This window comes from Phocoena phocoena, chromosome 18 (genome assembly GCF_963924675.1).
Source record: "Phocoena phocoena chromosome 18, mPhoPho1.1, whole genome shotgun sequence".
Taxonomy (NCBI): Eukaryota; Metazoa; Chordata; class Mammalia; order Artiodactyla; family Phocoenidae; genus Phocoena; species Phocoena phocoena.
Window position 1 is genome coordinate 413500 of NC_089236.1, and position 72089 is coordinate 485588.

At 42.2% G+C, this 72089-nt stretch overlaps 1 protein-coding gene and 1 pseudogene across 1 annotated transcript; both read left to right on the plus strand.

Annotated features, from left to right (window-relative positions):
- The first annotated feature begins 2221 nt into the window (after positions 1-2221).
- Positions 2222-50863, plus strand: MPHOSPH8 (M-phase phosphoprotein 8). The gene is made up of 14 exons (XM_065896227.1): positions 2222-2440; positions 15016-15171; positions 27028-27870; positions 29903-30002; positions 32711-32968; positions 37503-37628; positions 37709-37797; positions 41637-41777; positions 42398-42484; positions 44611-44765; positions 46469-46623; positions 48808-48935; positions 50063-50146; positions 50822-50863. Exons 1-14 carry the CDS (start codon positions 2222-2224, stop codon positions 50861-50863), a joined length of 2583 nt encoding a protein of 860 aa, XP_065752299.1.
- LOC136137635 (protein kish-A pseudogene) lies at positions 31102-31338 on the plus strand (annotated as a pseudogene).
- Positions 50864-72089: the final 21226 nt, after the last annotated feature.

Consider the following 72089-nt stretch of genomic DNA (forward strand, 5'->3'; position numbering starts at 1 on the left):
CGGGTTCGTGCCCCAGTCCGGGAGGATCCCACGTGTCGTGGAGCGGCTGGGCCCGTGAGCCATGGCCGCTGAGCCTGCACATCCAGAGTCTGTGCTCCGCAATGGGAAAGGCCACAACAGTGAGAGGCCCGCAAAAAAAAAAAAAAAAAAAAAAAGTTGTATAAATGGGTGTTTCTATATGTATGAGATAAAAATCCATCATGTCATTTTCCAAACTAGTTACCTTTGAGGAATAGGAACTTTATTTCTATCTTATACATTTTTGAATTAATTGAAAAAATTTTACAATGAACATATATACTTAATTTCAAAAATACATAAAAGCAGAGTAAGTAGTGTATGTAATTAACTCCCTCAAGACTTAAAATGCTTTGTCAAGTTTTTGGACGCTTAGAACAGCCTTGTCTTCCCTCTTCTTTTGCTGCTGAGGAAACGGGTTGGCTCCCCTACACGATGTCCCACATTCTGGACATGTCTGTTTCCATTTCTCTTTCCCCATATTTCTTGTAAACTGGAAATTAGATCTAAAGTCCTGAGTAGATTAAGGATCAGCATTTCTGTCAACATGAGCCATGAAGGCTGGTTGTTCTACTTTAATAATGCTAACATTGAGCAGCAGGTTTCCACTGTGGAGTTGTTTGCCTGCAGCCAACACTCACCTGTGGACAGATACTTTGGCATCCAGTTTCTCGTCATTCAGCTAACGATTCTGTTGTCTGAATCATTTTATGAAATATTGTGGTTCTCTATTTTTTCTTCTATACTTGTTAGCTGGAATTCTTGTGAAACAATTAGCTGTCCCCCATCAACTAACGTTGCTTTATAATATTTTTTAAACTTATCAAAAAAAATATGGAAGCATTAGAATTGCTGTGTCTTCCCTTAGAGATGAGAGTGCCTGGCGGGCAGGCTATGGTGTAGCGATCGCTGTGTTCCTAATGCCTAGGATGCCTTCTGTGAGCCAACTCAAACATCTGGCGCTGCTCTCAAAAGGCGCCTGCCAGATCATAGTCTTAAATGAACTCAGGGAGCCCATTTAAAAGAGTTAATTTTGTAAATTAAGTTGCCAGGTGAAAATTGTCACTCGAGGATGAGGTGATTAGCCACCACAGCTGCGGACCTTCAAGGCCCCCTGAGAGGAGCTCAGGGCGGAGATCAGGAGTGAGGTGCTCTGTGCTCTGGGAAAAGCTGGAGAAGGTTTTAGGAGCCCGGTTCTCGCCCCCCCTCACATCTAGAAAGGCACAAAATCATTAACGGGGCGTCCGCTCCTCGTGGCCAGCAGCAGCGCGTGCTTGACCGCTCGTCTGCTGGCTGGTCACCCAGGCCCTGAGCTGCTGAGGCGCTGTGCCCTGGACATAGCTTTCATTTTGCCCCAAATAAAACCCAACTCGCAACTCTCACCTTGTGCATTTATTTTCAGTCGACAAAGTTCACTGTTAAATAAAAAGCTCGCTGCTACAAAGACTTTATTTGCTTATTTGCAATTCAAACTGAGAAATATTTCACCTAGCAACTCTGGGCGACAATTCACTTTGAGGGGTGACTATTTTTGTCAATCATTCATAACGTGTACAAATTACTTTTATCACCTCCTCTGATTTTTCTCAGCGGGAATTAACAAAACAAAACCAAACCCTACTAGAAATTGGAAAATAAATGTTTTCCTTATCTTTAAACAGCACTCCCTAAAATATAACAGCACTATGAGCTGTGTTTGATTGGATCCTTCACAGGCGTTAATCGAATCAAAATCACCCAGATAAGGGTCACCTGCTCTGGGCAGCGGGCGGCACGAAGAGAACCTGACCCTGCGCGCTGACCCTCTCGCCCCGCCCACTTCTCGCCCAAGTTCCGCAATCCCCGCCCACTAGCGCTACAGTGCAGCCTCCGCTCCGCGGCTCTCTTCCCCTCAGCCCACACCCCGCCCACGCTCCTCAAGCCCCGCCCACCGGCGCCACACCGCGGCCTCTCCTAGCGCCTCCATCGGCCTGCTCTTCCTTCCGCCCGGGGCACCCCCTCTCGGCCACCCCACCCGCTTCCTGTGGGTGGTGCGGGGCTCCGGCGCGCCCGCCTGACGTGATTGTTGTGCGCGCGCGTCGCTCTGGGGTCCCGAGCCCGCCATTGGTGTTTTCTAGTCAGCGGTATCCTGCTGGCGGGGGTTCGGGGCCGAGCGCGGGGCGCGCGTCGCAACCGTTCTCCCCGCGGCTGGCAGAGCTCCGTTATGGCTGCGGCGGAGGCGGAGGGGGCGACCGCGGCTGCAGTTCCTGGATCGGGTGCCGACGGCAGTGGCAAGTCGCTCGGAGTCGAAGGAGAGGGAGGAGGAGCGGTAGGCAAAGAGAAGGACGCGGTCGCGAAAGGAGCGGAGGCCGTCGGGGACAGTGAGGATGACGGCGAGGATGTGTTCGAGGTGGAGAAAATCCTGGACATGAAGATCGATGGGGTACGTGCGGGGCCTAGGCCGGGGGGAGGCTCACGCGCGGCGGTCGGCGCGGCCGGGGTGGTGCTGCCCGCTCCGGAGGCGCTGGAGGCGGTGTAGACGGACGTCCACGGCGCGGGGACATTGAGAGGAGGCTTCCTTCTTAGGCCCCGTCCGCGCCATCCCCATCCCCATCCCCATCCCCATCCCCATCCCCGGGGGACGGCGTCTCGGGTCTGAGGGCCTGAGCATCCTCGCCCGCTCTCCCTGTGCGGCGTGTGCCAGCAGCCTCGCAGGAGCCTTGAGTTCCTCGCCGCGCCCTGCCCGGCGCTTCCCGCTCAGTGTCTCTGTGAAAGCCGTGTTTCACCCTGGTCCCCGCAGAGTGTGGTGCTTCCCCATTTATGCCCTTCAAGCTTATCGTTCTTTACATGTTTGTCTCCTGCTAGATTGTAGGCTCCTTTGGTAGACTATGCTTTTTATTAATTTGTTATCGCTGGCACTTTAACCCAGTGCCTAGCATGCCGTGATTGCTTTGTGTATATCAGATTGAGTGAATGAATTGTGGGCTGGAGGCTGGGGGAAGGTGAGAGGGTGGGAGGATGGGCAATGGGAAAATAATCTGTTTTAGTAAATAGGTGTAAGATGACCAAAGGCCCTACACGGTGGTCGTTCTGTATATTGTGTTCTTTTTATTTATTTATTTATTTTTTTGGTACGCGGGCCTCTCACTGCTGTGGCCTCTCCCGTTGCGGAGCACAGGCTCCGGACGCGCAGGCTCAACGGCCATGGCTCACGGGCCCAGCCGCTCCGCGGCATGTGGGATCTTCCCAGACCGGGGCACGAACCCGTGTCCCCTGCATCGGCAGGCGGACTCTCAACCACTGCTCCACCAGGGAAGTCCCCCTGTGTTCTTTTTATTGTCTGTTATTTCCCATTTGTCATACGCTACCTTATATTAATTTTTTTTGTCCATTCATTCAGCAGCCTTTTTTTGTTTTCAACTACTGCATGGGTAGGTGCTGTGTTAGGTCCTGAGGATATAGAGATGAGTTGTAGCATACACAGTTGCTGACATTAAAGATTTTCCTGGAGCTTCCCTGGTGGCGCAGTGGTTGAGAGTCCGCCTGCCGATGCAGGGGACACGGGTTCGTGCCCCGGTCCGGGAAGATCCCACATGCCGCGGAGCGGCTGGGCCCGTGAGCCATGGCCGCTGAGCCTGCGCGTCCGGAGCATTCTCCTGTACAGTGGGGAATAAATAACCGAAATCCAGCGTCATCAATCTTATTGTTAGTTGCAGTAAAGATAGAGACATTTCTATGTATAATTTTCCCAGATACCTTGTAAGCACCTTGAGGTGATAGGTGTATCACCTGCGTTTAACACAGTGCTTGGCAGGTGAAAGATATTCAGAAAATATTTGGTTAGGAGGGTAATATCTTCAGAATTGTTGATTCACTTCTTTTACAATATTCAATTTTGCCAGTTCCAAAGAACTGTAGGCACTGTACCTAAGGCCCCACATTAAAAAAATTTTTTTTCTTTCATTTAAATGGAATCTCACTATATTTGTTTGGTGTGTGTCTGCATTTTTTGCTCAACAATATCTTTGTGAGATTTATTCCATGTTGTTGGAGCTATAGTTTCTTTCCTTTTCATTGCTGCATAGTTGTTGGCCCTCAGACAACTTGGGGCCTAGGGGTGCCTGACCCCTGTACAGCTGAAAAGCCACTTAGAAACTCCCCCAAAACCTAACTAATAGCCTTCTACCAGAAGGGGAAGTCTTACCCATAGTAGAAACAGTCAGTTAACACATATTTTGTATATTATGTGTATTGTATACTGTATCCTTAATTAAAAAGTAAACTAAAAAGAAAATATTTTAAAAATCAGAAGGAAGAGAAAATATATTTACAGTAATTTACACCCTAAGTATACATCTTCTGTTTATGAGATGAATTGCTTGTCAGAACCTACATCAATATTGTCTTATATGATACAAAACACTGTAGATGTTATATGTATTACCAGCACTGGACATCAAAAATGAAAAGATAATGTGAAAAAGTTTATTGATTCATACTTTATGGTAGCCTAGTGTAATCGATAAAATTGCTTCCCAGTAGCCTAGCCTAGACACTAATGAATGAATTGTTAGAAAATTTTTGTGGCGTATGGTATTACAGTCATATTCATAGTACAGTATCAGAAACATTATTACATTTTTAAAGAAGTCACTTACCTGTAATAATCTAATACTCACTTTCTCCAATTAGAAAAGAATATGGTAATATAATTCTTTGAAAGCAAAGTTATAAAACGTTAAGAAAACTAACACATTAATTTTACATTAAATATCACACACCTTATGTCTTTGTGATGATCGACCAGTATTTACATATACTTTATGCATTCATTGCATACCTTTTGCTTAATCATTTCAGTACTTATGGCTATGTGTTTCGTCTGTGACTTCTTTCAGATTGTCGGAAATCTCCAAAAAATTTTCATATATACATATATATATATATATATATTGGCTGTGTTGGGTCTTTGTTGCTGCACGTAGGCTTTCTCTAGTTGTGGTGAGCGGGGGCTACTCTTCATTGCGGTGTGTGGGCTTCTCATTGCAGTGACTTCTCTTGTGGAGCACGGGCTCTAGGCGTGTGGGCTTCAGTAGTTGTGGCACATGGGCTCAGTAGTTGTGGCTCACGGGCTCCAGAGTGCAGGCGCAGTAGTTGTGGTGCACGGGCTTAGTTGCTCCGCAGCATCAAAAGTGAAACATCAAATGGACATCAAAAGAGATGTGGGATCTTCCCGGACCAGGGCTCGAACCCGTGTCCCCTGCATTGGCAGGCAGACTCCTAGCCACTGTGCCACCAGGGAAGTCCAAATTTTCCAATATATTTATTGAAAAATATCTGCATATAGGTAGACCCCGCAGTTCAAACCCATGTTTTTAAAGGGTCAGCTGTATTCAGTTGTATGAACATATTACAGTCTCTCTTTTCTACTGTTGATGGGCATTTGGGTTTCCAGTTTTTGGTTATTGTGAATAATGCTTCTGTGAACTTTATTGAACACGTCTCCTGGTGTATTGTGCACAAATGTTTCTCTTGGTTGTGTACACCTAGGAGTGGAATTGTTCAGACAGGATGCATGTGTCTTCAGCTTTAAGTGGAAACTGTTTTTGAAATTGGTTGTACCAGTTTACACTACTGCTAATGTTTTATGAGAATTCCTTTTGTTAAGCATCCTATCGGTGCTTGATATTGTCAGTCTTTATACTTTTAGCCAGTACTGGTGGGGTATCTGATGGTATTTCCTACTTATAATTTATATTTCTCTGGATTCTGTGCTAGTAATCAGTGTTGAAATCATTGAGCATCTTTTCATATATTGGGTTGGCCAAAAATCGGACTTTTTGGCTAACCCAATACTTATTTTTTGGTCATTTGGTTATCTTTTATGAAGTGCCTGTTCAGATCTCTTTCTACTTTGTCTTTCTTTATCAATTTGTTGTATTCTAGATTCAAATCCTTTGTGGGTGATGTCATGTATATCTCTTTTCCTACTGTGTCTTTTTTGGTCAGTAGAAATTCATATGATTAATGTAGAAAAACTTAATCTTTGTCTTGATGTTGAGTGCTTTTTTTTTTTTTTTTTGCGGTACGCGGGCCTCTCACCGTTGTGGCCTCTCCCGTCGCGGAGCACAGGCTCCAGACGCGTGGGCCCAGCCACTCCGCGGCACGTGGGATCCTCCCGGACTCGGGCACGAACCCGTGTCCCCTGCATCGGCAGGCGGACTCCCAACCACTGCGCCACCAGGGAAGCCCAATGTTGAGTGCTTTTTATGTCTGGTTTGAGAAATCTTTCCCTACCCTAAATATTCTCTTTTTTTTTTTTTTTTCTGAAAGCTCTGTTGTTTTGCCTTTCAGATTTTATATTTACATTTCACTTGGAATTGATTTTGTGTATAGTGTAATGTAGGGATCAGGTTTCATTGAACAAATCTGTCTATTCTTTAATAATGCCTTATAAATTTTAGAATCAACTTGTCAATTTCCTTGCACACATTAAAAACTTTGAATTTTTATTGGGATTCGCATTGAATCTGTGGGTAAATTTAGGATCAATTTAATTTCTTTCAATAATGTTTTATAGCTTTCTGTGTTGAGGTCTTAGTAAGTTGATTTTTAGGTATAATTGATATTTTTGATGCAGTGGTAAATGGTCTTTTGAAAAGTTTCATTGTCTTATTTGTTGCTCATACAATTAATTTTTGTGTATTTACCCTTTGTTAAAGAAATTCCATTTATTTCTAGTTGCTAAATACTTTTATTGCGAAAGGATGTTGAATTTTATTAAATTTTTTCCTGCATCTGTTAAGATGATCACATAATTTTTCTCCCTTATATCACTAATGTGATAAACTACATTGATTTCCTAATGTTAAATCAACTTTGTGTTCATAGAATAAACCAAAGTTTGTTGTGATGTTACCCTTTTTTAGTGTTAGATTATATATTTCTTTATTATTTCATTTATTTCTGCTTTTTCTTTTTTATAAATTTATTTTTTATTTTTGGCTGCATTAGGTCTTCGTTGCAGTGCGCCAGCTTCTCATTGTGGTGACTTCTCTTGTTGCAGAGCATGAGCTTTAGGCGCGCGGGCTTCAGTAGTTGTGGCACACGGGCTCGGTAGTTGTGGCTCGTGGGTCTAGAGCACAGGCTCAGTAGTTGTGGCGCATGGGCTTAGTTGCTCCGTGGCATGTAGGATCTTCCCAGACCAGGGCTCGAACCCGTGTCCCCTTCATTGGCAGGCGGATTCTTAACCACTGTGCCACCAGGGAAGCCCAACAAAAATTTTTAGCTAATTATCTAGTATATACAACCTAAGAGGATAAGAGGATGTCCCACTGATTAAGCGAAAAGAAAATGTGGCTACCAAGAAAATAGACATTTGGGGAATTTTGAAGATAAGTTTATAGATCCCAGGGCTATCATGAAATTTCTTAATATACAGCAAAGTCTTGGGCGATATTTGGGTTGACATTAGCCTTATAAAAAAACATGTAATTCAGGTTTTCATTTGTTTTGTATACTGCTATACACATAGTGACCCTCAGTAAATATTTGTTGAATAAATGAATGAAGCAAAACTGCTGAAATGAAGGCTGTTAACAATTATCAGTCAGTTAAATCTGGAGCTAAAATTGAGATGTATTCCTTGTACTTGAGAATGATTGTTAATACTCCCTCATTCTCATTGACTAGATCAAACCTAATTGATAACAAGTATTAAATTTATATGTGTTCATTACTGCCTTTTTTTTTTTTAATCATCAGAAAAGTTGCAAGAATTGTGTAGAATCTCCCATACGCCTTTACCCAGATCCCCCAGTTGTTGATATTGGCTTTATTTTTTTCTCTCTTTATTTATATACATTTTTTTCTGGCCCATTTGAAAGTAAATAGTGTTTTTTAAAAGCAACTTTGAGTAACACATTTAGCACTATTTTTATGCACACAAAACTAAGGTGGCCCACAGATAAGGATCTTTGGTCTCTGAGTCCTGGTGTTGGGTACATTCAGGCATCCCTCCACTCCCCTGTAGCAGTGTAACTTCTCCTGTGGTATTTGTGCCAAGAGCAGGAGTGCCGCCACGAGGACCTAAGCAAGCCGCTCTCTCACCTTGGTTTATCTCCAGTTTTAACTGCGCCTTCATAGAAGCTCTTACAAGGTTGTGTATTAATAGTTTTCTCTTTCCACACTGTTTTGCTAAAAAGCATACGCATGCATTTTCAGTTGTTATAATCACTGCCCTGCCCCCAGTTATACAGCTGAACTGTTAAACTGACATGCTTTCTCTTTCTTTTTTTGGGGGGGGGGGGCCACCATGCAGGATCTTAGTTCCCTGACCACGGATCAAACCCACGCCCTGTGCAGTGGAAGCTCGGAGTCTTAACCACTAGACTGCCAGGGAATTCCCAACATAGACTCTTAATTATTATTTTAAAATTATAAAGATTTTCAGGATTATTTCTGAAAGTTAAGAGGCTACTCTTTTCCCACTATTTCTTAGTTTCTAATCCTGTTAGATGCTAATGCTTGGTCTTTCTACAGATGGCAGAATGATTGAAAGGCAGTGTGGGCATGATGGAAGGGTGCAATGGGAGGGAACAGTGGTTGGCAGTCAGTTTCGAAAGTTTATTGCCTTGGTGGTTGTGTGAATAAAATCAGACAAGTGTTAAGAGTATAGCTAGAATGGTGCTCTGCACTTCGTGCAGAAGACTATTGCATGAGTATGTTCTTGCTTCCCAGTGAGATTGGGTATTGAGCAGAAAAGAAAAATCAGAAATCTGGAAAAGCAAGAATTTAGAATATATATGACAAAGATTTAATAGCCATCAAGTATTAAAAAGAGAGGGAATCCCCTGGCAGTCCAATGGTTACGACTTGGCACTTTCGCTGCCGTAGCCCGGGTTCAATCCTTGGTGGGGGAACTGATCCCGCAAGCCGCGTGGCAAGGCCAAAAAAAAGAAGTATTAAAGAGAAAAATTCTCATAAATGAGCAAGAAAATGGGCAAAAGATACAACAGGTAACTCTAAAATATTGTTGATGTAGTTTATATATATGATTTTATATGTGTATCTTAAACTTTTTCATTTCAACCATTTTTCAGTGTGTGGTTCAGTGGCATTAAGTACATCCACACTGATGTGCAGTCATCATCACCATCCAGCTCTGGAACTCTTCCATCTTCCCAAGCTGAAACTCTGTACCCATTAAATACTAATTCCGTCTTCTCCCTCCCCTCAGCCCCTGGCAGCCACTATTCTCCTTTCTGTCTTCATGAGTTTCCCTATTCTAGGTACTTCATATAAATGGAATCATAAATACTGGGTTGGCCAAAAAGTTCATTTGGGTTTTTACAGAACGAACTTTTTGGCCAGTTCAGCATTTTCCTTCTGTGTCTGGCTTATTTCACCTAGCATAATGTTTTTTAAGGTTCATCCATATTGTAGCATGTGTTAGAATTTCCTTCCCTTTTAAGGCTGAATAATCCATTATATGTGTACACCCCATTTTGTTTATATATTCATCTGTTGATTGTTTGTTTGGGTTGTTTCCCACTTTTTAGCTATTGTGAATAATGCTGCCCTGAAATGTGTGTTCAGATATCTGTTTGAGTCTCTGTTTTCAGTTCTTTTGGGTATATACCTTGGAGAAGAATTACTGGATTATGAGGTAATTCTGTTTAACTTTTTGAGGAGTTGCTAAACTGTTTTCCACAGCAGTTGTACCATTTCAGATTCCCACCATCAATGTGAGAACGTTCTCATTTCTCCACATCCTCACCAACACTTGTTACTTTCTGTGTTTTTGTTTGACCTAGTGGGTGTGAGGTAGTAACTTGTGGTTTTAAAATTTGCGTTTCCCAAAGGACTAATGATGTTGAGCATCTTTCCATGTGTTATTGGTCGTTGGTATATCTTCTTGGAGAAATGTCTATTCATGTCTTTCCTTTGTCCATTTTTTTTTTTTTTTTTTTTTTTTCGTTACACGGGCCTCTCACTGTTGTGGCCTCTCCTGTTGCGGAGCACAGGCTCTGGACGCTCAGGCCCAGTGGCCACGGCTCATGGGCCTAGCCGCTCCGTGGCATGTGGGATCTTCCCGGACCGGGGCACAAACCTGTGTCCCCTGCATCGGCAGGCGGACCCCCAACCACTGCGCCACCAGGGAAGCCCCCCTTTGTCCATTTTTAATTTAACTGTGTTGTCTCGTTTTGGGGTTGGAGGAGTTTTTTTAAAAAAATATATTCTGGATGTTGATCCCTTATGAGATGTCATTTGGAAATATTCTCTCCAGTTACATGGGTTTCCTTTTCACTCTATTGATAATGTCCTTTGACGCACAAAAGTTTTTGTTTTTGATGAAGTTATTTTACCTATTTTTTTCTTTTGTTTGGGCTTTTGATGTTATATATATACCTTGCTCACTTCATATATACATGCTCACTTCATGTCTCTGTGTCACATTTTGGTAATTCTCACAATATTTCACACTTTTTCATTATTTCTATATTTGTTATGGTGATCTGTGACCAGTGATTTTTGATGTTACTATGGCAAAAAGATTACCGCTCACTGGAGACTCAGATGATGGTTAGCATTTTTTAGCAATGAAGTGTTTTTTAATTAAGGTAGGTACATTGTTTTCTTAGATAATGCTACTGCATACTCAGTAGACCAAGGTATAAATATAAACATAACATTTATATGCACTGCAAAACCGAAAAAATTGTGTGACCTGCTTTATTGTGATATTTATTGCAGTGGTCTGGAGCCAAACTCACAATATCTCTTAGGTATGCCTGTATCCAAGAATTCATTGTCAAATCCAAGGTCCTGAAGATTTACCCCTGTGTTTTCTTCTAAGAATTTTATGGTTTTAGCTTTTAAATTTAGGTCTTTGATCTATTCTGAGTTAATTTTTGTGTATGGTGTGAGATAGGGAATTTAACTTCATTCTTTCATATGTGAAAATCCAGTTGTCCCAGCACAATTTGTGTCCCTGTTCATTGGACTTGGCACCTTTATCAAATATCAGTTGGCCTTAGATGTGTGGGTTTATTTCTGGACTCCATGTATCTGTTCTTATGCCAGCACCATACTGTTTTGATTATTGTGGCTCTGTAGTAAAATTAGAAATCAAGAAGTGTGAGTCCTCCAAATTTGTTCTTTTTCAAGATTGTTTTGCCTATTCAGGACTTCTTCCAATTCCATATGAATTTGTGGTTTGTCTTTACTACCTTTGCAAACGAGCCTATTGGAATTTTGATAGGGACCTGAGGTCACCTTGGTAGTGTTGACATCTTAACAGTATTAAGTCTTCCTACCAAAGAACACAGATGTCTTTCCATTTACTTGTATCTTCTCTAATTTCTTTCAGCAGTGTTTTGTAGTTTTTAGTATGCAAGTCTTTTATGTCCTTAGCTAAGTTTATTCTTGAGTATTTTATACTTTAGATGCTATTGTAAATGGAATTGCTTTCTTAATTTCATTTTTGGTTTGGGCATTTCAGATGTATAGAAACAATTAATTTTTGTGTGTATTGTACCCTGCAACTTTGCTGAGTTCATTTATTAGATCTGGTTACTTTCTTGTGTATTCTTTGGGATTTTTTTATAAATAGAATCATAACATCCATGAATATAGTTTCATTTCTTCCTTTCCAACCTGGATGCATTTTATAGCTTTTTCTTACCTGATTGCTCTGGCTAGAACTTCCAGTACAACGTTGAATAGCAGTGGTGAAAGTGGGAACATAGCAGGTAATTTTTCAAAGAAAAAATGTAAATGGCTTAATGATAATTTTGTAAGTGGATGTGGAATATGGCAGAACTTTTTTTGTAAATTGCCATATAGTAAACATTTTAGACTTTGTAGGCTGAGAGACAATTTGGGGTCTTAGAGTTGGTGTTCTTTGTCGTGGTAGAAATGTGACCTCATTCTCTTAAAAAACTTTCCTTCTCTCAAAGACAGTGATCTTCCTTCTTGGGAACTCACTAGAACGTGTTACCCGCATCTGCCTTTGGCATTTACACGTATTGCCTTCACAGTGTGGGCTGACTTTCTGCATGCAGCCCAGGTCCTGGGTTTGGATTTCAGTTGTACTACTCTTTTTTTTTTTTTTCTTTTTTTTTCTTTTTTTTTGCGGTACGCAGGCCTTTCACTGCTGTGGCCTCTCCCGTTGCGGAACACAGGCTCCGGACGCGCAGGCTCAGCGGCCATGGCTCACGGGCCCAGCCGTTCTGCGGCATGTGGGATCTTCCCGGACTGGGGCACGAACCCGCGTGCCCTGCATCGGCAGGCGGACTCTCAACCACTGCGCCACCAGGGAAGCCCATGTATTTTTTGTTGTATTTATATGATGGAATAATGTTCAGTCACTAAAAATGTTTCTGGAAGATATTAAAGCAAGAAATGTTTGATATATCAGTGAGAAAGCAAGATAAAACTGATAGTATCCCAGTGTTTTAAGTATATATACATTAAATATATACTTATAAATGCAAAAGGTGAAGGAAATAGATCAAATTGTTATCAGTATTTTGAGGTGACTTTTGTTTGTTTTTTCCTCTTTCTCATTGATTTTCAAAGACTGCACATTGCTTATATAATCAGAAAAAGACCTCAGTCTTTGGTTTATTAAAAAAATGGATTGATGGTATTGTGGTTTTATTTGTTTGTTTATTTTAATTTTTTTAAAATTGAGGTATTGGGCTTCCCTGGTGGTGCAGTGGTTGAGAGTCCGCCTGCCGATGCAGGGGACACGGGTTCGTGCCTGGGTCTGGAGGGATCCCACATGCCGCGGAGCGGCTAGGCCCGTGAGACACGGCCGCTGAGCCTGCGCGTCCGGAGCCTGTGTTCTGCAACGGGAGAGGCCACAACAGAGAGAGGCCCGCGTACCGCAAAAAAAAAAAAAAAATTGAGGTATTATTGACATTATATATAACATTATAATAGCTTTAGGTGTACAACATAATGATTTGATATTTGTATACATTGTGAAATGATCACCACAGTAAGTCTAGTTAACATCTAAAAATGTTTTTCTTGTGGTGAGAATTTTTAAGATCTGCATTCTTAGCAACTTTCAAATATGCAGTACAGTATTATTAACTATGGTCACATGCTGTACATTTATTACATCCCCGTGACATTTATTTTGTAACTGGAAGTTTGTGCCTCTTGACCCCCTCACCCATTTCCCACCCCCACCCTTGCCTCTGGCAACCACCAGTCTGCTTTCTGTATCTGTGAGCTTGGGTTTTTTTGTTTGTTTGTTTGTTTTTCTTTTCTTTTTAAAAATTTATTTATTTATTTATTTTTGGCTGCCTTGGGTCTTAGTTGCTGCGTGGGGGCTTTCTCTAGTTGCAGCAAGCTGGGACTACTCTTCCTTGCAGTGCGCGGGCTTCTCACTGTGGTGGCTTTTCTTGTTGAGGAGCACGGGCTCTAGGCATGCGGGCTTAGTAGTTGTGGCTCTCGGGCTCTAGAGCGCAGGCTCAGTAGTTGTGGCTCACGGGCTTAGTTGCTCCGCGGCATGTGGGATCTTCCTGGACCAGGGCTCGAGCCCGCATCCCCTGCATTGGCAGGCGGATTTCTTAACCACTGTGCCACCAGGGAAGCCCTGTTTTTCTTTTTATATTACATGTGTAAGTGAGATCATGTAGTGTTTATCTTTCTCTGGCTTATTTCACTTATCGTAAGTCCCTTGAGGTCCATCCATGTTGTTGCATATGGCAAGACTTCATTCTTTTTTTTAATGGCTGAATAATACTCTGTGTGTGTGTGTACATACATATATGTGTGATGTATATGATTATATATGTATGAGATATATAGGTGTGTGTCTATATATACATACTGCATTTTCTGTATTCATTTATTGATGGTCACTTGGATTGTTTCCACTTTTTGGCTATTGTAACTAATGCTGCGGTGAACATGGGGGTACATATATCTTTTCCAGTTAGTATTTTCATTTTCTTTTGATAAATACCCAGAAGTGGGATTGCTGAATCATATGGTAGTTCTGTTTTTAATTTTTTGAGGGTCTTCCATACTGTTTTTCTTAGTGGCTATACCAATTTACAGTCTCACCCAAAAGTGCAAAAAAGAGGTCTTTTTCTCCACATCCTCGTCAGCACTTGATATTTCTTCTGTTTTTGATAATCGCCATTCTAACAGGTGTGAGGTGACAACTCATTGTGGTTTTGATTTGCATTCCTCTAATAATTAGTGATGTTGAGCATCTTTTTAGCTATCTGTTGGCCATCTGTATGTCTTCTTTGGAAAACTGTTCAGTTCTGCCCATTTTTAAATCAGATTGTTTTTTGCTTTTTACTTGTATCAGTTTTTTGTGTATTCTGGATATTGACTCTCAGATATATGATTTGCAAATATCTTCCCACTCAGTAGGTTGCCTTTTCATTTTATTAATGGTTTCCTTTGCTGTGTAGAAACTTTTTAGTATGATGTAGTATGACTTGTTTACTTTTGCTTTTGTTGCTTTTGCTTTTGGTGTGATACTGTTTTTGTTTTTGTTTTTGCCACTTGCTTCAGGAGATGAACATTCTTTTTACATTTGTTTTATTGTGGTTATTTAATTTAAAAATTAGTTATTAAGTGAAAAGTAATACGTGCAAAATAGATTGAAGATTGACTCTCCTTCCTTCCTTCTCCCCAGAAACTGTTACAATTACCAGCTTCTCATGTCTTGCAGAGAACATTTTAAGAGAGGCTTTTAGGCTGATTCACATTCGGAGGGGACAGATTAAAATATGACTGATATTTTATTATTCCACTACAGTAAGCACTTGCCCTCAGAGGGAGAAGCTACAGCTGTACTTAGATCGGATGGACTTTCATTGTGTATTTTAAGGAATTCACAAATGATCTCAGGAGATGAACAGTCTTTACCATGATTTTAATCTCCATTTCAGGTTGGTTCATGTATTCTCAGCAACTGTATGGCTTTGGAACTATAGTCAAATCTAATATCCTTTATTTGCCTGTCTTTAATTTATATAACAGGGCAAGATCGTTTATAAAGTTCGATGGAAAGGATACACATCAGATGATGATACCTGGGAGCCTGAGGTTCACCTTGAGGACTGTAAAGAAGTTCTTCTTGAATTTAGGAAGAAAGTTGCGGATAACAAAGCTAAACCAGTGAAGAAGGATGTCCAGGTATTATGTTTTATCTCATAGTGGGTGTTTTTAGTATAATAAGTTTATTATAAATTTTAATAATATACAGAATGTATAGTAAGGAATTTACAAATAATAATAAAATATACAACATTCCTATTGTAAGTTCTGTATAGCCAATTGATTCTCATAGAACGCTTTCATTGATTTTTGCCAGGCTCTTTTTTCTGTAGCCAAGCTGTGATTGCAGGTGACATACAGGTATAGTTGGGGCATGTTGTTATTTTCCTTTAAGTTAAGAGTAAGATGATAGTGGGGAGAAGAGATGTGTTGAAACTTTACTTGTTTGTCCATGATGTGAGCATCATGTTTTTGTATACCTGAGGAATATTTTTTATGCTATTCATCATAGTGTTATTAACTATGGTCACATTAAATATGGTCATATTCATCATGTTTCTGTATACCTGAGGAAAATTTATGTTACTATTACAAATACAACACATACTCATATTTAATCAGCATTATTAACATATTTCTAAGTCTGACTTTCCTGCTAATTCAAACAATTCTTAGATCACTTTATAAAGCTATAAATTTTAATCCGTTTCAGATTATTCACAGGTCTGATTATCTCCGGGTCTTCTGTTTTTCTTTTCTTTTTCCACTTCAATTTTTAACCACTTTATGGTTTTTTAGTAGCTCTTGTTGGTGGTAAGGAAGGATAAAGAATTCAAAGGAACTCAGATGAGTTAAACTTCTATCATCAGCAGTTTGAAAAAAGACTTGATGGTGGTCTAAAGTGGGATAACATTAAAACTAATGCACAAACTTGGTTTAAGAGTTTCCTTCTATGGATTTGTCCATTGTTTTATCCTTGATTCTCATATTCCACACATTATTGAATTGGCTTTATTTATGAATCTTCTAAGAATTTCCCATTTTACTTTTCTTTGTAAGTTTCATTTATAGCTTCTATTTATAAATTGAACTGACTCTAATTCAACTTACTGCTTTTGCTTTTAGTTTTCTTTTTCATTAGAAATAATTATCATTTTTTAGAATACTGACAGAGGTTCTTGAACTTAGAACTATATAGTGAAAATTGCTCACAATAACGAGTCTTAGTTGTTGAAGTTATTTTTTAAGGGCTGAATATTGATCCCTTCTTTCCCTACAATTTGAGTTTCAACTACATACTTAGTATTTTTTAAATGACAAAAACAGTATTGGGACTTGACTGTGTGTAGTGGTTGTTAACAATAATAGCCGTGATAGAGGCAGCTTCTGCTCACCCAGCACGTGTCCTCTGTCTGTGCCAAATTCTGGGCCAGCACTTTCATGGATTAAGATGAGAAAACGGAGGCTTAGGTGAGTTCAGTGCCAGCCCAGATTCACCCATTAGTAGTGACAGAGACAGGCAGCCACACTCTTAACCACTATGGTAGGTTTTCTTTTGGTTTGGGCTGTAGTTTGAAATCCATTTAGAAGAGTGGAATTACCAGTTTTTTAATTGTATGCTGTAGTGGCAGGGTCTTTAATAAATACAGTTTTTAAATTACTAAGCAAAACCTTCAGTACTTTTAAAATTTTTGTAAAGGAAATCCTTTACAAGATGAGTTCAGATTAGAGAATGTTTTCTTTAGTTTTTTGCTGCAGTTATACTTCACTTTTCTAGAATGGGTGCCTTCTCCCTCCTTCCCTATTTCTTTCACTAAAAACACTATACAAATACAAATGCACCTGTCTTACTAAGTGATTGGTTCATATTACTCTCAAAATTTAGACATTTTTATTGAAATCTTCTTAAATTTATTGCTAACTTTCCTGCTTTTATTAGTGAGATAAGTTTGCTGAAACTTCTCCCAAGAAGTCTTGACTTATAGAATACTGGCTTTATTGGCCCTTTCACTTTACCAAGGCTCTGGTTAAACCCAACTTGCAACTCTCTTGATTTAAAATTATTGATGACAATCTGAATGAGAATGGTTCCTGATCGACTGGTCTGTTTGAGGCTTATTCTTTTTTTTAAAAATTTTTTAATTTATTTGGCTGCATCTGGTCTTAGTTGCGGCTCACCGGATCTTCATTGTGGCATGTGGGATCTTTCGTTGTGGTGCATGGGCTTCTCTCTAGTTGTGGTGCTCAGTAGTTGCGGCGAGTGGGCTTAGTTGTCCTTTGGCCTGTGGGATCTTAGTTCACCGACCAGGGATCGAACCCACTTCCCCTGCATTGGAAGGTGGATTCTCAACCACTGGACCACCAGGGAAGTCCCTGAGGCTTATTCTTAATCCTTGTCCTAGTTTTAGGAAGACACTTGTCCACTTGGAAGTGTCTTTTTCTAAGCTATCCTTACTATTTTATAAGTAACTTAAAATTCTAGGCACTAACAACATTTTGAATTTTTATAAGACTGAAACCTCTATTTCTTATGTCAGGTGAACTTTCTCCTGAATTCTGTCTTTTATAAAGTATTCCAGTATTTATACTGCTATGAATTTTTGACCTAATCATTAAGTAGTATCAGTGGACAGGCATATGGCAAAAATGCACTGGTAGCTAACCTTTTCCCACTTTAGCAAAATAGTTTTTTTTGTTTTTTGCGGTACGCGGGCCTCTCACCGTCGGGGCCCCTCCCGCTGCGGAGCACAGGCTCCGGACGCGCAGGCTCAGCGGCCATGTCTCACGGGCCCAGCCGCTCCGCGGCATGTGGGATCCCCCCGGACCCGGGCACGAACCCGTGTCCCCTGCGTCAGCAGGCGGACTCTCAACCACTGCGCCACCAGGGAAGCCCAGCAAAATAGTTTTGCTGTTCATAAGTTCTTGTGATTCTTTCACTGTAGGTATAGAAATAGAGAGCCAGTAGGAGGAAATGCTTTGTTCATCTCGTCATCATTCTGTTCATGCAAGAAACAAACATTTGCTACCTATGTGAAAACTGTGATATTTCCCATTCACCAAAATCTTTGTCTTGTGGAGAGGTTTTACTACAGCAGTATTTAAGACTATTTGATTCGTCAGTTTATCTACTTAAATCTGGGAGCACTGCTTGCTTAGGACTTAGTAAGCATCACAGAAGTTAGGAATGGATTCTAAAATACCCCAAAAAGTGATTGTTGATACTCTTCACCAGAAAATATACATGATACAGAAATGGTATTTGTTCATTAAAATACTTTTTGTCATTTAGCATTCGGATACCTTTTTACCTTTTTGCTGACCATCGGGTATTTGAAGCTAAAAAGAAAAACTGAGGTGCTATTTAACATTCATTTGTGTGAGACACTCCAGACCTTCATCTTTAGTGACTGAAAATCTACGGACAAGGCGGCCGCTGGTCTGCTTGAGCTTTGATGATGGATGTCACATGACACAGAAGAACCTCTGCTGGCCTGTCATGGCAACACTTTATTGTTTTTACATTTTTGGTTCTTTTTTTAGAGATAGCTTTTTTTTTTTCTTCCCCAAGTAAATATAGAGTGTTTTAAATGGGCCAGACTCTTAAATGGTCACAGTTTTATGAAGACAGATCATATGTATCTTTTGCTCTTGAGGGGCCTTACAAGTTGTCCATGTATGATCTTACTTTTAAGAGTAGTACCATATAAAAGGATTTTGCCTTCTGCCTTTCTTTTTTTTTAAATTTATTTATTTTATTTTATTTTTGGCTGTGTTGGGTCTTTGTTGCTGCTTGCAGACTTTCTGTAGTTGTGGTGAGCGGGGGCTACTCTTCGTTGTGGTGCGTGGGCTTCTCATTGTGGTGTCTTCTCTTACTGCAGAGCATGGGCTCTAGACGTGCAGGCTTCAGTAGTTGTGGTACGCGGGCTCTAGAGTGCGGGCTCAGTAGTTGTGGCGCACGGGCTTAGTTGCTCTGTGGCATGTGGGTTCTTCCCAGGCCAGGGCTCAAATCTGTGTCCCCTGCACTGCCAGGTGGATTCTTAACCACTGCGCCACCAGGGAAGCCCCTGCCTTTCTTTTAAAATAATTTTTTATCAATACATATTCTAACCAGCAAACAACTGTGTTTTTTAATAATCATTTGTGTCCCTGCTACTCAGCTAGGAGATAGTTTTGCCTTTATTTTAAAATTTGTCTGAGGATAGCTTTTTTAAATACTGCCTATAAAATAATAAATATATGTACTCTTAATGTAAAATGAATTAGAATTTGTGCACCCAAATAAGCTTTATTTTTGAGTGTACATTTTGTGAAGTAAACATTTATTCCAATAGTTCCATGGCCCAAAATGGTTTTAAATTATTTATTTTGGAATTGTCTTCATAAGAATCTATATGTCATGCAAGAAAATTTCTAGTAACGCCTCCTCTTTGTACCCAAGGAAAGCATGGTGATGGTTCTAAAAGTGCAGGGGTGAACTTCCAAAAGTTATTTGAGCAGCGGTTGCACTATTGAAAAGCTCATGGTTTCCAGAGGTGGTTAGGTAGAGGCAGTGATGCTGGGGTGTGCGTGCCTTGTTCAGTTGTTTTGCCATCACACCTCATGCAGTATTGATCACCATTCCTGTAGGCTGGGCGTTGAGCAGGTGGGGCAGGGTGACTGACCCTGACCTGCCCGGGCCAGCCCCAGCTTAAAAGCCTGTCGACCTGGTGTGACTGTGATCAGAGTCCCGTTCATTTTCAAAGTTGTCCTAATTTGGATAATAAATAATATGTTTATTTTATGTGTGAAACTATTAAAATGAGTAAGAAGACAGATTACTAGTATACTGAAAGTACTCAGACTTGTGATGTGTGGTTTTAATTTTGTTCGACTATTTTTTAGTTATTTTAAAAGTTAACACTAATTCCTTTGTATCATCTAATACCTGTTGTTTGATGGCAAACAACTGTTCATCAGATGGTAGCTATTTTTTATGTCCTGACTTCACTCAATCTGGCCAGTTACTCCAGGGCTGGATTACCCTGGTGCAACTAACCTACTGATTCATTTGATACATGCTAAATAATAATTTCACACAGAGTATTTTGAAGCCTAAAGCCAAAGTGCTATATTATTTATTTGCATCAACCCATTTATTTAAAACATACGGGTTGTAACTATCTTGGGAGTAGTCTAATGACCAGAGGAAAAGTCTTGTTTCAAAGTTTTGTGCTAAGGAGCCAGCGTTAGAGCTCTTCCCAGGTGACTGAGGAATTAGGATAGGTAGCAGCAGCTCCATTCACAGTAGCCAAGACATGAAGCAACCTAAGTGTCCATGGACAGGTGAATGGACACAGAAGATGTGGCACCTGTATACGGTGGAGTATTAGTCAGTCATCAAAAAGAATGAAATAATGCCGTTTGCAGCAGCATGGATGGACCTAGAGGTGATCATACTAAGCAAAGTAAGTCAGAGAGACAAATACCATAAAATATCACTTATATGTGGAATCTAAAATATGACACAAATGAACTTATTTATGAAACAGAAACAGACTCACAGACATAGAGAACAAACTGATGGTTACCAAAGGGGAAGGGGTGGGGATGAATTAGGAGTTTGGGGTTAGCAGATACAAACTATCATCTATAGAGTGCATAAACAACAAGGTCCTACTGTAGAGCCCAGGAAACTGTCTGCATACCCGTAATAAACCATCATGGAAAAGGACATAAGTGTGGAGGTGTAACTGAATCGCTTCGCTGTGCGCCAGAAGCTGACGCGGCCTTGTAAATCAGCTGCGCTGGGCAGCAGCCGACGGGTGACCCAGCAGCCACCACATGGGGCCAGCAGCCTGGCTGGTGGCCAGGACCAGGTGAGACAACAGGGAGGCAGTGAGTAGCTGCGCCGAGAGGAGGCTGACCTCGCGCTGTGGGGTCCCAGCTGTGGATTTGGGGGGGGAACCCGGGGGTCTTTCTGTGTACAGGCTAGAGTCTTTGGAATTGTAGACTTCTTTTAAGTTGTTTTACCTGATGAAAGGGATAAGTCCAGCCTCTTGTTTGCTAATTATTTCATGTTCATTCATTCAAAAAATCCATTTCTCATATGTAAGTCATTAGGAGGAAGAAGAATAAGATGCGCCTCTGCCTTCAAGGCGCTCACGGTACATGAAGGGGAGGGCCAGGTGGACGGAACCTGAAACACGGAGTGAGACACGATCTCGGGCAGCTGTGAGGCCGCTGTGGAAAGTCAGAGGATAAGCATCAAAGGTGCATTACAGAAGATTCGTCATTTGGCCGAAGCCCTAAGAGATGAGAAATTCAAGGGTCCTAGGAGGGGAGGCAGGTACAAAGATGCAGAGTTTTGCAAAAGCACAGATTTTGGGGTAATGGTGAGAAGTGCCAGAGCTGTCACTTGGAAAGGAGCAGGAGTGACACTGGGGCAGAAATTGGGAAGAAATTTGTATGCACCTGGATTTAAACTCAACCGTTTGGGCAGTAGAAGGGCCAGCAGAAGTTTGGAGGGAAGTTGTGTGATGAGATTTATGTTTTAAGAACTTGCTTTTTTGAAGAATTTTATTAGGAAAATTTGGACATATAAAAATGCAGAAGGCTGTATCGTGAGACTTGAGAATTCATCACCCAGTTCCAGTCACTATCAGGACTTCGCCATTCTTCCTGTCTGCGGCTCCTACTCTCCCCTTTTATTTGCTGGAGTATTTTAAGGCAAATACTTTAGTACTCCAGATGGCATATCACTCTACCCTGCAAAACTTAATTAAATTACAGACATTGTGAAAACATAACCGCTATACCATTATCGTACCAAAAAAGTTTACACTTGTTTCTTAATGTCTTCTCTTATCTAATAATGTGTTCCCCCCAGCTGTCTCAAAGAAACAAAACAAAACATGTCTTTGTTGATTTGATTGAATTGGGATGTGAAAATGGTCTGCATGTTGTATATCATCAGTAATCTCTAAATCTCTTCTAATCTATAACAGCTTCTTCCTCTAACCTTCCCCTATTTTTCCCCATCACGTTTATTTGATGAAGAGACCACATTGTTTTTCTGTAGAATTTCCCATATTCTGGGTTTGGATGAGCACATGATAGCTTATAACATGTTCCTCTGTCCCGTGTTCTTATGAACTGGTAGCTAGATGTAGAAGCAGGATTGCTCTCAAGTTTATTGGTTGATTTATTTATTTTGCAAGGATGGTCATGAGTGGTGCTATAACACATCAGAGGGCCCATCTTGTCTAGCTGACTCCTTTCCAGTGAAGTTAACAGGATCGTTGAGATTAGGTGTTTTCAGTCTTATCTACCATTAGAAAACTCCTCACATTTCGTGTGTAGGTTTTAGGAGCCATTGAAGATTGTTGCCTAGAACTATTATTTCATTGCAGGTTGGAAAATAGTGATTTTCTAATTCTGACATTCCTTCTGCCTTTATTACTAACATCACTGGGAAGGTGATTCTGAGACGCTGTGGTCCTGACCTGACTCTGGAGTGGGGAGAGGCTGCTGGCGGGGAGAGGTGAGGGGCTGAACTGAGGTGGGGAGGTTGGAGAATTGATGCGCATAGGATCGGTGACTGAGCCGATGAAGGAAGAAGTGGTGTCAGAGATGCCTCAGGTTACTGGCTTGGGAACCTAGGTAAGTGATGGTGTTATTCAGGGAACAGTTCCAGTTTTGAACACATGACATTTTAGTTACTTACTTGTCATCCAAGTAAAGATGGCCAGTCTCGCGTTGGCAACATGGGTCTGAGTTGAAGGAGGGAGATCTGGGCTGGAAATGTGGAGTGTGGGGAGTTGGTGGAGTATGCAGGATAGTGTTTCTTATTACTGTGTTCCAACTAAGAATCTGATGGATTGTAAGTATTTTGAAAAAATAATTCAGTTTTAGAAATCTTGTTTAAAATTTTTTCGAAGTAATATTAGTCTTGCACCTAGCAAGCTTCGTTTATTCTTCCTCTTTTTCCCCCCTTTTCCCCTTTACCAATGCAGAAAATTTAAGTAAAATCAGGCTGTTCTGCTTGGAAACAAGGAGGTCAACACTAGTCTTTAGGAAAATGGTTTTCAAGAAGGTGGAAGTCAGTTGTAAACTCTTCAGGATTGAGGGAAATTTGAGAAGTCTCTCTTACAGAACTTGCTTAAACCAAAGGGGTAGCTTTCTGGTGAGCCTTGAGCGAGTTGCAGACTTTGCCTTTGTGTTCCTGACCATGTGTATCATAGCAACACAGACCCTCTGCTGCATCAGGACTGGTGATACCTCAGCAGCATGACAGCAGCAGTGCCGTTGTCCCATACACAGCTGGTGCCTGGTGACGCCGTGTGGGTTTCCTGGAGGTCCTGGGGTGTCCTTCACCGCTCTCTGTCCTGCATGCGTTTAGTCTCCCGTCTTCGGTTTCCTCTCATCTAGAGCACTCCAGAGCCCTTTGCCCCCCTTTTAAGACACCAGGCCAGTTGTTTTATAGAAGGTTCTTCACATTGGAATTAGATGAATGGTAATTAATGTTAAATCACAAATAGTATTTTTAAAATTGGAATTAGATGATTTGTAGATTTAGTGTAAACATTCTGGCCAATGTATTCTGTAGGTAAGGTACGTGACATCAAGAGATGAGCCATGTGTCCGTTATCTCATTGCTGATGTTAAATTATAATTATGTGATAAAGTGAGGTGCATCAGTTTTTCTCCCCTTTTAAAGGTACCTTTTTCCCTTGTAAAATAGTAAGTAATATGATAATAAGTAACCTGATAGTAAGCAACCTGATTATAAGTAATCTTTGAGATGGTGAGAATCACTTGTTCCCCAACAACCTCTCATCCATGGTTTTCAAATACTTTGAAGAATCTTTTATTCTTTTTAAAAAATTTGTATTGGCGTATAGCTGCTTTACAATGTTGTTAGTTTCTGCTGTGCAGTGAAGTGAATCAGCTGTACGTACACATACATCCCCTCTTTTTTAGATTTCCTTCCCATTTAGGTCACCACAGAGCACTGAGTAGAGTTCCCTCTGCTATACAGTAGGTTCTTTTCAGTTATCTATTTTATACATAGTATCAACAGTGTGTATATGTCAATCCCAATCTCCCAATTCATGCCACCCCTCCACTTCCCCCCTTGGTAACCGTAAGTTCTCTACATTTGCAACTCTATTTCTGCTTTGCAGATAAGTTCATCTGTTCCATAAAATACTTGGAAGAATCTTGCCTTAATTAGTTATTACTGTGGTGGCTTCAAATAATGACTTTTCTAATCCTGTTATTCCATATTTTTCATTTTGTGTCCTATAAAGAGCAGCTCCTCCCACCCCCTTAAATTTTTTAAATACCAGTACACACTCATGGAATCTTTTTATTTAATTACTGTTATTGTTTACATTAATGCTAAAACGGTCCCACATTGGCTTGTGAGAGCCCCTTTAGGCCAGCTCCTGTGTCCTCTTGCTATGTCCCTGTCTGTCTTTGCTCTCTGGCGCAAGGTTCCCCAGTAGCATGTACTTTCCTGCTCTGGCCCTGATATCACCTATTTTCCAGGGAATCCTGATTCTTTTTAGAGGAGAATAGAATTTAGAAACCAAGATGTACTTATTGCTACTGGGACATCATTATTTCCAGGCCCTTTAGACAGAGATAAAGGGAAAAAATACACGTTTATTTGTTTTAAGTCAAGTTCACACCGACGTCTGTAATTTCGGTCCATCACCTCAGCGTCCTCCTATCATTCTCACCATCCGCAGTTCTGTCTCCCTTTTCTTCCATGAGAACTCTGGTTCTCATCAACATTATATGTACTCATTTACTGAGTCCTACAATAATTAGAAATCAGTTTCAGGTTTGCTATGCCCATTCTACTGTAAAATTCCAAATTTATTTGCAGTTCTTTTTGTCCTTACAGTATATTCACTTCGGTTGTTGATTGTTCAAAAGTTACATGGATTAATTCTTTTTTTCTTCTGTGTGGTCATCAGTTTGATAAAGAGGTTTATTTGTTTGTCGTTAATTAGGACCTGTTCTCCCTGCCCTCCCTTCCCTCCATACCCAGTTTGAAGTACTGCTCTCTAATGACAAATCTGAGTTTTCTTTCTTATAAATGACTTAGTCTTTTTACCTGATGCCTCAAATTTTTTTATTTTCACTGTTTTGTAGAAACCAAAATTCAACTGAGGCAATTTGAAGATCTAATTGACTTTATCCAATTCATGGATCAGGCAGCATCCCGTCTAACAAAGAGAAGGTTGCTCCCAGGAGCTGTATAAAAGGGAAGGTTGTTTTTGGCAGAGGAGGTGGGATAAGGAGGTTAAAAGAGTTGGATGATTTCAGGCTGGGTCACCTTCCCTTAGGGGGAGACTGGGGGTCTTACTAGGGAAGTTACCTCACCAGTCCTGACCAGGAAATTCCAGACTGAAGCGTTTAAAATTCCAGTCACGGGAGAGGTTAGGCATTAGGTCTTGGTGGGCTTACAATGAATGACTACGTTTGGGGCCTCTTGGTTCTTTGTAAAGTAGGCGTGTCTTCCAGACATGCTGTTGTCCTTTTTAGGTTAGTTACTCTATTCCTTAGTCTGCTTTTTTATTTTTTCCCTTAGTCTGTTTTTTCTTATAACAGTTTAGTAAAATATTCTATCCTAATCAATTTCTGTTGCTTATATTTATGTGAAATTTCTTTTTCTGAAATTTTAGAAGGCAGAGGAGGAGAACAAGATAATCTGTTTAGCTTCATGGCTGCTGGGCAACCTTCTTTACTGTTTTTCGGAGGGTTGGACAGTCTAGACTTAGACTCCATGAGGGCTTTTCCGGCTCTGTTTTCGCCCCGCCGCCACCACCACCACTTACGTATGAATCTTCTATTTTCTTTCTGTTTCTCTGTCCTGCTTTATTTGGAATCTGGTCTCTGCTGCTTCTCACTGTGGACCTTGTCTCGGCCATCCTGGCAGGGAGCATCCCCAGGGCCTGGACCAGCCCTGCGCCATCTGGTGCCCAAAGCTCCTCCCCTTTCAGCTGCTCCCCACATGGTCACCTGCCAGACTTTTCAGTGTTTCTCCCATTTTCATTGCTGCCTTTGCTCACTGTTGTGGAGATATTCATGCTACAGAGGTCTTACGGCTATTAGTAGTTTGTCCCTACCAGCTTATATTTTGGGGTTCCTTGGGATACTTGGCCACCTAATTGGGTTATGGACGTCGTCTGTGGGGGGTTTGTTTTGCTCTCCAGTTGCTCTGTCTTTATGAAGCGCTGTAGGAGGAGTCAGAAAGCTTTGACGATGCCACCGCATTCTGCTGCCTTGGTAACCTTGGTGGTGGTCGTTTAACTTCTAAAAATACACCTATCCTTTCTCTCCCTCCTTTGCTTTCCCTAGTCATTTAGAAGAGAATTTGGGGAAATGGGAACTGAAAATGCTTTGCATAGTGTTTTTGTATCTATAGAGACTTTATTAAGGGGTTTTGTTTGTTTGTTTAGAATAGGAAAAGATATTTTCCAGAGGGGATATTTCAGATTACTGTATTACACAAACCAAGTCAATTGGGGAAGTAAGATTTCTTTGCAGTCTTGCTAGTTTCTTATGTAAACTGTGAAATGTAACAGCAAGTTTAAAGATATTCTGGGATCCAAAGTCTTAAAAAAAAATCTTTGCGTTTGGGTTTGTAACTACTATTTTGGCATCCAGTAAAGTCTGTACAAATTCCTTCCTTGGTGTTTCTGGAAATTCTGAAGTTGGAATCATGTGCAACCCACCATACATATGACTGTTGGGACCTACAGCAGCGTTGACATTTTCTGTCCCTCTGTTTCCTTAAACTGACCCTTTTTGTCACCACCAAGACCTATTTGTTAAATCAGAAATATAAGTAATATTGTACAACGTTAACTCACGTAAGTAATTTTAAGGAGTTGAGAAACTGCTTGGAGAAAAAAATTCTTACCAGATTTCATTAGTACTGCTGTTCAAAACCTTTTAAATTAATATGTTAATGAGTCCTTAAATCTTTTTTATACTTTATAGAGACTGCCCTTAAATAATGACATATTTGAGGCAAACTCTGATAGTGATCAACAAAGTGAGACCAAAGAAGACACTTCTTCAAAGAAGAAAAAGAAAAAACTAAGGCAAAAAGAAGAGAAAAGCCCAGATGATCTGAAAAAGAAAAAAGCAAAGACTGGGAAACTAAAAGATAAACCCAAACCAGACCTAGAGGGCTCCTCTGAAAGTATGGTTTTTGATTTAAGGACAAAGAAAAGAATTTTGGAAGCCAAAGAAGAATTAAAGGAATCCAAAAAGCCCAAAAAAGATGATATAAAAGAAACTAAGGAGTTAAAGAAAGTTAAAAAGGGTGAAATAAGAGATTTAAAGACTAAAAAAAGAGAAGATTCCAAAGAAAACAGAAAAACAAAAAAAGAGAAATGTGTTGAATCTCAGGTGGACTCCGAATTGAGTGTCCTTAGTGATTCTCCTTTTCAGGAAGAAGACAGTGAAGATTTGCATTCTGACAACAGAAACGAGAAGCAGCCAATTAAAGGTGCAAAAGATAAAGTAGAGCCGGAGGCAATTCAAGATACTGTTTCTGATAAACAGCAGGATGGCACTGTGAGCGCTGATGAGGATGACGTCAAAGCAAAGAGGAAGAAAAAGAAACTGAGAAGGACAGACGAACTTAAAGAGAGCAAAAAGCTAGAAAACAAGAGCCTCTTAGAGAAGAAAAATACACAGAAAAAGCAGAGGAATCCCGACAAAGGCCCAAGTAGCGCTGAGTTAGATAAGCCAATGGCTGCCTCCGCCCCAGCACAGAAGAGCTCCAGACTGTGTGCGGAGGAGAGAGGCTCCAGGCCCGCAGACTCCTCGGGGGAGGTGAGTGCGGAGGTGAGTGCTGGGGCAGGGTGGAGGGGATGGCTCTATCTGATTGAAGGGCTGTAGCTTGCATCTCACACAACACACAGATGTTCAGATCAAGCTAGCACTCTCGAGTGGTCAGGAAGCTCCACAAGTAATGAAGAGGAGACGGTAAAGCCGCAGCAGACCAACCTCGTTTTCTTGCACTTCACAGATAGTGCCTTTTTTACAGATTGGAGGTCTGTGGGGACCCTGCGTCGATCAGGTTTATCGGCGCCGTTTTCCCAACAGCATCTGCTCACCTCGTGTCTCTGTGCCACATTTTGGTCATTCTTGCAGTGTTTTAAACTTTTGTTTTGTTTTGTTTTTTTGGCCACTCCGCGCGGCATATGGAACTTCCCCAACTAGGGATCGAACCCGGGCCCCCTGCAGTGGAAGTGCGGAGTCTTGACCACTGGACCACTGGGGAGGTTAATACTGTAGGTGTTACAGTGTTTGTGATCGGTGATCTTTGATGTTGCTATCGCAAAAAAGGCTGAAAGCCCAGATGATGGCTAGCATTTTTTAGCAGTATTTTTTTTAAATTAAGGTATGTACGGTTTTTTAGACATAATGCTGTTGCACACTTAATACTATAGTAAAAACATAACTTTTATATGCCCTGGAAGACAAAAGAAATTGTGACTCACTTTAGTGCAATGTTCGCCTTATTTGCAGGGGTCTGGAATCGAACCCGCAGTATCTCTGAGGTGTGTCTGTGTACGAAGCTTTTCTACCATTAGGGAGATAATAGTGTATCAGAAGGAAGAAATTCTCCTCTCCCTTCTAGGTTCGTCTGGCTGGTTTAGAATTGAATTGGCATGAGACTGATGAACAGGGGGAAGATCAAACAAGTTTAATAACGCGTACACATGGAAGAGACCCAGGAAAACGGAGTAACTCGCCAAAACGGACGAAGTCCTCACCTCATGTACCGTCCTCAGCCAAAGACCAAAGAGGGTGTTGAAGATGGGGAAGTTAGGGGCAGCCACTAGGCAAAGCACAGTAGACAAGGGCAGGGTGGTCACACAGATGGAAGTCCTTGCTGCTCCACTGATGTCTCTGGAGGTTTGGGAGACACCCTTACAAACGGAGATCTCCCTTACAGATGCAAATGTTTCTCACAAGAGGGCAGCTTCTACTTGGTTTTCAGAGTTTTCCCCATGCCTGCTGTTTCTTGGAAAATAAACAGCTTAAAAGAAGTAATACGCCCAAGAGACATACTTGGGGAGGCAAATTCTGCTCCCCTTCAAGCCTGATTAGTGAGAGGCAGTTATAAATGCTGATCATCCAGCTTTTGAACCACCCCAGCGGTTTCCACACTTGCTTTCTTTTGGACTGACCGCAACCAGAAAACTGGGGGCTAATTTGTGAACAAAAGTCAGGGGTTTTTAGAGGTATTTAGCTACTATGTAGCATTGTGAAGTAAAGCTTATAGCTTCCTCAGCTTATTTTATTAGCTTTTCACATCCTACTTGTATGTTCCCCCTGTTGTCTCAAGACAATACCACTTGTGGGACTTCCCTGGCGGTCCAGTGATTAAGACTCCGCTCTTCCAGTGCAGGGGGCGTGGGATCCCTGGTCAGGGAACTAAGATCCCACATGCCGCGCCGCACGGCCAAAAAAAAGAGAGACGAACATACCACTTTTTCCTTAAATAATAGCACAGAGTGCGCTAACCTTCTGAGTCTTTAAATTCTTGCAAAGATATATTTAATAGAGCTTATCTCACTATTATAAAAATAATTTTACATGTTTTAGTTTTAATAATTCTTCAAAGAGAGTGCGGAAACTTGGTGTTGGCTTTTGAATATGATATTTTGTAAATTGTCAAGGTTGAGGGGTAAGCTTGACTGAGGAAGCATTTGATGTGAGCGCAGATGTAGTTATCAGGGGTCATGTGCACAGTGCATAAAAGGGGGACCTGATGCCAGGAACCTGTTTTCCAGTTTTCAGAATCGGTGTCAGCTCTGTCTGTTCTTGTTTTGGGTCTTACATGTGTCTTTTTCAGGAGAAAGAGACCAAAAAAAATGAACCCAAAGAAAAATACCCGAAAAAGCATGATTTGGACAAGGAAGAAAAAGGCCGAAAAGAGCCCAAGGCATTAAAGAGTGAGTGTGAATACTGACATTTGTCGTTTACATGGGTCTTTCAGGCAATGAGTCTAGTTCATTGTAAAGACAGACTCTCCCTCCTAAGCTGCAAGGTCATAGAGCTAGAGAATACGTTTACGGGGGAATTTAGAAGCTTACGCTACTTTTTGTTTACCAGTTATCTTAGTTACTTATGTAATAATTTATATTATTAATATAATTAACTCCCCCTCCTTCTGTTCACCTTGTTCTTTTTCCTTTTGGATATGAGGTAGAATTTATTTTTATTTATTTATTTCTTTTATTGAAGTATAGTCAACTTACAATGTTTTAGTTTCAGGTTGGGAATACATTATCTTTAGAGAGATAGGAGATTAGTTATGACAGAAAAGTAAATAAGCATCTCTTTTATAGTAGATGCTGAGGTAAACTACTGTTTAATATATTTATTTATATATTTATTTAGCTCTGTGTCATTTGTATAAATATAATGAATGTACATTTGATCACATCAAGATATAGCTCAATTAAGGATCCATAGTGCATATTAGTACTGGAACAAGTACTTTATAAGACATTCACCATTACAGTGTTTGAATAAAACTGGATATTTTAGTTCACACACCAGAAAGTACCTGGAACACATGTTCTCGTGGAAGCAGTGATTTCTAAGAGATGGATGATTTCTTGTGGGTTTTCTCCCCAAAGCTGTGTGTAACTGAGGTAATATTAAAAGTGGGTTTGGGTTCTAGACCTCAGTTTAGACTTGGCAGTAAGCCTCCGGCTGAGGGGCTCTGGGAAGGAGCAGTGGTGCTTTCATGGGTTGTGTGCAGGTGAGTATAGTGTAAAGACTGTACCTGTTCACAGCGATGTAACAGCTTTAAGCATCTTTTCTTTAGAGAGTGATTGGAGATTCAAAATATTGTAAGATTAGAACTGGTTAATAACTTTTTCTTCCTCCGAGTATCTTATCTGTCAGTTTCAGGTACATTTTTACTGTGAATGTTTAGTCTTAAATGACTATTCGTTAAGTTCATAAGGGCACTCCAGGGAGTCTGATTTTTAGTATCCCTGAAACTAAAACCTATCTGCTTCCGATCCAGGCCTGGTAGGGTGATTTGGCTTCACGGGCCTCACTGTGTCTTCCATTTTCAATTTTCAGAGTGTTGACCGTAATCTTGCTGCTTATGTGTACCTGTGCTTATATCTGATGCTTGGCACCCAGCCTCCTGGACAGAAATAAAGCTGGGTTGTTGGGTATACTTTGGAAGTGTGCCAGAACTGGTGAACGTGAGAGTCCTTACGTTGCAGATGCTGTGGTGTGATGGCCTTCAGCATCCTCTTCATACAGTAGCTTGGGAAAATGCCAGAATTCAGTTGCCATCAGATTTAAATACGAGAAAAAAGGACTTATCTGCAGAAAATAATGGAAAGAATGGTTAACCCTTTTATCTCTGAACATTGAATGAGATAAATTTCTAGCTGCTGTTCTGTATTTTTGTTATTGGACCAGTGTTCTATATAAATAGTTAGGATGTCACCATTTAGTACTCAGAGTTTAAATATGTCTGTAACAATCAACCTCAGTACTGTCACTATACAATATTACCTTCTGCATATGTCATTCTCTGGTGCCAGATACCTTTTTTTTTTTTGGCTGCACTGGGTCTTAGTTGCAGCACGCAGGATCTTAGTTGTGGCGTGCAGACTCTTAGTTGCGGCATGCGAGATCTAGTTCCCTGACCAGGGATCGGACCCGGGCCCCTTGCGTTGGTAGCGCGAAATCTTAACCGCTGGACCACCAGGGAAGTCCCCAGGTACTAGTTTTTAGTGAGGTATCTTTAAGGCACATAGTAGAAAACAAAATTGGTAAATTACTTAAGTTCCTTTCACTGTGATTTGGAAACAGTAAATCTTTATCGAGAGAGAGCCTTTTTTGGACTAGCTTTTTTATTGAAAATAAAAGGTTCAAGTTTGTGTTGGTAAGGATTGCACTCATATTTAATAATGCTTGCTTTTCCGCTGGCCACACCATTTTGAGCATTAACCAGAGTACCTGTGCTCTTAGCAAACTGTAGTTTATCACAGGTGTTTAAACTATTTGAAACAAGCCTGTGCAGTTCTTGAGGAAGATAAATGAGAAGTGACTTAAGAGTGCTACTGAGAAGATGTCCCTATTTAACATGAAAGAATTTAGTAAAAAAACCTATCCGCTATGTACCCAAAGTTTATAATAGAGTTTTTCTCATATCTTTAGTTAAAAGCGAGTGGATTTCCACAGGCATCAGGTGCAGTGTTGCCAGGCCACAGTCAGCGTGCTGACACCCTTACACCCCTCCCACTCTCCACCAGAAGTCCTTTTTGTACAAGGTTACCTTCAGGATACAACTGGAGGCAGCTGTCTCAGCAGAAGGACAGTTGGTGGTGTGACTAGGATTATTCTGAGGCTTGCTGTCTGCAGCAGCCTTTGTCAAAACTGGGAGTGGTTCAGAGCCCCAGAAGAATAACCATTTACTTTGGACGTCCTTTCTGAATATGGAGCGGCCAATAGAAAGATGAATGGAAAGAACTTCATGGCTGTGATAGTCAACCTGACCAGACTTTCTAACCAAGGCAGATATTAGTAAGAATTAAGAAAATATCTCTTTTTAACACTAACCCAGATTTTCTTTTGGCTACAACAGAAATTTGTGACTCATTTATTATCAACTTATTTTTGTCACTAGCATTTAAGGAAATCAGAAATGCATTTGATTTATTTAAATTAACTCCAGAAGAAAAAAGTGATTTTCCTGAGAATAATCGGAAAAGAGAAGAAGTACCACCAGATTGTAAAGTCACAGGAGACCACAGGAGCAAGGAAAACAAGCAGCTACTTAAGGAAAGGAGAAATACGAGAGATGAGACTGATACATGGGCATATATAGCTTCAGATGGTGGTCAAGAGGTTGTGGACAGCACGTCCCAAGCGGACGAGAGTTCTGGTAGGTGTGTCCGTAGTCATTCTGCGGAGTGTTCTCTGTTCTGTGCACTGAGCTGTCTCCCTCACCTTCCTCTCCGCTCCCACGGTCATTCTGATCTCAGGATGGAGTAGAAAACCATTTGAATCTCCTGAATGAATAACATTTTGTATTGAAGACTTAGATGATTCTGTGATTTCTGAATTAATCAGAAGTTGATGTAGTATGCTCAGTACATTTAGCAATTACACAGATTTCTGGTTTGCTGCCTTACCTACTCTTGCCAAGCAGTCTGATGGTATATCTTACTAGATTTCTTTCAGAAGACTATCAAATACAAACTTATTTGTATTCTTCCCTTTTAACTTTGCAGTAAATAACACTTATTAAATGAGGTTAGATTGTAAGTGCTATCCTGAGGATACCGGAATTAGCTGAGGAGGGGAAGGCCGTGTATAGAGTACGTAGGACAGTAGCTGTGGAGAAGAGTAATAAAGGGATAGGACAGAATAAACAAAAGAGGTTAATCTGATACATTTTTGTATAACTCGTGAAACAGCTGAAGAGAAGTTCTGAAATATTTGGGACATATGGCAAAGCAGGTAGCTTGGGGGCCCTATTACTACAGAGCAACTAGGCTCTGGGATACAGACAAGACAGGCCTGTGGCACGTTTTGGAGCTTGCAGGAGACCGGGACAGTGCCTTGGGGCGTGGGGGTGGGGGTGGGGGCAGTGGGTTGCCCAGAGGGCAAATACCAAATAGCACAGCTGCTGAGATACCAAGCAGTAAACACTAGGTCCAGTAGGTGTTGGTCCAGCCACCTGGGGAGCTCCTGGGTGAACCCTGAAACTATCCCCGTTCACAGAGGGCAGGGAGAGACCCAGGAAAGAGGCAGCCACCCTAGATGGGGAGGTGGCAGGCTGCACTGGCAGAGAACTTCCAGGAGGCCCGTCTTGGGGGCAGCAGGATGAGTAGACCTCGCGCCCACCCAGCAGAATCTTTAACAGTTTACGAAGAGGCCTTAGTTCAGTCCAGGTGGTCTTAGCAGCTTTTACTCTTTCCAGGCTGTGTCCTTGACACTGTTTCTACTGTGGGAACAGTGGGCACAACATACAGCCCAAGGACAGGGGAGGATGTGAGGGGCCCCCTCCTGGCCAGGGTGTGGGCGGTGAGCACCTCGGACCTTCTCTCACAGTGGAGCGTTGGTAAAGCCCAGAAGCTGGTTCATTGAAAGACTAATAGAATAGAGCAGCCTGGGGCACCGTTAGTTTAAGGGAAAAAAGAATGAAGACTTAAACAGTATTTCCAGGGAAAAAAGAGACGTGATTATAGATGGCATCCAGATTAAAAAGATAATTCTATGAGCATTTTCTTACCATAGATTTGAAAACTGATTGAAATGGGAAATTCCTGGAAAGATACAGTTTAACAAAACTGACCCAAAAAGAAATACAAAAATTGGATAGTCTGGGCTTCCCTGGTGGCGCAGTGGTTGAGGGTCCGCCTGCCGATGCAGGGGACGCGGGTTCGGGTCCCGGTCCGGGAAGATCCGCGTGCTGTGGAGCGGCTGGGCCCGAGGGCCATGGCCACTGAGCCTGCGCGTCTGGAGCCTGTGCTCCGCAACGGGAGGGGCCACAACAGTGAGAGGCCCGTGTACCGCAAAAAAAAAAAAAAAAAATTGGATAGTCTTATTACTATTAAAGAATGTGAAATAGTAATTTAAAATAGTCTTACAAATTTATGCAGGAGTTCATCAAACTTAGCAGTCTTTCCGAAAGCAGGTGGGTTCAGGAAGTGAGGTACAAGCATATATGCGACTTAGAGCCATGCATGTAACGTGGAGCAAAGAAACAGGCTGTGCTGTTTCTGTGATGGGACGCTTTTAAATCCTTTAACTTTTTTTTTTTTTGGAAGTATAGTTGATTTACAGTGTTGAGTTAGTTTCAGGTGTACAGCAAAGTGGTTCAGGTATACATACATATATATTCTTTTTCAGATTCTTATCCATTATAGGTTGTTACAAGATACTGAATGTGGTTCCCTGTGCTATACAGTAGGTCCTTGTTGTTTATCTATTTTATTATTTTTTAAATCTATTTTATATATAGTAGTTTGTATCTTTTTTTTTTGTGGTACGCGGGCCTCTCACTGTTGTGGCCTCTCCCGTTGCGGAGCACAGGCTCCGGACGTGCGGGCTCAGCGGCCATGGCTCACAGGCCCAGCCGCTCTGCGGCATGTGGGATCGTCCCGGACCGGGGCACGAACCTGTGTCCCCTGCATTGGCAGGTGGACTCTCAACCACTGTGCCACCAGGGAAACCCAGTAGTTTGTATCTTTTAATCCCAAACTCCTAATTTATCCCTCCCCTCCTTTCCCCTTTGACAACCATCAGTTTGTTTTCTATGTCTGTGAGTCTGTTTCTCTTTTGTCAGTAAGTTCATTTTTATCATTTTTTTTAGATTCCACATATAAGTGATATCATATATGTCTTTCTCTGATTTACTTCACTTAGTATTATAATCTCTAGGCCCATCCATGTTGCTGCAAATGGCATTATTTCATTCTTTTTTATGGCTGAGTAATATTCCATTGTACATATGTACCACATTTTCTTTTTTTTTTTTAACCCACACTTGTTTAATTTTGGCTGTGTTGGGTCTTCGTTTCAGTGCGAGGGCTTTCTCTAGTTGTGGCAAGTGGGGGCCACTCTTCATCGCAGTACGCGGGCCTCTCACTATCGTGGCCTCTCTTGTTGCGGAGCACAGGCTCCAGACGCGCAAGCTCAGTAGTTGTGTCTCACGGGGCCTAGTTGCTCTGTGGCATGTGGGATCTTCCCAGACCAGGGCTGGAAGCCATGTCCCCTGCATTAGCAGGCAGATTCTCAACCACTGTGCCACCAGGGCAGCCCCCACGTTTTCTTTATCCATTCATCTGTCGATGTTTAGGTTGCTTCCATGTGATGGCTGTTGTAACTAGGGCTCCTATGAACATAGGGGTACGTGTATTCTTTCAAATGAGAGTTTTCCTCTTTTCTGAATATATGCACAGGAGTGGGATTGCTGGATTATATGGTAGCTCTATTTTTAGTGTTTTGTTTTTTCTATTTTTGGGCTGCTCCTGGTCTTAGTTACAGCACACGGGATCTTTGTTGCCACTTGTGGGATCTCGTTGCCGCTTATGGGATCTTTTAGTTGCGGCATGGGGGATCTTTAGTTGCAGCACGTGGGATCTAGTTCCCTGACCAGGGATCAAACTCAGGCCTCCTGCATTGGGAGTTCGGAGTTTTACCCACTGGATCACCAGGAAAGTCCCTATTTTTAGTTTTCTGAGGAACCTCCATACTCTTCTCCATTGTGGCTGCACCAGCTTACATTCCCACCAGCCGTGTAGGAGGGTTCCCTTCTCTCCACACCCTCTCCAGCGTTTATTGTTTGTAGACTTTTTGAGGATGACCATTCTGACCATTGTGTGGTGACACCTCATTGTAGTTTTGATTTGCATTTCTCTGAAAATTAGCAGTGTTGAGCATCTTTTCATGTGCCTGCTGGCCATCTGTGTTTAAATCCTCTATCTCCTACCATCAAATATTTGATGTGCTTTTCACTTTTTTTTTTTTTTTTTTTTTTGCGGGACGCAGGCCCCTCACTGTTGTGGCCTCTCCCGTTGCAGAGCACAGGCTCCGGACGCGCAGGCCCAGCGGCCATGGCTCACGGGCCCAGCCGCTCCGCGGCACGTGGGATCTTCCCGGACCGGGGCACGAACCCGTGTCCCCTGCATCGGCAGGCGAACTCTCAACCACTGCGCCACCAGGGAATCCCTGCTTTTCACTTTTTAAACTAGTGCGGTCATGTTGAATTATCCCCAGATTCCCTCCACTGCACTGCCGTAGAGAATAAACGTTTTCAGCCGTGGTGTTGACGAGCCCGTGGACCAGACACATGAGGGTGGGAATGAGCGCTGGCTTCGTGCGTGCGGGGGGTGGCTCAGAGCCCAGGGCGCTGGGGGCGTCATGGTGGCGCTTCCAGGGGGAGAAACCCAGCCCAGTGCGACATGGCCGCAGGCAGTGGCTCTTCCTTACTCACGGGTCTGGTCTCTGCGTTCAGAATGCCTGTACCTACGTGGAGGCGGGGAGCAGTGTACAGCTGCCCCTCCTGTAAGGTGGCGCAGTGCAGTTGATGCTCTGCAACTGGCCCTTCCGGATGAGGAGGGCTGACCGTCTGTCCAAGAAGAACGGCCGAAGGAAGAAACGTTAGAGCTTCCTCTTACTGAATCCTTGATTTCTCGCTGCCTTTCAGCTTCCAAAATTCATATGTTATTTTACAGTTAATAGTATACCTATTTGTCTTGATGCCTTTTTGTGTGTGACCTCTAAAAGTGGATAATTCATGTTACTTCTCAAAGAAAATCAGAAATTTAACTAGAGACTCGGTTACATAGTGACGTATGTTCAAAGTGCGTGTAACATTCTGATTAGGGCACCATATATTTAATAAAACAGCATTGTATTTTTTTATAGTCCAGCAAAATGTATCTTAATAAGGCTCTTCTGTGTTCCAGATGGCAGACAACAGATTTTGAGTTTCGGCATGGATTTGCAGTTGGAATGGATGAAATTAGAGGATTTTCAAAAACATCTTGATGGGGAAGATGAGAATTTTACAACAGCAGAAGCAATTCCAAGCAGTGAGTAGTTCTGGAATTACGGGGATCCCCTTCATGAATCTAGGTATGTAAAACCTAATTTATCTTTCCTTTCATTTTAGATTTATTGAGGGATGCTGTGAAAAATGGGGATTATATTACTGTGAAGTTTGCACTTAATTCAAGTGAAGAATATAACCTGGACCAAGAGGTAAAGTGTCTTTGTAAAAATCTCATGAAAGGAAGATGGAAAGTAAGTCTTTTATTTATTTATTTATTTATTTATTTACTTATTTTGAAAGTAAATCTTTTAAAATAATTCAGTTTTATTCTTTCTTTTCCTAACTATAAAAGTGATACATGTTCACTTTATAGGATTCAAACATTCTAGAAATGTATAACATAGAAAATTACAGGGCTTCCCTGGTGGCGCAGTGGTTAAGAATCCACCTGCCAATGCAGGGGACACGGGTTCGAGCCCTGGTCCAGGAAGATCCCATGTGCCGCGGAGCAACTAAGCCCGTGCGCCACAACTACTGAGCCTGCGCTTTAGAGCCTGTGAGCCACAACTACTGAGCCCGTGAGCCTAGAGCCCGTGCTCCGCAGCAAGAGAAGCCACTGCAATGAAAAGCCCACGTGAAGCAACAAAGACCCAACACAGCCAATTATTTATTATTTTTTTAAAAATGAAAGAAAATTACAGGTCCCGTAATTCCAACCCTGTATAATGACCATTAGTTTTAGCCGTGATTTGCCTGGTTTTGTCTGTGGTTTAACCTCTGCACTTTGAGGGGAAAGTGACTCCTTGTTTTCATGTCACCATTTGTGTTTCATTGGTAGTTCCCTATTTACAACAACTGCCCATCTTTCTATTGTTTGTGTGTGTGTGTGTGTGTCCGCGCTGTGAGGCTTGCAGGATCTAGTTCCCTGACCAGGGATCGAACACTGCCCCCTGTGGTGGAAGCACACAGTCTTAACCACTGAGCCACCAGGGAAATCACCCAGCTTTCTATTGTTGCTGGGTTTTTTCACACTGATTTCTAAAGATTTTAATGGAAGCATATTAACCCATTCCCTGTTTTTACATTTTTATTTTTTGAGTCTTATTGCTTGGAGGGATTTTTATTTTTAGGTAGTTACATCTGTTGATCTTTTCCTTTAAGCCTTTTGGGTGTCCTACCTTGCTTAGAAAAGATTCTTGTACTTTCTTCTTTAGTTTTCTTGCTTTAGTAGTGGATTTGTTAGGTTGAATCCTTTACGATTGCAGTAAAAAGATTATTGGGATTTTCATTAAAATCACATGAATATATAGACTATTTTAGCTCAGAATGGACATTTTGAGTCTTCCATCCAGGAATATGACAACTCTGTATTCATTCCACTCTTCATTTATTCCCTTAAGCGAAGTTCTTGGGGCTTTTTTCTTCATATAGTTCTTGTATGTTTATTTTAGATGTATTCATACATATTTTATAATTTTTAAATCATTTTCCATATATATGCTGTGTACAAGAGACCCACTTCAGACCTGGGGACACATACAGACTGAAAGCGAAGGGACAGAAAAAGATATTCCATGCAAATGGAAATCATAAACTTGGAGTAGCAATACTCGTATCAGATAAAATAGACTTTAAAATAAAGATTGTTAACAATAGATAAGGAGGGACACTACATAATGATCAAAGGATCAATCCAAGAAGAAGATATAACAGTTATAAATGTTTATGCACCCAACATAGGAGCACCTCAATGCATAAGGCAAATGCTAACAGCCATGAAAGGAGAAGTTGACAGTAACACAATAATAGTAGGGAACTTTAACACCCCACTTACACCAATGGACAAATCATCCAAACAGAAAATAAATAAGGAAACACAAGCTTTAAATGACACAATAGACCAGATCTAACAGATATTTATAGAACATTCCACCCAAGAGTGGCAGAATACACTTCTCAAGGGCACACGGAACATTCTTGAGGATAGATCACAGCTTGGGTCACAGATCAAGCCTCGGGAAAATTTAAGAAAATTGAAATCATATCAAGCATCTTTTCTGACCACAACGTGATGAGATTGGAAATCAGTTACAGGAAAAAAACCTAAAAAAACACAAATTCGTGGAGGCTAAACACTGCACTATTAAATAACCAAGAGGTCACAGAAGAAATGAAAGAAGAAATTAAAAATACATAGAAACAAATGACAATGAAAACACAACGACCGAAAACCTATGGGATGCAGCAAAAGCAGTTCTAAGAGGGAAGTTTATAGCAATTCACTCTCACCTCAAGAAACAAGAAAAATCTCAAATAAACAATCTAACCCTACACTTAAAACAACTAGAGAAAAAGGAATAAAGAAAACCCAAAGTCAGTAGAAGGAAAGAAATCATAAAGATCAGGGCAGAAATAAATAGAAACAAAGGAAACAGTAGCAAAGATCAATAAAACTAAAAGCTGGTTCTTTGAGAAGATAAACAAAATTGATAAACCCTTAGACTCATCAAGAAAAAAAGGGAGAGGACACAAATCAATAAAATTAGAAATGAAAAAGGAGAAATCACAGCTGACACCACAGAAATACAAAGGGTTATAAGAGACTACCACAAACAACTATATGCCAATAAAATGGACAACCACAAAGAAATGGACAAATTTTTGGAAAGGTACAATTTTCCAAGACTGAACCAAGAAGAATTAGAAAATATAAACCTATCACAAGTAAGTGAAATTGAAACTGTAATTAAAAATCTTCCAACAAATAAAAGTCGAGGACCAGATGGCTTCACAGGCAAATTCTGTCAAACATTTAGAGAAGAGCTAGCACCCATCCTTCTCAAACTGCACGCGGGCTTTTCTCTCGTTGCAGCGAGCGGGGGCTACTCTTAATTGCTTTGCGCGGGCTTCTCATTGCAGTGGCTTGTCTCGTTGCAGAGCACGGGCTCTAGGCGTGTGGGCTTCAGTAGTTGTGGCACGTGGGCTCAGTAGTTGTGGCTCGCGGGCTCTAGAGCGCAGGCTCAGTAGTTGTGGTGCACAGACTTAGTTGCTCTGCGGCATGTGGGATCTTACCGGACCAGGGCTCAAACCCGTGTTCCCTGCATTGGTAGGCGGATTCTTAACCACTGTGCCACCAGGGAAGTCCCCTTATTTCAATTTAAGTGAATCCTATTGAGTCTGTCTAAAGTACTACGGCCAAGAATCATTTTTCTTATATTTGTGTTCCCTCCAATTACTCAGGCAAATTTTGCTAGACTTTAAGATTATAGCTAAATTAATTCATATACTGGAATTTGGTTTTATCAAATGTTATTTAATAAATTGTTCGGTTTTCTCATATGGTGATTGCTTGAACTAGTGATCGGAAATATTTTAGCTAATAGTTACCTTTTTATCTTTTGTCAGCCTTTTGTAGTTTTATCTCTATTGAAAGAACTTTTCTTTCTCTATTTTGTTATGGACTCTCAGAAACTAACCATATCAGTGTCCTGTTTGCCACTTCTGAATTTCCTTCTGTATCCTTAGAGAACTTAAACTCTCACTTCCCAACGGTTATATTTACATAGGCCAACATTGTCTCATCCAGAAAGCATTCATTTTAGTTTGTAACCAATAGAATGGACTTGTGTGACTTCTCACGGTCATTTCTAGCCTTCTGTCTTTGGGCCAACCAAATGAGTATAATGAATATGTGCGTTTCACCTGTTTTACCTAAAACACAGGAGACTTTTGAGGGAAGTAAGTACCTTTGCCATTTATGTGGCTCATGGTTCACTGTTCATTTTGTATCATGCAGAGTGTTGATATACCTTTAGAACTTAATAAGTGGAAGTTGTCAAATTTTTTGGTAACACATATGGAAAAATTCTAAAGGTGATTAGTTTCTGATTGTTTGTTAGGGTATTTTAATGAAAAACCTAAGTACGTAGATACATAAATCAATGTATTTCAGTGATTTCGCATTGAAACATAGTAAATGAAAAAACTTAGTTCTAAAATTTTTCTGATTAAACATTGACGTGTTTTTTCATAAACAAAACCAATACAGGATTCCAGCGGGATGACACTGGTGATGCTTGCGGCAGCTGGGGGGCAGGACGACCTGCTGAGGCTGCTCCTCAAGAAGGGGGCAAAAGTGAACGGTCGGCAGAAGAACGGGACCACCGCACTCATCCATGCTGCCGAGAAGGTCGGCCACTCAGAAGGCTTTGGCTCGATGGTCTTGGGACCAAGACAGAGTCTGTCTCTGCAGGGAAATGTACCGGTCCTACAGTCACGTAACTTTAAATTTTCATAGTTCAGTTCATCTGTAACTTGTCATAAATGGATATGTTTTTGTTGACAGTCATACTTTGTAATTGAATTTGCAAAATCACTTATCTAGTTGGAAGTGATTTATATTGAAAAAGAACTTCTGATCAAGGTATTAATATTAACTCTTAGGTCTTTTAAAAATCTTTTCCAATCTAAATTAAGTGTCCCTTTTGTTTAATAATTTAATTAAAATGTTCCCATATATTATTAAAAGATCGATATGCAGAGTTTCTTATGCTGAAACCAGTGGTTAAACTTGAGGTTGGAGTTTCTGGCAACGGTGCGCGGCTGTTCGGGTACCTGTGCTGGGCCTGCTCCCTGCGGCCTCCAGCTTTCCCAGGACCCTGCACGGGGGAGCTGTTTATATCGTGTTCACCATCCTGCTTGGGATAGAATCTGAGTACTTTTCCTGGTGGATAAAAATCTTAAAACGTCTAGAAATATCTTAGTTGTAAAGAATTTGGGGAATTAAATTTACTTTTTTTTCTTTAACAGAACTTTTTAACGACAGTGGCTATTCTTTTGGAAGCAGGAGCTTTTGTAAACGTCCAGCAGAGCAATGGTGAGACGGCTCTAATGAAGGTAAATGCCTCCCGTGGAGCAGTCCTCCCCTCAGATGCAACATGGTCCTGCTGGGGTCTCCAGCTGCTGCTGTGCTGGGGCTGGTGTCTGATGGGGACGAGACTGTGGACCTACAGGTCACAGCTGAGTGGGAGAAACAGACCCGCAAAGAGGCAGTTACTCGGTGTGATGAGCAACGTGGTGGGAATAGCACAGGGGGCTATGAGCTTGTGTACAGTGGACACCAGGCTCAGTCGTGTGGATTTGAGCTCAGCCTTCGGATGGACCTGGCAGGTGGCTAAGCCACATCCTCAAGATGCAGGTCAGCAGGGATGAAACGTGTGAGTGGGAGGGAAGCAGGCTGTGCCGTGCGCGGACCTGGGTGTGGAGAAGAGGGATGTGCATGCGTTACTGTTTCACTGGTGACTTCATCTTCTGTGCTCAGAATTGTGGTTTGCAGACAGTGGGGTTTTTTTGTTTTAATTTATTTTTGGCTGCGTTGGGTCTTTGTTGCTGTGTGCGGGGTTTTTCTAGTTGTGGCGAGCGGGGGCTGCTCTTCGTTGCAGTGTGCAGGCTTCTCACTGCCGTGGCTTCTCTAGTTGCGGAGCACGGGCTCTAGGCACGCGGGTTCAGTAGTTGCAGCACACGGGCTCAGTAGTTGTGGCTCACGTGCTCTAGAGCGCAGTCTCAGCAGTTGTGGGGCACAGGCTTAGTTGCTCCGCGGCATGTGGGATCTTCCCGGACCAGGGCTCGAACCCGTGTCCCCTGTATTGGCAGGCGGATTCTTAACCACTGCGCCACCAGGGAAGACCCCTGCAGACAGTTTTGAGTGGAAGGTTGTTGAAGCCCCCCCTCCCTGTTTAGCAGTCTTGCATTTGCTTCTAGGGGATCCCGCCCAGTCCAGCACTTTCCTGTGGCAGCTCCAGGTTTCTGGCCTGATATGCTGTCCACACAGCAGGCTATGACCCTGTACCGTGCGTGGAGGCTGAGGCTCACTTGCCTGCTCCCTACGTGCAGCTGTGTGAGCTGCTCACCAAGAAGGTGTGTGTCTGTGGTACCTCTTCCCGACCTTCTTTCCTGAGTCAGGAAGGCAGACTGGTCAGAGCCCCCGGTTGGCGGGGGCCCTGGCCCTGAGTCTGTGCTTGACCGTGCAGTTCTTAAGGCCTGCGTCACCTGCTCCTCGGCCTCCTTCCACACTTGGGGGTTAAACCTTGCTCGCTGCTGGTGTTTCTGTTCATTTTTGATTCATGGAAATGTTTATTTTGTCCAGGAGCCCTCTCCTTGTGTGTTTCTACTGAAGGATGTTTAGAGCACAGGTCGCACGTGGAAGCATGAATTCAAAACTTTATCTTACTAAGAAATCACCAGGCACGTTCTCAACAGCAGATGCTCGCACAGTCTGAAGCATGGGGGGGGCGGTGTGAGACGGGGGAGTGGGGCAGGTTCTCTGCATCTGTGCCAGGCAGCTAGGGGCTAACCCTCACGGCAGCGGGCAGCCATCTGAAGGGCCAGCCTAGAGAAAGACAGAAGCAGAATAAAGGTTGGGTTTCGCTACATTGTTTTTAATGTCCCCCGATACAGTGCGGGGAATGGATTGGTTTGTAGACTTGTAGGGAGGTTTTTAAAATTAAGTGGGATGATAATAGTCTGCACGGAAGTAGTAACAGTGGAGACAGAAGTGGACAGACTGACCAGTCTTAAAGAGGTCAAATTCACAGGACGTAGTAATTGAAGGTGATGGTTGGTCCCCTATTTCCTAAGTTAGAGAACACGGGCGGCACAAATGGAAGATTTTTACACGCACTGGACCTGGAAATGCTTAGGTGTTTTACACGTGGATCTTAAGCTCAGGAGAGAGGTAGGTGGGAAACTCAGATTTGGCTTTGAAAGAGGTCACCCATTAAGGGTCGGAAAAGGCCGGAGATGGAGGAGGGCCAGGAGGGAGAGGCGTTTGACTGCGGTCTGAATGAGGCGGCCCTGTTTGTACTGCACATTGAGGAAAAGGACCACAGCACTTACGCTTCCCAGTTTCCGACCCCAGTGGTTCTTTTCCCTCCCGTCACGGAGAACTTACTCCCCGCTCAGCGTGGAGAGGGTCACTGAGCAAGCACAGTCGAGTAATTATTGCTCCTTTATTCCTGACGCAGGCCTGTAAAAGGGGAAATTCAGACATCGTCCGCCTTGTCATTGAGTGCGGGGCTGATTGCAACATTCTGTCAAAGCACCAGAACAGCGCGCTGCATTTCGCAAAGCAGTGTAACAACGTGCTGGTGTACGACCTGCTGAAGAATCACTTAGAGACGTAAGTGTGCGGTGAATGTGCCCGGTGCCGATTCGGACACATAATTGGAGTGGCCTGTGTGTAACTGCTCGGAAAAAGACTGTCAAGTACAAGACCTGACGGGTCTGTGGTCTCAGAAGATGATGCATTTTAAAAGTGCAAGTTATTGAGGACTTAGAAACTGTCCAACTTATACTAAGAGTATCATCTTAAAATCTTAATTATGCTCTTAACTTGGCTCCCAAACATTTTCTTAAAACCATTTAAACTTTTTAACATAATTTTTTAGAGCAGGTTTTAGGTTCCGAGCGAAGTTGAGTAGAAAGTAGATTTCTCGTATACCTCCTGCCGCCACATGTGCATACCCTCTCCAGGTGGTGTGTCCATTACAGTTGATGGACCTACAGTGACATGTGCTCATGACCTAGGGCCCCTGGTTCCCCTGAGGTTCCCCTCGGGTGTTGTCCATCCTGTGGGTTTGGACAAACGTAATGACGTGTCTCCACATCGTCGTCTCACCGCCCTAAACATCCTCTGCGTTCCACCTGTTCCTCTCTCCCAAACCCTGGAAACCACTGATACTTTTCATGTCTTCTCCAGAATGTCATTTGGTTGGAATCATACAGTATTTGCCCTTTTCAGATTGGCATCTTTCATAGGCATTTAAGTTTTCTCCGTATCTTTACATGGCCTGATGAGCTCGTTTCCTTTCAGTACTGAATAATAATTACATTGTCTGGAAACTACCACAGTTTACACATTCAAGTTCATGCTTTTTCAAATGAATTCTACGTCATTTTATTGGAAGTTCATATTAGCTTTTTATTGCTTATTTTGGCAACACGAGCTTCAGGAACAGTAGCTAATGCAGGTAAGGTGTTTATTGTTCATGTAACAGAGTCCTGGGTCAGCAGCCACTCTTCCCCTCTCCTCACCCACCAAACATAGGACATGACTTGGATCTTCACACCTGAAAGATGGTTATTCCCCTTCCAGATGTAGGATCCGTGTTCTAAGCAGAAATTAAGGTAAATTTCAGACAGGAGACAAAAAAGGCAAAGGCCGAAAAGGGAGTGTGTGCCTGGGGACTCTGCCCACGCAGACAGCCTTCGCCCACCCGGGTGGCAGTGACCGGCGGCCAGCAAGCAGGGTGACCAACCTGCCTGGTTTGCCCAAGGCTGAGGGCTTCTTGGGACGCTGGGCTTGGTTTTACATCTGTGACGAAAGGGCTCTTGGGACTGTACACTCCTTGAAGCAGAGCATCCTGGGATGGGGTGGGTTGATTACATTCCCAGCAGGGTCGTCTGAAAAGACTTTTGGAATTAGCAGTAATCACCTTATTTGACTGCTTGCTAAACTAAGTGCTGTAACAAGACTTTAATGTGTGTGGCCGTTCTTGGGTTTATTTTCCGACATAATTCTTATTTCTGATTCATGGACTCATCCGAGGAGTGTGTATGGAGCTCTGTCCGTGTGCTGGGCACTGGGTAGGGGTGGCAGCGGGGCACAGACTTGCCCACTCGGAGCCTCCAGACAGACAGGCATGTGACGTGTCAGGTGTGAGAGCTAAGAAAAAAGCAGGGAAGCAGGAGAGAGGCTGCTTTTTTTCTCCCCCTTAAGGTTGATCTGGGAAAGCCTCATTGTATTCAACAGTCTGATAATGTTGTAGCTCATGGTGCTTCTCTACACAAACGTTAACAGCGTTTACTGTACTTGTTTATTAGACTTTCAAGAGTAGCAGAAGAAACAATAAAGGATTACTTTGAAGCACGTCTTGCTCTCCTAGAACCAGTTTTCCCAATAGCATGTCATCGTCTCTGTGAGGGCCCAGACTTTTCAATGGATTTCAATTACAGAATCCCACAGAACATACCAGAAGGTAAGTCTGTGTTTTCTCTCATTTTGAAATGTGACATTATAAACTGATTTTCAGGCAGAACTCTTTATTCTTTTAATAAAACCTTAACAAGTTCCATTATGTGTAATAATTATGTACAATAGTTAACAGCACTGCTGCTCTGGCAGAAAAAAAGAAACGCAGCTGATACTCACCATCCCAGGTGACCCCAAGGGGTCCACATAGCAGCGTGTTAGCGCTTGTTTTAGAAGTATGCAAGTTGAGTCTTAATAATTACACTAGTTTTTATTAAAATTGACTTTTATTAAAATTTAGCTTTCAAGATGATATGCCCAAAATCAATATTTTCCCTGAATTTTATTATCACTAATAGTCTTGCCCTTTTAAAAAGACAAAGAAAAATGAAAACGTCTTGTCCCATAGTACAGTTTAGTAGCAAGAGATGAGAACTTCAGTTCTGCTTCCTAGTTTCTGCTTAACAGCTACTTGGTAGGTAGAGACCATGGCCATGGCCCCTCCTCCAGGACACGGGTGCTCCGTATACAGAGTGGAGGAAAGGTAGGAAACGGGGTTCTGGCTTGTTTTATTTTAAAAAAAAAACCACCACCCACCTGTTTAAAAAATACCTATTTGTTAATGGAAATTTAGCTGAAGAAAATACAGCTCTACCAATCAAAGCCAGCCATTCACAACATCTCAGTGATAGCGAACTGTGGTCTTGACAGTCCACGTGGACCGTCTGCACCGCCAGGCGTGAGCTGGTGAGCTGAGTCCGTGAACTGGCCGGCCACCCACCTCCACACCGGTGCTTCGGTTCAGCCGGACAGTCCTGGGTTACGTATGGCCGTTTCTGCACTTGCACAATGTCTGCATCCACTAGCGGTTTTTTCCAAAGATGCCCTGTCGTCCTCAGATGTGAGATCCTGGTAGATTTTCCTGACCCTCGAGACTCAGAGTGTGGTCTCCTCTCAGAGCCCCACCCAGACCAGGACTCTCAGCCAACACCTTGGTGAGGTCTTGGGTGACCTGAAAGCACTCAGGTTTGACAAACACTGACCTTGGTCTGTTGAGGGGTGTGTGGCTCTTAAGAAATGAAGAGAAATTTATACTGATGCCATGAAACAAGCACCAGGAACTTGATTAGGTCCGTTGTGTCATATTCTCCGTATGGATCACGTATTTCTCAGTCCGACTAGAGCTGACGAAGGACAACCATTCCTCTGCTGGATACCACTCACTGTGGTCGGCAGGAATAGAAACATGACCTTCGTCAAAGTGTTCTCTACTAGGATTTCACTGCAGACGGCCATCCCCACAGGCTGTCTGACGAGGTTCTACTGCCTTTTCTGCTCTACAGTCACGGGGACACAGCCGCGTTTTCACAGTGGAGCTGAGGGGAAAACAAGAAGAGCCTCTGTCCTCTGCGGACCTTTTCTTCTCCTCTCATCCTCGGTGCTCTATGCAGGGAAGCTGTGGCATAAAACAGAGAGCAAAACCCTATGTCAAACCTCACATAGCCTGAAAGGAGATAAAAGAGCCAGGGACCTGGTGTGCCCTTTTTTCCTGGAACCAGGACAAATTTTAAAGCCAGTCGTTCTTAGGGGTCTTTTTATGAAGTCTCCTCATTCACAAGTTTTTAACATCATATTAAAAAACAACTCATGTATCTGTTTTATATTATCAAAAGTAAAGTTTTTGTTCAGAGAATGAATCTTGCAGAATATTTTGCATATTCAGAAGCTTCAAATCTTACCCAAACTTTTTTTTTCAAAAAATAAGATTTTTTTCACATTATAAGAAAATTCAGAAAAGGCAAAATAGTATGTGGAAGACAGTGGAAAATTCCTCAAACCCACACTAAGAAACCACAGTCTGCAGGTTTCGCTTCCATTGACATTTATACATTCAGCTGGAACTTTTAAACACCACTTAAAAAAAATAACTTCAGTGTAGAAAAAGCATATTTAAAAAGCCTGCTGATGAGCTGTCAGTAGCTACTCAGACTAAAAGTGAAAAGGGTTCTGTGGTCTGAAAAGCATTAGATAAACACCAGAAAGTTTTGCACCAGGAAGACCGCTCAAATCTTACAAACGAGGGCGGGGTACCGGGCCGCTTCCTACCCACGTGGGCCTCCTCCCTCAGGCTCTGCAAAGTGGCCCTGTTGGGCGGGGAATTAAAATCTCTATTTGTATCTCCCCAATTCAGGCTCTGGCATCCTGCTGTTTATTTTCCACGCAAACTTTCTGGGTAAAGAGGTCATTGCTCGCCTCTGTGGACCGTGTAGTGTACAAGCTGTCGTTTTAAATGATAAATTTCAACTCCCTGTTTTCCTGGTAAGTTTCTATAGTTCATTACTGAGGAGTACAGTCTTCTAACCAAAAGCACAGATGACATAAATTCTTCTGTTAATTGTAGTTGTTGGAAATGGCAATAATCCATAATCATAAATTGTTTTAATTGGTATCTGTGCTTTAAATTATGTTTACCAAGTCTTGGAACTAACATTTTGAAGATAAATTCTTAGGTACAAGAAAGATCCTATCTAAATATTATGCCTTTTAATGCCATTATAATTACAAATGTTCACTTAAAGGAAATTTAGGGAACTCAAAAAGAAAAGCATGCCCGTGCATGGTTCAAAAACCGAAATATAAACACTGAATAACACTGGTTGTATTTATGCCTAGTTTAATTTTAGGTGATCACAGTATAATTTTGATTTTTATTCATTGTGAACTTTTTGTCTTATAAATTTTATTTTTGGCTGCGTTGGGTCTTCGTTGCTGTGCGTGGGCTTTTCTCTGGTTATGGCGAGTGGGAACTCCTTTTCGTTGCGGTGCGGTGGCTTCTCTTGTTGGCAGAGCACAGGCTCTAGGCACGTGGGCTTCAGTAGTCGTGGCACACGGGCGTAGCTGCTTCGCGGCATGTGGGATCTTCCCGGACCAGGGCTTGAAGTCGTGTCCCCTGCATCAGCAGGCGGATTTAGCCACTGTGCCACCAGGGAAGCCCCACTGTGAACGTTTTAAAATATAAATATATAATAACTAAACTAATAGTGGCTATGTAAATTCCTTAGCATTAAAAATGCCCTTGAAGAATCGTTGTGTATGTTTCCTTTGCCACATATAAAATTCTCTCCTTAGGATGAATTTAACTGGTTATGAAGATTTTTTTTTTTTTTTTTTGGTTATGAAGATTTTTAACGTGCATGCTGTATACGGCTGGATACATTCTAATGCTGAAGATTTTTTATCTATATATAGTTTTTCCAGATAAATGTTATCTCTTTAATGCAAGGGAAAAGTAAAGAAATCACAGCATGTTGTCTTATAAAGAAATTCAAACAAACTTGTATTTTCTTCTACATCACTAGTCTTAAAGGTTTCTGGAGTCTGGCTGTGTCTAGGTGGAGAAGTCTGTCTGCAGAAATGCTGATCTATCTTTTTGGTCTCTTCCCCAGGACAGTCATTTCGTTTACTCGTTCAGCCCCGCCGCAGGCCTCAATAAACTCTTTATAAGGTTGACGGAAGCGCCGTCTGCTAAGGTAAGAATCTCCTTGCATCTGCTCTCACTGCTCAGGTCGTTCCTTCAGGTCACATTATTAGAGAAGGTTTTCAGGAATGTCATGCTGTTCCTGGTGTGCCTGCCTGGGTCTGAAATGATTTCAACCCTCTTTGATATCCATGGTGTGCAGCAGTCTGGTGATGTTCTGTGCTTTTGATATTTAATTGCCAGATGGATCACTGACCGGAACAGTCTGTGTAACAGTACAATTAACGTAGTAACCTAAAAACCCAATTGGACTTTTTAAAATTTATTTTATTTATTTATTTTTGGCTGCATTGGGTCTTCGTTGCTGCGTGCAGGCTTTCTATAGTTATGGCGAGAGTTGGCGCGCAGGCTTTGGTAGCTGTGGCACGTGGGCTCAGCAGTTGTGGCGCACGGGCTTAGTTGCTCTGCGGCATGTGGGATCTTCCCGGCCCAGGGCTCGAACCCATCTCCCCTGCATTGGCAGGTGGATTCTTAACCACTGCACCACCAGGGAAATCCCTCAATTGGACTTTTTAATTAAAATAATGGTAGTCTAACAACCCACACTGATAACCAATTTGACAGTATTGCCAAAGAAGGGAAACAAGTCTTGCCCATGTGTGCTTTTTTTTCCCCTCTTCTAACAAAGGGGAACTCTTGAAATATATGCTTTTTTTTCTTTCAACAGGTTAAGTTGCTAATAGGTGCGTACAGAGTACAGCTGCAATGACCAAAGAATTGGGAGAGTTATTCTCAGACCTATTTCTAAACACTCTTCAAAGCAGTATGGAATTCTGGCACAGCTCACACTTCCAAATTAAGTTTCTTCTGTAAGCCTCTTGCATTTAAGGCCTGTCAGTCTGAGAGATGGGGCATGGTGCATCTAACATATAAGACACAGATGTAAGTATTTGTGCCAGTGTTCTGAAATCTAGATATTGTGTCCAGACTGTATGTTTTTCCACAGTGTGGAATGGTTCATATGAGGATTATTTAAGAAAATTAAAACTTTTTTTTAACTTGAAATTTTTTACTAGCCCTAGTGAGTTTTTGTGTTTTAAGAAAAAAAAAATCCAGTGGGAATGTTAGCACTAAGTTAATGTGTGAGTTTGCATCCCTTGAAGTAGGACTAATCTAAGGTGGTAGGCGGGTTTGAGGGAGGAGGTCTGATCTTTCCAACGTGCCACTGACACAGATCCCGAGTAGGTGACAACTTTATATATCTGCAGGTTACCCTTTATTGTTTGAAAAGATAATAAATCAATCTGAGATATAGCCAAAAAAAAACCCCCAGAAACCAGACATTATGAGCATAAAAGGAGATATTACATGTGGACTTTATCTTTGTTCTTGGAATCCATCAAGTCATTTTGAACAGCCAGATCTTGTTACTTATTTTGAACACTGGGAAGGCCAGCCAGGCTTTGCCACACTCTGCCTCCTGAGAAGAGTGACTGCCCACAGGTCTAACGCTTATATTCTTTCAAGAAATATTTGGCAGACTAATGAATCAAGCTGTCTGGGTTATGGAAATGTATAAAATTGTTAATTTCCAGATTAGTTTTATAATTGCATGAGTTAAAATTTTAATGAAAAAATTTCAGAATGTCACATACGTCATCCCTCATCATCCATGGGGAATTGGTTCCAGGACCCCCCTCAGATACCAAGATCTGAGGATGCTCAAGTCCTTGTGTCATATTTGCATTTAACCCCTTGAGTATCACCCCATATACTTTAACTCATGTCTGGATGAACTTGCCATGCCTAATACAAGGTAAATGCTATGTAAGTAGTTGTACACACAGTGTAAATTCGACGTAAAGAGGCCCTGCTGTGCAGTAAATTCAAGTTTTGCTTTTTGGAACTCGCTGGAAAAATTTCTTCTTCCCCGGTTAGAGTCTGTGGATACTAAGAGCTAACCCACACACACTGTAGAGGTACTTCAGAGCACAACTGCCTTTTCCTACTTTCCTCAATAAAATACCACAATGCTGGTCTTGCTAGTTTCTTTCTGAAGTCTCAGGACTTCAAAACAAGGTGGATACGAAATGTATAGTTTAGCTAAACAATGGCTGGGATTAGACTTTTCAACGATACTGAACGCTGTACTCCTGCTGCATCTAACCTCACAGCCACGAGCTCTATTTCAGCGGTGGTGCACCCTGTCCAATACATGTAAGAGAAATGGGTTTTTAAAAAACATGCCCATCACCTCAAAAGCCTGCCCAGGTAACACCTTTACAGGAGCACTAGGTCTTTTCATCTGAACTTGCTTCTCTATAGCCCTGGGGGGGGAAATTCTGACCAGGATGATGAGGTCTTGGACTTCTCCACTTGATAAGGCAGCCAATCGCATCAGATACTTCAGTTAATGCTGCTACTTTGATATTTAAATAAGTGTGAACAATGACTGCCCTGAAAAAGCAATTCTCCAGCAGCACCTTATCAAAGGTTTGCAGATATGCTAGTACTACCTGTGGAAAGCAAAGCCATCTCCTTGTGACTTGTGTAGTTATACCGGGCACACAGTACAGAATGCGTAAGTGGAGCGTCATCACCCTCTAGGCCATGGGCGGGGCCATAACTTCAAGCGGGATGCATGGCTCTTTTGATCCAACTCACTGAAAAATCATCACTCCTCAGCTATCACTACTTTCCGGTGTATGCTGAGGTAAGGACATGATGCGTAGTCGGGTTATCCAATTAATTTAACTTACTAACCATACCACCCAGATCTGGTCACCACTAATCAGTATGCTGCAGTAGAAAGCACCTCACACATCCTTTTGCCTACAATACCCAGTACCAAAGAGCAGTGCCTAGTACCTCATACCCGCCGATAAATGTTGGACTACAGCTGGATGAGGAGTTTGGATTTAGTCCAGGAACACAAGTTACTCAACTTCATACGCTATCCTCTCAAGTCATTCCCGTCTTAAATTCTTCAACTTGTAGAATGTATTCAGTGGAGTGTTAGGAGGTTGCAGTTTGAAGCTCAGGTGCTGCTTTCAGAATTCTACTCGGCAGGGTTACACTGAGAGCCTCCAGTTACCTTATGAGAATTTACTGGTTCATTAGTAGTAATTTACTGCTGCTGGCAAGGTTTTAGCATCCAGAACGTTGACAGCAAGACCTTTATAAAGCATTAACCATGAAACTCCAGTGTCTTTGCATAAAAACGGGGAAAAACATAAAAGTGCAAGGAGGATGATCAGCAAAGACCAGGCAACAGCAGGACACAGATACAAGGAGAGTACCACAAGGTGATTTATACAATGAAATAAGAATTTAGAAAGACTGGGGACTTCCCTGGTGGTCCAGTGGTTGAGACTGCGCTTGCACTGCGGGCAGCGTGGGTTTGATCCCTGGTTGGGGAACTAAGATCCTACATGCTGCGTAGCCAAAAAAAAAATGTATATAAACTTGTATGTACAAGAACATATGTGTAAGAATTTAGAAAAATTTAATACTTCATGCAGTTAATATGTTTCATAGCATAATACGGTACAAACCCCTAAAGTTATTTTGACATCCTAAAGCTTTACTGAGTAGGATCAGAAGAAAACGGATGGAATCCATACCACTTCCCTCCATCCTCTGCTCACCTGCAGACGGTGTTCCTTTCCAACAAAATCTGGGATTTCCAGGCCTGACTGCTCCCTCCTGGTACAGAAGAGCCTTGCTACTGGGGTGGAAAACGGTAGTAACAATGAGGTTCACAATTCAGTCAGGACCAAATTAAAACAAAATTGGGAAACAGTCATCTGAGCTCCCAGAACGCCAGCCCCAGGTGGAGTCTAACCCGATCAGCTCCGCTGCTCCACCGCGCAGTCTGTGCCTTGACTCGTGTCCCCGTTATTTGCTTCCCTTGGGCCAAGCTATATATGTGTTAGCGAAAACATGATTTTTCTCACTTGAACAAAGCCAAATTTCTTCTGAGTAGTTCCTTTCTTGAGGACTGACCCAAACTTCCAGGTTACATGAGGTGATAAAAGAAAACCCTCCAGTGGTTTCCATTTACTGGGGGGGGGGGGGGGGGTTGGTTGCTCTGTGACCATAACATTTGCCAGCATTAGCCAGCAAGTGTGCCAGGGGGACGGTATATAACTTAGGAAAACAACCTGGATCAAAGTGTCATAACTGCTCATGTATCCGTAGACTGTTATATAAAGTAATAAATTAAAAAATAAGATTCTTCTGGCTTGTTTCTCCTGTGTCATTAAAATCATTTCTCCCAGACCTCTCTGGTGGCGCAGAGGTTAAGAATCCACCTGCCAATGCAGGGGACACGGATTCGAGCCCTGGTCCGGGAAGATCCCACATGCCGCGGAGCAGCTAAGGCTGTGCGCCACAACTACTGAGCCTGCGCTCTAGAGCCCGCGAGCCACAACTACGGAGCCTGTGCACCACAACTACTGAAGCCCACGCGCCTAGAGCCCGTGCTCTGCAACAAGGAGCCACCGCAATGAGAAGCCCGCACACGGCAACGAAGAGAAGCCCCCGCTCACCGCAACTAGAGAAAGCCCGCATGCAGCAATGAAGACCCGACGCAGCCAAAAATAATTTAAAGAAAAATTTTTTTCTCCCACAAAATGACCTGAAAAGAAAAAACTAATTGTTAGAAAACAGGAAGTAATATTGCATATTTTTGTAAAGGAAGAACAAAGAGGTTTCAGTTATAAAGAAAATAATTTACTGGGCTAGAATTACTGATCAGGAAACCTAAAAAATATTCAAGACCTGAATTTGTATATTCTGCCTATAAAACCTTCTACAACTAGTATTTCATTGTGCCTCAACCCAGAGCAGCACCACATCGTTAAGAAATGAAAATTCCTGGGCTTTTAAACCACAGACTGGGGGCCCAGCAGTCTGTGTTCTGATACAAGAGATTCTCCTGCACCTTCAAAGTATGAGAACCAACGTTTTAAATAAGATTTCTAAAAGGGGAAACTGTCAAGTTACTTCCTTCTACTAGAATTAAATATATATTTGGCATTTTATTTAACTTTCATAAAGTTAATCTCTTCCTGGAATGAATAGTTTCTTTTCACTGACCAGAAAATGAGATCTGGAATGAAAAGCAGTTATTTAACTAAAAACAAAACAAAACAAAACAACAAAAAAAACCCCGGAATACTGTTAACCAAAAGATGGCCACATGAAACCACAGCTTCACTATCACAGCACAATTCACCTATGTACATTAGGGTTTTTTTTCCTTATTCGTATATTTTGAGATTATTTCTTCAAATTTTATTTAAGTAAGGAACCTACTTAACACAACACTTGGAAAATTTAATACCAACAAAATGCCCAAACAATATAAAGTGATTCTCTGTAAACCTATTTCAAAGGGCAATTATAATTTCATCCGTAAAAACCAGAATTACCTGGAGAGCTTTTGAAAATAAAGCATGATAAAGTAAAAGGGGGCTGGAGGGGTCGGAGTTCCTTGGCGGCCCAGTGGTGAGGACTCGGCGCCTTCACTGCCGTGGCCTGGGTTCAAGCCCTGGTCGGGGAACTGAGATCCAATAAGCTGTGCAGCACGGCCAAAATATAATAAGATAAACTCTTGGATCCCACCCCCCCCCCACACACACACACACAAACACCCACCCCTGAAGATTTTATTGTTCAGTAGAGCAAGTATGTACCTGGGAATCTGCATTTTCAACAAGTTTCCAGGTGACAGTGATGTGGATCCAGGGACCAGCGTTGAGAACCACGACCCAACGTTAATTTTCTAGAGCTGGATAAATAGCGTGAGAGACAGCTGTCACATTTTTGTGCCCATGAGTCATCAGATACTTTGAAAAGATGACATTTCCCAAAGGTATGGTACCTATCAGTGCTTCTCACTCAGTGTGGACGCACATCCCCTGGAACCATGTTAAACTGGGCGGTCTGATTCGATGAGCCTGTGTGTACCGAGATTCTCACCTTGCGAGCAGCTCTTAGGAAAGGCTGATGCTCCTGGCTCCCAGGACCACAGCTGTAACAAGAATAGATTAGAATCACCATGTAAGGGGGTGGGGGGGGTAGGGAAGAAATAAAATAATACTTTTTGCATCTATTAGGGTGACAACACACCATCATCACAGTTCTATCATACAGATCACATAGCGTAAATGACTCTAAAGAATTTTATGTCTTTAAGAAATACTGGAAAAAACAATAAAATAATGGAAAAACTGTTACCCTCTAAAAAGGTGGGAAGCAGCAAAGGAGAAATGGAGCTAGTGTCCCTAGCTTGAATCTGAATTTATGATATTAAACCATTTTAAGATCACACACTTTCCAAAGGACCACAAGACTAAAATTTTAGGCTTGGAATCACTGAAAAACAAGAGGGATTTTTTTTTCCCTTCGTACATAAGACCGGTGTAACACATCATTTCTATTCCCAGTCCAGTTTTGCCAGAAGACAAATCAATATACACATTACTACCAGTGGGGAAAGACAAGGGCAATTTGGAGCTAAAAATACCCTCCAATCTTCCTCAAAGAAAAGGGCAGTAGCGCTGGGAGCCGCATAAGACAGGCAGAGAAGCAGAGGTTTCAACTGTGCCATGAGCTATACAGTGTTATCCCACTGACTCTGATACGGGGACCAGGAAGGACAGAGGGAGCTGCTACAACAGGTGCTGACCTGAAGGGAGACTCCAGCGTTTCCTGTCTCTCGACTTCGGTTCACCCCGGAAACCAAATTTCAGGTAGCTTCATCCATGTTTTCTTTTCTCCTAGGATTACAATAAAATCAGACTTAGCCTCTTAAAAACAAGTTTCAACGATCAATTAAAAAACACAAGCGATAACTCACTTCCTACAGTCCGTGACAGGAATCAAGTTCCCTTAAGATGCCGTTTAGTCTTTACCTCATCTGATTATGTCCATTCAGTAAGGATTTTCCTTTCATTTCCTCTAAGAACATCAACTGACTTAAAATTCAGCTAAATTTTGTTTCAGCATCAGAGTAAACACTGTTAAATCCACGACGCTGAAAGTCTCCCTCTTATTTTCCATAGGTCCTCTCGTCTGGACTGCTGGTCCCTCAGCACACCACAGCCCAAGACCCTTATAATCCAAAATCCTACATAGGATCCTGATTCCTATCCTATGTACAAAATTTTACTCTGCTTGTACCAAGGCAGGGCACACAAACGTGTCTGCTGTGCTCCATCAGAAGACGACCTGCTTACCTACCCAGACAGCAGGCACTCCAGGTTTTCTGCTAAGGTCCAGGTTTATGTTTATTGTTACCTCATGCCTATGAAATGTGTTTTGTAACATACCTGAAATATCAGCGCAGTAATACACAATTACAACTGAGAGATAAATACCCAGCTTTGGGCTCAATATTTTTAAAGTGAGGGTACATGACCCAAAGATACTGGAAATAATTATCCTAAATTGGCAGTTTTCAAACTCATTTGGGTCTCAAATTCTCCTGAGAATTGGATGAAGTATGACCCACCCCCGCCAAAAAGTATGTGCAAAAATTATGTACACAAAACTCTGCATGTGAATTAATCAGACTCATAGATTCCACTAATACGCCACAATGATCCAATAGGATCCATGGTCCCACTTTAAAAACCTTAAATATTTTTTCAAGCAAAGCATGCCATAAATCAACAAAAATTATCTCGCCTATTATTTCCATCTTCAACTAGCATTCTTACACTGGTTTTATAACTGTATCACTTATATATACTTTGCCTTTGGTAAAGTTAAGGATGGACAAGAAGAATAAATGGAACCATAAATCAAACTGGACAACTGGATTACTTAATTCTTAAAGACACAATGACACCAGGTCTACTAAAAGAACAATCACTAGAGTTGTGTTTAAAGAGGTGGTACTATAACTAAGGGGCCAGGTTTATTGTGTACTGGGTTGTAACCAACTCTAATTAGACAGTTACGGATGTGCTGATACACACCCATTCAGTGATGCTCGTAATACGGAGTTAAGAGTCTGGGAAGGCCTAGAAAGCTGATGCACTTTCCTATGTTCTGATCCTCGAGAACACCCAAATATGAAAATCAACCAACAACTGCATCTAAAGAAAAGGTTTTCTTTTTTTTTTTGGCTGTGCCACACAGCTTGCAGGACCTTAATTCCCCTGATCAGGGATCGAACGCAGGCCCGTCAGTGAAAGTGCCAAGTGCTAGCCAATGGACTGCCAGGGAATTCCTTAAGAAAAGGACTTCAACTGAAATCTTAAGCCATAACTGTAAAAAAATCTATGTGGCAAAAGTAGTCTGTTTTAAATTAATTTTAGGATAAAACTGAGTAAGAACTGTGTGAGTTAATGTTTGATTTTACCCTCTCATGCCAACACATCTGAAATAGTTGGTAAAAATGAAAACAGAAAAGGCTCCTCCAACCACAGCCTAAGACTTTTTTCATATAGTGAGAAACCTGAACGGCCAGTACCACAGGCACTTTTCTGATGACTTTTCTGAAAGAATAAAACATTAAAACTACAGAAGGCACATTCTTAATGGTCAACTACGTACCAATGTACCTAGTATCTCGTTTTCCACTGAGTACACAAGTCAATCATTAACAAACTACATAGTCTGTATCACGTAATATAAATTATATATAAGTAACAGAAGTACACTCTAAGAAATAACTATGAAAGATAAGTACTACATAATTCAACAAGTATGGAGGCTGAGGAATACTCTACAAAAGCTCTTCCAATTACAACACATGAATTGTAAAAACCCAAGAAACAGGATTTTAATAATGACTCAAATTGAAAAATACCTTGCCAGAAATCAGCCTAAAAGGTAATGATCTCCTCTGGAGCAGACTCCCGTGATATGGAACCATAAAGGAACCACATTCTTTATTAGCTTGTTCTGCAGCAGGGCCTCCTTCTGAGAAACAAGTTCTGAAATTTGTAGGTATGGGGGAGGGGACGTCCACATGATCAAAGTCACCATCCGAGATCTTTCAACACACAACAGTGTTCACAACTGAATGTGACCCTCTGCCTTGATGGCAAAGACACAGACCACGATAGCGGCTGCTAAAATAATAAATAAACCAAATGCTATTACTACAGGCAATTCACAACAGCCAAAATATGCGGTATGCTTTGCACTGGAATAATTTTACTTTTCTGTTACCCAACAGATTCTCTTTAAGCAACAAAGAATATAGAGAAATAGTCTGTGACTAAGAGAACAATACATCAGAAAGATTAAGGCCAAAAATTCAAGTCATCATTTCCCAAGGAAACTTGAAAAAATACCCATGAAAGCTGTAAACCTGTAAAACCCATGCTAATACAACTACAAGTTCTTCCTGCTTTTTGATGTAATACAATGTAATACAACTTAAACTGATGAACAAATAAGAAAATATCGGGGCTTCCCTGGTGGCGCAGTGGTTAAGAATCCGCCTGCCAATGCAGGAGACACGGGTTCAAGCCCTGGTCCAGGAAGATCCCACACGCCACAGAGCAACTAAGCCCATGTGTGCCACAACTACTGAGCCTGAGCTCTGGAGCCCACGAGCCACAGCTACTGAAGCCCGCGTGCCTAGAGCCCATGCTCCACAACAAGAGAAGCCACCGCGATGAGAAGCCCGCGCACCACAACGAAGAGTAGCCCCCGCTCGCCCCAACTTGAGAAAGCCGCGCACAGCAACAAAGATCCAAGCCATAAATAAATTAATTAAAAAAATATATATATATACTTCCAATCGACTTAATTAATTAGAAGGCAGACACATTTTCTCAACATGTTTAATTTTCACATGACTCTTTTGGGTTGAAAGTTTGCAATAAAAATAACAAACTAAGGCTTTGATTTTCTATCAAATCCATGGATTTTCCAGCCAAGTTATCGCAAGTTGCCAGATATCACAAGTTCAATTATGTAATAAATAACTTCTGTCTTTCAGCTGGTATTATACAAAAATCCATAATATGAACATTCAATTTTGGATTCCCAATATCATCTGGCTTTTCAGAATTCTAATAAAGCTACCTAATCTTTTTTAAAAAATATCATAGGTTATACATAGATCGGTGAGTCTTACATCAGCCGGTAATGACACCACACAACCTAGTTATAAACAGCAATTAAGAGCATGGTGAGTAAGAGAAGGGCAAATGTACTTCACAAGAAAAGGTCTCTGAATGGCCAAAAGTATATGAAAAGGTATTCGACATCAGAAGGTACAGAGAAATGTAAATTAAACCACAGTGATATGCCTCCACACACAATAATGGCGAAGACTGACATGACTGACGACACTGACGCTGGCAAGGATCCATCCCTGCTCGAGGGGTACGAGGCCGAGCTGACTATGGAAAACTGCTTGGCTGTTTCTAAGAAACATACACATACCTACACTCAGCAACTCCACTCCTAGATATTTTCCCCATGAAAAATGAAAAGTGTGATTTGTAGAAGAATGTTCACAGCAGATTTATTCTTAATAACCCCAAACTGGAAACTGCTCCAAGAATACATCAACAGGAGACTCAACGGAGTGTGGCGTATTCACTCAGTGGTAATAAGACACATGCAACAACATATGTGAATCTCAAAAACACTATGTCCAGTGAAAAAGGCCAGAGGCAAAAGTGTATACATTGTAAGATTCCATTAGTATGAAGTTCAGAAACGAAAACTAACATATGATCAAAACGGACAAATTGTTGCCCCTGATACAGAATGGATGGACTGGAAAAGAGCACACAAGTTCCGAAGTTTATGAAAACTGAGGCTGTCAGTTTGTTTTGCCAAACAAAACTCACAAATTTTGCATAACAGGCAAGTCCAAATTTTTAAAACGCAAAATTTTTAGTATTTTTAAATTAAAGAATCAGAAAAGAATTTATTTTAAAGTTCACGTAGCAACTCAAAATTAAGAAATAAGTACTTAGGGCTTCCCTGGTGGAGCAGTGGTTAAGAATCTGCCTGCCAATGCAGGGGACACAGGTTCGAGCCCAGGTCCAGGAAGATCCCACATGCTGCAGAGCAACTAAGCCCGTGCGCCACAACTACTGAAGCCCGCAAGCCTAGAGCCCGTGCTCCGCAACGAGAAGCCACCGCAATGAGAAGCCCGCGCACCACAACAAAGAGTAGCCACCGCTCGCCGCAACTAGAGACAGCCTGCACATCAATGAAGACCCAAGGCAGCCAAAAATAAATTAATTTTTTTAAAAAAAGAAATAAGTATGTAAGATAAGGTCATGTTCAAGTAAAGAGGTAAGAATCATCTATCACTGATAAATATTACGTAACACTGAAATCTAGAAAATACTGAAGAAACAAATCAAAGAATGAAACTTTTTCTGTTTTAGGCACAAGGCACATTTATTTTTTTAAAGTTTCTTCAGCTTTGAGATTTCACTGTTGGTCCAATGGTTAAAACTCTGTGCTTCCACTGCATGGGGGCACGGGTTCAATCCCTGGTCAGGGAAATAAGATCCCACATGCTGCATGGTGCAGGAAAAAAAAAAAAAAAAATTCAGCTTTATTGAGGGCAACTAAAATTTTCAGGAGAATAATTTACTGATACTACATGCCATCTTTTTCCTCAAAGGTCATAAATAACATTTACTGTAGTTATCAACATAAAGTTCAGCAAAGACTCATATAAAATCTAATAAAGTACAAATTGATAATTTTATGAAACATAATTAGTGCCTCTAAGAAAAGTTAACATTAACTCAGTTTCAAAGGCCCAGACCTGTATCTATTTGCCATATCTGCAAGGCAACTGTGATGAGAGAAAAAAGACCCTGGAAGTGAAAGATACCACTAAAATTTTCAAACTGAATTTTGTCCCCAAATTCCTACGAAGGTATTTCAAGTTAAACAAACAAACAAACAAACAGAAAGTAAAACTGTTCAAAAGGAAAAAACCCAGCAGCGTTAACATCTTGCGATCACCTAAGATTTCTCAAGTGCCCTGCCCAAAAGAGTCAAAGAAAACCTGCCTCTGTGGTCGCATAATGAGGTTAAGTTTTAAAAACAAGTTCAACTACATCAACAAAAACTGCATTTTTAGTTCAAGATGACATGATCATTATGAACTTACATGTTCAGCGCCCACGGTTTTCTGTAAAAGTTCAACATTCCAAGTAAATTATTGCCACATCAAAGAATCCCACAGTAGTTATTTCACGAATTAACCATGTTCATATATAATGAAAAGGAACTAGAATGAACTACCAAATGATAATTTGATAATTATCAGATTTTTGATAATAAGTTTATTTTTCAACATATACTTAAAACCACTTAAAAACAGCATCTACTGTTACTTACTTTGAAGATATCATGTAAATCAACAAACTAGGAAAAACATTACTGGCAGAATCCATTATGCGTTCATATGCAGTAAATAACATCACAATGTTGTACTGGGGAGAAACTACTCAAACACCAAACAAGTTTAATGTGAATTGTGGTGAGTTGATCATCTATTCAGATGTACTTAAATACAGGGTAAAAAACAGGTGCTGCGCTATGTCAGTGGGGAGGCCAGGATGCTCTTTTGCCCTGGGCACCTTCTACCAAGCCCTCCTTGCTGGGAACTGCTTCTGAGTTAGTGTGTCCTAAATGGTATTTACATGAAAATACACTGAGGTGGTTAAACATTTTAATGCTTTGTTCTGAACACAATATGCCAACATTTCATCTAAAAAAAGGGACTGAAAAGTCTAAAAACGGAAGGGAGAGTTTAAAACAAAATCTTGTCATATATTTAAAATGCACAGAATGTCCTGGTTACTGATTACCAGAGTTTGAGAAATTACTAAGACTGTGCAAACCAGGCATAAAAACCCCATAAAATACAGTCATAAATCTCACTTAACTTTTTGTGACTCTACATCACTTAAACATGCAACACACCCGCCTCAGCAAAGCTCAGAGGCTGCCCCCTGTCCCACTGCTCGGCCGGGGACCCCGAGCCCCCTCCTCAAAGACAGACAGGACCTCCCAAGTGGTGTGGGTGCCGCAGAGCCCCTTCGACTCCCTTTTTTAGACCATATATGCTACTTCCCGCTTTCAGTCACCACGAAGGCTTACGAGAACACTCAACTTTGACAAAAAACTGTGTGATATTAAAAAATCTCACTTTGACTTAACTCCAGTGTGAGCCTGGAAAAGCTGCCTGTTCACAGATTCAACAAAATGCAGCGAGCACGTGCAATGAGAGCCCCTACGCCTTAGGGAATTCACAGCAGCATTCCTCAATACGGTGGTTCAGAATCACTGAATTCTAACAGAAAAAAATGGAATTCAACTGAAACTGTTCACGTTACTAATGCATGAGCACTCCTACTGCAGTAAAGCAAAAAAGAGGAGGCAGGCGTTTCCACAGACTCCCCAGAAATCAGTCTGGAATCAAAGGCACAAAGTACAGAAGAGCCTGCGCTCAGCAACAAAGACCCAACACAGCCAAATATAGGAAGGAAGGAAGGAGGGAGGGAGGGAGGGAGGGAGGGAGCGAGGGAGGGAGGGAGGGAGGGAGCGAGGGAGGGAGGGAGGGAGGGAGCGAGGGAGGGAGCGAGGGAGGGAGGGAGGGAGGGAGGGAGGGAGGGAGGGAGGGAGCGAGGGAGGGAGGGAGGGAGCGAGGAAGGGAGGGAGGGAGGGAGCGAGGGAGGGAGGGAGGGAGCGAGGGAGGGAGCGAGGGAGGGAGGGAGGGAGGGAGGAAGGGAGGAAGGGAGGGAGCGAGGGAGGGAGGGAGGGAGGGAGGAAGGGAGGGAGGGAGGGAGGGAGCGAGGGAGGGAGGGAGGGAGGGAGGGAGGGAGGGAGCGAGGGAGGGAGGGAGGGAGGGAGGGAGGGAGGGAGGGAGGAAGGGAGCAAGGGAGGGAGGGAGGGAGCGAGGGAGGGAGGGAGGGAGGGAGCGAGGGAGGGAGCGAGGGAGGGAGCGAGGGAGGGAGGGAGGGAGCGAGGGAGGGAGCGAGGGAGGGAGGGAGGGAGCGAGGGAGGGAGCGAGGGAGGGAGGGAGGGAGGGAGGGAGGGAGGGAGGGAGGGAGCGAGCTGAAATAACTCTGGAGTTTTGACCACTATAAATTTGTGTGTGTGAGATCATCTAGCTATATCCAAATGACTGAAAAATAGGAAACTTAAATGGTATCTAGGTTGAAAATCAGACTCAAGTTTCTCCTTCCGTTTCCTGGCTACAGTTCAGTGGGGCCCATAGGTAACCTCCCTGTGTGTCTCAGGGGGCACCTGCCCCGAGTTGCCCTGAGCATTAAACAGACACCTTTTATTTATGACCATCAATGCGGTGCCCGTCTACTCTCCCTCCTCTTCCGTATCCCGGTCATTAATAGCCTTGGTGGACCAAGCCCAGCCACCGTCCACCCCTCTGGACTGGTCTGAATGGTCTGCCTGCCCTCTGGGGTCTCCTACAGTCAAGCCCCGGGGTCGCATCACCGCCCAGCCCAAGCCTCTCCTACGGCTCCTCGTCTCGTCAAGCGAGCCTTGTGGCCTCAGCACATGCTGCTCTAGTCTTGTGTTCTCAATGGGCCAGAACGGCCCCAAGAGGGAGCAAATGAGTTAGATGGCAAAAATCTTAACTCTTTTTTTTGTGTAAAGCACAAATACAGTATATAAACAGCTATTTGTGGTGCGGAAGTTTCACTGAATGGGAGGGCTGGCGGTCTCAATCACACAAAAATGGGATAAAAAGAGGGCTGAGAACATCCTTGGGCTGGTTCACTCCATTCCAGCCACAATCCCTTCCTTGCTAAATGGTACGCCCTCAGCTTGAACTGGGCTCGCCTTCAAGTCCAACTTTCCAAGTCTCCTCCTCCTGTCACTCACATCAGCTCAGAAGCCACCTCCTGCCCGGGGAGGCCTCCCCGACCGTCCGAGCTAAAATGGACAAATCTGTCTCCCCCGCCCAGCGATGTGCACTCCTGGCTGTGTCTACGGCCCTGGCCCAGCCACACCACGTGCTGGAGAACACTGCTCCCCTGCTCTAATACCCACGACACGTGAGGAAACAAAACAACCTTTCCTCTCTGGTCACACCTTGGAGAGAGAACACTTCACAATGACAATGGCTAAGGCGATTCCAATTTTTCAAACAGCAAACTGTACTCATTCAGTCCTTGGGTGTACAAAGTACACATAATTACTACTATCTTAAGAGACAAACTTTTTAATTAAAAGAATCATTTCATTTTGCTACGAAGTGTTCAAATTTATATAATAATTCACTGAATAACAAACCATAAATCTTTGGGAATGAACACAAGTGTTTTTTAATATTTTATTAATTCTAGGTAAAGCTAACTTAAAACACAGCTTAGAGACTCCACCTTTTTGGTGTGTAAATGAAGTATCTCCCCCTCCAGTATTTCCAAGTAATACAAGATTTAAAATTCAAAGTGAAATTTTAATATGAACAGCAAAGGGGAGGGGAAGGATTTTTCTAAAAGAAAGACTTTTCGATTCTTCCTATTCTTGATATTTAAGAAAGGAACTTCAAGTCAGGCACACCAATGTTAACAATATTCACTCCCATCGCTGAAGAACTGTAGAATTTTTTTTAAATGAAGATTTCTGAATTTGAGTCAAACGCCCTCCTGTATCACAAAGAATACACTGAGCCATTATTAAACTCACGCGGTACCTCTAGTAAGGGAAACTGTTAATATTCACCACGTCATCTAAAACTCTAACATACAGAGAACTCTCCCCAGGACATTAACACAGTTTATTTAATAGGCAACTACTTATGTAACCTAATATTTAAAACACAAGAATTCTTGCAATTCTCATTAGCCAACTTTAGACTTCTTCAAGGCTCTCCCCAGTTCACTCGTGTAATTTCTCTTCCTAAACTTTTACTACTACCTGCAATGATGCCATCAGTTCTTATCCACATCTGACCTTTACTGACTTTATGCCCTTGTCTGGGGACCGGCGGGAATAACGTTAAGTTCTCACTGTCCACAGTATGGACAGGCAGCACAGCATCTAAAAAACATTAAAGGGGCTTCCCTGGTGGCACAGTGGATAAGAATCCACCTGCCAATGCAGGGGACACGGGTTCGAGCCCTGGTCCAGGAAGATCCCACATGCTGCGGAGCAACTGGACCCGTGTGCCACAACTACTGAGCCTGCACTCTAGAGCCCACGAGCTACAACTACTGAGGCCACATGCCACAACTACTGAGCCCACGCGCCTAGAGCCCGTGCTCAGCAACAAGAAAAGCCACCGTGATGAGAAGCCCACGCACAACGAAGAGCAGCCCCCCGCTCGCCGCAACTAGAGAAAGCCCGCGCACAGCAACGAAGACCCAACGCAGCCAAAAATAAATAAATTTTAAAAATAAAAAACATTAAAAACACACATACCCAATGACCAAGTGATTCAACTAGTAGAAACTTTACACTATAGACATATTCACACACATGCTCTATCTCATGTATCCAACAACATGCTATAAAGCATATAACAGGGAAAAATGAAGTGTCAATGAAACACTGTCCCCAAAAGATCTGGTAAACATACCTAACAATGACCTACCAGTAAGTATAAGAAGAGAGAGGGATCTCTCTCATACTCACTGAATTAGAACAATAGCCCAAACAGAGTATTGTGAGGTAAATGGTAAAGTGCATACAGTGTGCTTACGTATGTATTAAGAATGCATACAAATATGCCTGGGAATGCACAGAAACTTCCAGAAGGATATGTAAGAAATTAGTAACCACAGCTGGCTCTGGAGAGAGAAGCTGGGTGATGCGTAGACAGCACAAAGAAATTTTCACTGTGTACCATCTTTCATTTCCACGTTTGTGTACCAGATGCATATTATTCAAAAAATTCAAAAATATATTGAATTAGTTTATGCCATCAATAGTATTTGAAGGCTAGTTGATTTTTATTAGATGTTAATGCTTTCTAAAATACAATGGTGTGCAAAGGATTATTTCTAGATCTCCAAGAAGGGCTTGAATGAGGCTACAGTACAGGGCCTGTTTAGGTTAACTTTTAAACTTGAGGAATAAGAGAGCAGGGGTTAATCCACCCCTGGTTTCCACATTGCTTCATGCTGGCCATTAACCAAGTATGAATAAAATGAGTAATCTGTATCAAATGCCCATTTCTATAAAATGCTTTTGTCTGTAATTAATGAATGCATTGGCAGTATTCTATAAAGCCTTAAAGGCTTCCAACATGAGACTCAGTCCACCAAAAGTTTCAAGGTTGACCTGAACAGCCATGTACAGATGTGTAAAGGGTGTACCAGCCCCCTAACCGCTATAAATTTTGCACTGGTGAACTATCTGTTTCATACTTTCATTCATCGACTGGTGCTTACTTTGTTGATGACACATTCTTGAGCCAAGACCGTTTCCTAAGCAGAATGATTTGACATACGCAGCACCCTTTCCAGACGGCAAAGGACCTGAAGACCTCAATCCTGACCTTGCTGCTCTGTTCTTACAGGTTGGTAGCACCAAAATTACCTGCCTTGGGGTTCAAAACCAGTCATTCTTGCCTACTTTCTTCCATGTAACCTCCCCAACATTCAATTAACCACCCATATTCTGACCATTTTATAATTCACCGATACATCTTGATTCCTACTCTTCTTCTCCAATCCTTTTCCAGATCTCAACTGGTTGTCCTGCCTGCAGTCTGAGTACAAAGCCATCCTTCCACGATTAATCTAGTTAACCTTTATGAAACACAGATCTCAGGACCCTCACTCTCTTGCCAAAAATCTACTAGTGGTTCTTTATCATGGAGTAAGAGCTGACTAGTTTTCCAGTCTCGTTTTCGCTAACTTGTTGCTTCCTACACCTTTATTAGCCCCCAGCCTTTGTTCATCATGGGCCCTCTCTGATACTGCCTGCTCCTAAAACAAGACGTAACTCATCCTGGAGATGCCACTCAGACATCTCTACCTCTCCAAACCCTTGGACGCTCATTCAGTAATTCTCCCCTTGTGTTCTGAAGGGTCCTCTAACCCTCCTACCCTAAGCAACAACGTTCCCTCTCATTCATCCTTTGCAAATCCTTCCCAATTAGTTTATCTTATTTCCATTTCTCTTCTCCAAACTCCCTGTAACAATTTTGGACAACAGGTTCCGTGTGTAATACATCAAGTCTCCAAGTATACCCAGCTCCGCCACTGAACTGTGCACACAGCAGGTGATGTTTTAAAACGGGTAACGGGATACTAGGTAACCTACTCCAATAAGCCCATCACAACAAAAGACATTCTTTTCTGATAACAAGATTCCAAGACTTATTCTATATTCACACGTGCTTTCTTGAATTTTTCCTTTCTTCTATCTGCTTCCCAATTCACGCAGATGTAACACAAGCCTCAAATTGATTATTAAAAGGTGCAACCCTGCTGGTGTTCACCCCCCTTTCCTGCACTGTCCTTTAGTTACTGTGCTGGATTCTAACCGAGAGTGTCAAAGGTGCTCAAGAACAGAAGCACCTCGTGTCTACCCCACACTGGCTGCCTTGGTCTTAAAAGAAGCAAATACTTTCTGAATGTAGCTGATAGACCTTCTTCAGAATCAGTGATTCAGAATCACCAGCGACTTTCAGCGTATACTAACCTAGGCTCTTTCCAAATATAACAATAATACATTCCCTTACAATTCATTCGTGGGCCCTATACATTTTTTAAAAACCATTTTATTTTATTGAAAAATAGAGTATTATCATAGGACAGCAACAAAATGTGTACATTAAATTAGCATTTTAATACCTATGTTACTTTTAATGATGTGATAAAATTCCTTTTAAAAAAGCAACACTCATTGTAGCACTAGCACCCATGCTGCCTGAGTGTATGTGTGCTCACAGGCCGTCCAAAGGAAAAGAACTATTTAGGGACAAACAGGAAAAATATTGTAGTTATCTGTCACAACGAATCCTCCAGTGTTCATTCAATGGTAATCTCACCGAGAACACATACGATCCAGAAAAGCACTGGAGCTGAAGGGGCCCGGTGTCAGTGTCGCCACCACTGTTCTACCAGGGACAGCTCAGGTGGAAGCAGAAAAGGGAGGCCTCCAGAGGGGAGTCTAGGGTGAGGAGGGAGCCACATAAAGACGGTGATGAAGAATAATGGAAACTGAGGAAATGGTAAAGATAAAGGATGCTGGGGAAAAATTTATGGAAAACTTGTATCGTTCAAACACCTAATTAATTGGTCTTAAAAACCAATTCTTTCTACACTATTAAGTATATAGAAAATTTAACCATGGCTCAAATAAATGTATTAAAATATATTTGTATTTCAAATACTACATATTAGCTTATAGAAAAAATGAATTAAAAGTCTGTCTAGGGCTTCCCTGGTGGCGCAGTGGTTGAGAGTCCACCTGCTGATGCAGGGGACGTGGGTTTGTGCCCGGGTCCGGGAGGATCCCACATGCCGCGGAGCGGCTGGGCCCGTGAGCCATGGCCGCTGAGCCTGCACGTCCGGAGCCTGCGCTCTGCAACAGGAGAGGCCACGGCAGTGAGAGCCCCGCGTACCGCAAAAGAAGAAGAAGAAAAAAAAGTCTGTCTAACTCGGCCTGGTTACACTTATTTGACCTCCGAGAGAAGTCAGACAATATATATACAACTGTAACATGCTGATTATTAACCAAAATGGCACCATAACGTAAACTAGAAAAACTTTTCAGACCTTTCCAAATATTGCATTATACATTTATCTCCCAACTTTTCAGCAGCTATGAGGTCAAGGAGAGAAAAAAATCTCAAAACAGAAAACTGCTTCTTGCAGGTCCCCAGACGATGGAAACCCCACGCTTCCTAACTTGCACACCTTAATTTGTATCCACTGTAAAATATCTAGTGAGGAGACTTACAAGAATATACTATGTTTAGCAAACGAAAGGCAAAAACCAAAATGCAGGAACTAAGTACTATCTATGATATAATTAAGAAAAGGGTTAACCTATGTTCTAGAAACATTTTAAAGGCAACCCAGAAAAGCAAACAATGCCTATTTCATAAGTAATTTTTAAAATCCTTCCAATCCACCCAACTGAACAGTAATAAATGTTAAGCAAAAGACCACAATAATGGAAGCAAACAAGTAAAAACAGGATGGGTGGAAGGGAGCCGGGAGCCTTAAGGACCCCTCAGAGTACGGAAAAATTACACACACTTGAATAGAAATTAACAACACAAAAGACCGAAAAAGAGAAAAGTTTCTTCAAACTATGTATTACATGCTTTTTTGCCTTCGGTTCACACTCAATTAGAAAAAACCTGACTCTCCTGGAGAGAACACTTTATAAACTGCTTCCATTTCCCCCCAATGCCTGGGGGTCCGGTCCTCCAACACCAAGCTCCAGTATGCAGCTCAGCCAATACACAAAACGTGCCCTGAGAGCCCTGAAGTTGAAAGATGTTAAGATCCCCGTGAGCACTGTTCCAGTTGTGAGACGCTTGTCCTTCACACCTCCAACCCCGCCTCCCCTCCCCTCTATCCAACCCAAATCACTCCCTTTACTTTCGCTCTCCTTTCTCCTCATACTTTCTTCTTAGACATATTTCTATGGAGACACATGTAAGGGTACGTAGGTACTCTCCCAAATTCTATGAAACACTGGGCCTCCCTCACATTCTCTGCTGGCTCTTCTTGCTGAGTCTCCACGATGACGACAGCTGTCTAAGAACTTGCATTTCTCCCCCGGTTTCTCTCACCACGCACTTGACTTCAAGCACACAGAATGCAGGGACCAATTCCACTTTCTTCATTACGGACAGGCTGAGACAGAAAGGGCTCAATAACCGTCTACTGAATGAATAAGCAATCTGGGATTCTTGTCCACACACATTAGCTGGTACTGAAAACTCAAATCTATGCCATTACTCCCTATGTTCCTCCTGGATTTTTCCTCAGACCAGCTCAAGACATGCAAGTGCCAACTGTGCTAAGATACTGGGAACACTGATGAAAGATGAACAAAATGCACGCAAAACACAAACGAGTGTCACACACCGAGAAAGCGACAGGAATGAGGAGGGGTGGCATCTAGCTCTGTGGGATTGGAAATGCTCTTCCTTAAGGGACCTTGGGAGACAGAGGAGACACCTCAGTGCTCACTGAGCAACAGACAGGTCGTCAGTGGAGTTGGAAACACACACTGAGAGCACATCCAGTAAAGCCCTGTGGCCTGTGAGACCAGCTGGGATTTAATTCAGACGGGAAGTATTGCATTTGAAACAGCAGAGGGACTTTTCAGAAGGAAGCGCAAGATACTACGTGCAGAATAAGTCCAAGAGCGACAGTAAAAGCAGGACCAGATAAGAGGGTCTTGTAGTCACCTTCAGTGATAGATGACAGGGCCTTGAGAGGTCACTGTTTACCTGGTACAGAAGCTTTATACAGTTTTTAAAACCCCGACAAACCACTGTAGTAACTCAAAACCAAAATATTACAAAACCCAGCAGACATACGTTCCCTCTCCTTAGAGCAGCTACACCCACCCCCAGTCCTGAACACTTACCTTCCGTGTCTCAGCGAAGGGCATCTCCACCAGCCCAGCACCCAAACCAGACGCTACAAGGCTACCCTGCATCTCCCTCTCCCACCAAATCACTACAGTCGCCCTCAGTATTTGCAGGGCACTGGTTCCAGGACCCCCTCGGATACCAAAACCCAAGGATGTCCAAGTCTCTTCTATAAAACGGCACAGGATCTGAATATAAACTGTGCGCACCCTCCTATGCATTACGTGTCTTCGGATCACTTACGGTACCAAACGCAATGGAAATGTTATATAAACAGCTGCCTGTGGCAAATTCAGGGCTGCTTTTCGGAACTTTCTGGAATTCCCCTCCTCCCCTCCAAATTTTCAATCGACTGCTAGTTGAACCCGTGGATACAGAACCCAGGGACACAAGGGCGACTGTGGTCTGTTAAACATGCTCTACATGTGACATGGTTCTGTCTGGAATC

Excerpts from the sequence above, each read along its gene's own strand:
- MPHOSPH8 (XM_065896227.1), top strand. The coding sequence starts at position 2,222 with ATGGCTGCGGCGGAGGCGGAGGGGGCGACCGCGGCTGCAGTTCCTGGA. Across the intron at positions 37,629-37,708 it reads AGCAGAAGCAATTCCAAGCA|ATTTATTGAGGGATGCTGTG; the intron begins GTGAGTAGTTCT and ends CTTTCATTTTAG. Across the intron at positions 48,936-50,062 it reads TTCAACTCCCTGTTTTCCTG|GACAGTCATTTCGTTTACTC; the intron begins GTAAGTTTCTAT and ends TCTCTTCCCCAG.